Raw genomic sequence first — 60,948 nt, 5'->3', positions numbered from 1 at the left:
TTTTGTATTGGATTTTCTTCATTGCTTCCATGAAAACTCAGTCAAAAAATAAGTAAGATAGAGCTAACCTATCCAGGTTCCATAATCCTTACAACTAAACTTTTATTCAATTTTGTAAAAGAGAAGATAAGGACACAGGCTACCTGACACAGAGCTGTTGCCCCAAAGGACCCTCCAGAAAGAAGAATGGAGATGCAACAAGAAATTTTTAATAGCACTGATGCATTCTTACTGAATGCAAACAGACTTCAGGCGTACTTGTTCTCAAAATGATAAAATTCCATGCTAAAAAATTATGTCAATAAAACATGAAAGAAGAAGAAGGAAAAAATAATAGAAATAAAAGATAAATATAGACTCAACTGCAAAAACTTATGGTGGCAAAATGGTAAGATTCTACTGAAGGTGGGCAACTTCAAGTTTGATATGTCATTACAATTCCCTGGTAATGTTACTGCTTTATAACCTCTTTTAACTGGACCATGTCAACATGGAGAAGTATTCACATGGAAATAATTATCAAGCAAATTAAAATATAAATAGTTTCAATTAATTGTGTGCTTCTGTTTTTCAGACTGTGCTTCAGAGCCCTGAGGGCTTGACTAAAGGAGAGGATGAGCTAACTTTTCTCTATTGGTCTTCCATTGACATCAGTAGAACTATTCAATTTACTGTCACATAGAATTTTGTCTAGTGAACATACAGAGATATACCAATTTACTCCAGCTGTTATCTGACCCATTATTTCAATGTCAATATACAACTGAATATTATAGGCATGTCTACAGAATAAGCAAACTCAATCAGCTGCTAGACTATATGTATGCTATATATACCTATAGATATATACACCTACCATCTAAAGGCTACCATCTAAAGAAATCATACACCCACAGCTAATGTAATTTATGTCAATCTTAAACTGTCACATTAAACATCTAGTTCTTGGTTCTGTTTACCAAAAACCTATAAGGAACAGATTCATTTCATGACACTAAAAATGCTGAAATATTGAGTTAATGATATGCATATAAAAAGAGGTTTGGAACCTTAACAACACTGATTAGTTTCTTTTTCAGAGTGAAGAAAAAAAAGTCAATGATATTGTTCTGGCTGGATCCTGAGTGTTACCAATTGTTTTCAATTCTCAACTAGATTAGGAAAAAATGGGAGTCTGCAGGTAACAGTCTACAAAATAAAGCCATCCCATTCACCTGAGAATAAAAGCTGCAGTTAAAGCAAAAATAGGAGGTTGTCACTCAGAGGAGCTATTCCTTAAGAAACCATCTCCCACTGCTGACAGTCACATCAGATAGCAACCCAGGCCTAACTTCTTTCTTAGAAGATCTAATAGGGTATCTCTGACCAATCCACTCTAGTGTCCTTTGGATCTGTGCATGCTGTCAAACATGCTTTACACCTAGGTACAGTGTGGAGGCTCCACTGATCTGTTGAACACAACTCCCCACAGTAACATGCTGTGCTCAGTTGTTCATATCAGACAGCAACCTTTGTCACTTTGAGACAAGAGTTGTTGAGCTCTGTTGGGAAGGTAGTAAGTCTTTCCAGGAAATTTTCACGGGGCAGTTTGGAGCAGTTGCTAAATTTCTCACTAAAATCATATTGAACAGTTTTCCGCCACCCAACTTGTTCTCTTGTCATAAAAGGCTCAGTCATACTATTTTATAGGCAAGCAAAATAGGGTATATTGTGCTACACTAATGTTTGTTTAATAGTAGGAGTCTTGTCTCTGCCATTCAGCCAAGATTGAGGGATTAGCTTTGGTTTACAATGCCTGTCTCAAAAATTCAGCACAGAAATAATGATGCAAGATGCAGCTACCATATTCTAGGTGAAATCTCAGATGTTCATTGATCGGGCAACAAGCCTTACACAGTTTGATCTATGAATACCTTAAGCATGGCTCTCTTCCTCCACAGTGAAGGAAATCAAGCGGAAGCTCTGAAGCATGTTATCATGTACACATGACTCTCTTTAGCCATTGCTCAAATAAAGCCTTTTTTTCAAAGTCACATAAAAATGTAGAAAAGCATCAGGAAAGCCATCTAAGAACAAAAGAATAAAAATATGAAAGATATTTGACAGCTTTGCAATATATGAAACATATACTTAGTGCATATTCTGCTAGATAAAGTAACACATTCTATAAATTATTAACACAGGGTAAATCAAGTCTAGAATTCAAAGAATAACAGAAATACACCCTTATGCAATTCACACACAGAATTAGCATACTCACTGCCAATGGAACTTTTTTTAAAAAACATCTATCTGGACCTTTAAGTGGAGGAAACATTTTTCTTTCCAACATTCGCCATTATTTAATGGCATAGAGCCAATAACCTGTAGCAAGAATGATCAAACTGGCATGAAGGCAGACTTAAAACACAGGGCCTCAAAAGGGGCATTTATATAAATTTAGCAGATGCCTCATCTCAGCTCCTGCCAAGTTCCAGCACGCGCAGAAACTCTGCCTCATGTACCAAAGTGTTCCTGAAGAGTTGCATCTTGTCTCATTCAGCATGAGCATTTCCGAGGTCACACTGTCTTTTTTTCTAGTGGAATATCTAACCTTTCACTTATCGATAGGTTCTTCTCTTGCTTCTGCTCAATCGTTTATAGTATTAGCAGACAATTCAATAAAACACTTGCACTCCGAGAGTGACTGCTGACATTTCCTCTCAGCTGTTAAACAGTTGACAGCTGAAACTTTGCCTAACTCAGTTGCTGCTCCAGCTGTCTGACTCCACAGTAACACTCACCAGCTGAAATATAATCTTAGCTCTGTCATAAGGCTTGCTATTTTTTGGAAAACTGATGAATCTGGAAAAGGCAGATCACACAACACATTTGAGTTTAGGACTGTAAAAAGAAGATAGCCATGCTGTTTCCTTAAATTTAAGCTGGGGATGCCATCTAGCGGATTTCTTGTGTAGCAGTGACGTGAACTGTCAGAAAATGAGGAAAAAAGTCCACTGAAGCAGGCATATGTTTCTAAGCAAATAGTGAAAAATAGCTCCACTTCATCTAAAAGTGACAGTTTTAGAGCATTTCTTCTCATGAAGACCATTAAGAATTATACATTTGATGAATATAAGATAAAAAAGGAGGTTGGAGTGAGAATGCTTCATCGTTGTCAACTTTTAAGTGACATTATCAAGCACAGAAGTAGAAGCTGAATGAGCAATTAGATACTATTGTGTGACTCAGTTATTATGAAAAATGAATTGATTCAAGTTTATTCTTGCAGTTATTTATAGACTGAGCTGATATTACAGATCCAACCATGAGAATTTCAGATTTATCAGTCTGAGACTCTTATATTGCCATGTTATTGAATAGCAATTCAACTTCAAAAGGTTCCAGAGAACCATGCTGTTTTGCTTATCAGAAATATGGGAAAAGCTGGAAGACAGGTGTCATGGATCAAAACTAAAGAGGAAAAGGAGGCAAGAGCATTACTGATGAAAGATGGAGTACATTTTTTAATGAAACCAACCTTCTATGAATTACTGAATAAATATTTTAAAGGCAAATCTGAGACATTGAACTACTCACTTTCTAGCAAAAAAGCACTGAGAAATACCACCAACAGCTTAATGTAGTCTTTAAATTCTTCAAGCTCTCTAGCTACTTGGGATATTAAATGGGATGTGCTCAGTGGCACATCACATCTGTTCTTCCACAGACTTCTCCTCTCCCCAGCATTTCTGTTTAAAACATGTTTATTGAAGTTCTTGGAAAAACTAAATAAGCACTCAAACTGCGTGGTTAATAAAAATTGTACAAAATTATGGTTTATTGAAAACTGAAAAAATGAAATAGGTGTTAACATATTACAATGTACTCATGAAGCAACAGGAGAAAAGAACCTTAAAATCACAAGTCCACAAAAGATTTTTTTTTATTAAAATAACACCAAATTTGAGAAACTGATGTAGTGCAATGGAATTTCAATTCATCATACCAAAAAAAAAAAAAATCATTTCCAAGACAATGTCAAAGTTAAAGACTGGCATGCTGGGCAAGGAAGGTTCTTATTCTTTGTAAGAGTTCTTTCTTCACACTGTCTGGTACCAAGGCTGAAACGAGTAAGAAAGTAAGTAAAAAACACAAAATTGAAAAGACTGTCAAAATCAATTTTTTGCAACAGCTACTTATATTCAAATTTGTTCTTGCATTCTGCTAATACCTAAGGTAACCAAAGCCACTTGATTTTTTAATATAATACATATCTCTCTCTTTCTTATTTCAAAGAAGCTACAGATGAAGTCCATTAGGTTCCATTGTTGTGAATAAAGGTAGGTTTTTACCTGGCCATAATCAAAAAATTTGAGCATTTAGGGGAAAGGCTTATTCAGCTGGAAACAAATCACAAGAAATAAATTTGTGAAGAAAGAGGTACCCAGAATAATCAAACTAAAAAGCAAAAACTTTGCTTACTCAGCCATGACTGCAGAATAAAAATCTTCAGCAAGTTATTTTGAAGGTCTTTTTTTATTTAAAAGTTAATAAAGATTCTCCCACTAAGAGCAAAGATTTTTAGAAACTAAGTAGAAATGTATATAAGAATTCCATGTGTGCGTGCATGTTCTGTCCTTTGCTTTTCCCCATTGCTCATTACGCTAGTACACAGGTTTTTGTCAAAGAAACAGCTGAAATTAAAAACAACTCTGCTATATACCTAAGGCAGTGACACTTCAGTGACAAATTTTCCTGGGACTATGAATTATAAATATGAAGATAGGCTCATATGACTACATAAAGTAATTTCTAAATGTATTTTATACACAAGGGTCAGTACAAGAAGAATGGCTATTACACAAAACAAACTCAAATATTTTGTTTCCAGTTAATATCAAGCTATTAACACTTCTCTCCTTCACATATATCACAGTGGTGCTTTGAAGCTAAACTTGAAATATAGGTGGGTATATTTGTTAATGCACGATTAGTTACTTTTCCATTTAATTTTCTTACCTCTGCCTTTGGGAGTGATTTCTGCCACCAAATCATCAACAGTAACATGCTCTAATCCTTTTTCTTTAATCACATCTAAAGAAGGCCAAGACAGACATTTAAAGACTTTCAGTCCATTCATTTTAAGACAAAATCTTTGTCATTGATTAAGATAGGAAGCCTGCACACATAAGTCAGAGAAGACCAGCATGCAATCTAAAATTACATTGTTAACTTGGTATCTACTTTATATTACAGTGAATTTATACTAATTTATACTATAGGCTTAAGAATGCGAATCTATCCCTACTGATGCATCTCAACCAGCTCATATTTTAGAAATTTAATGTTACAAAGTATAAGCTCATCTGAATATTACCAAACCTGTGTATTACTGAAGTGTTGTGGTAGTTTGCAAATTGGTCTACTCACATGTCCAACCAAATTGTTCCAATTGAATCTATCTTCCCCAACGTTGTGTATACATGACTTCAATTTAACATCCAACAAAGGACAGTACAAAAAAGTTGTAAATTGTAAATGTTATCTTCCCAGTTGATTTAAACATCTCTATCCATATTTCAGCAAAAAAAAAAAAAAAAAAAAAGAAAAAAGAAAAAAAAATCTGGGAAACATAAAAACCTATTGCAAAATATAAAAGCTATGATAAATACTGTGTGATTAATATATTCCAGTATTTGTTCAAAGAAATTCTCTTCTGAAAAAACTTGAAGACTACTGAAAATGCAGAAGTCAGTGCTGAAGAGTCTTGAATTCAGCAGCGTAGTTCTAGAACACGTTCTTTAAACGTGAATGTTAATAGGTAAAAGGTCTGAAGAATCTTAGCCCCTAAGAGCCCCTAGAGAGACCTGGACAGGCTGGAGAGTTGGGCAGAGAGGAACTTCCTGAGGTTCAACAAGGGCAAGTGCAGGGTCCTGCACCTAGGGAGAAATAACCCCAGGCACCAGTACAAGCTGGAGGCTGACCTTCTGGAGAGCAGCTCTGCAGAGAAGACCTGGAGGTGCTGGTGGGTGACAGACTGACCATGAGCCAGCAATGTGCCCTTGTGGCCAGGAAGGCCAATGGTATCCTGGGGTGCATTAGGAAGACTGCTGCCAGCAGGTCAAGGGAGGTGATCCTGCCCCTCTACTCAGCCCTGGGGAGGCCTCATCTTGAGTACTGTGTCCAGTTCTGGGCTCCCCACTACAAGAGAGACATGGAGCTACTGCAGAGAGTCCAGCGTGACTACAAGGATGATCAGAGGTCTGGAGCACCTGCCCTATGAGGAACGGCTGGAGAGCTGGGCCTGTTTAGCGTGTGGAAGAGAAGACTGAGGGGGGATCTTATCAGTGTGTACAAGTACTTGAAGGGAGGGTGTCAAGGGGACAGGGCTAAACTTTTTTCAGTAGTGCTATGTGACAGGACTAGAGGGAATGGGCAAAAACTGAACCACAGAAGTTCTGCCTGAACATGAGGGGGAATTCATTTCACTGTAGGAGTGACAGAGCACTGGACCAGGTTGTCCAGAGAGGTTGTGGAGTCTCCTTCTCTGGAGATCTTCAAGGCCCGCGTGGATGCAATCCTGTCTAACATGCTGGAGGTAACCCTGCTGAGCAGGGAGGTTGGACTAGATGATCTCCAGAGGTCCCTTTCAGTCTCACCCATTCTGTGATTCTAAGACACCAAAATTGGCTTTATCAACTGACATCACGTGTACTGTTTGAATACCGTTTTTTCCTGTTTTAACTTTCTGTAAAACTCATCATGTACTGCTTAATTATTGGCCCTAATCCACAAACGCAAGAAGATCTAGGTGGAAATACCAAAGAAAATAACAGTCTCTTCTATTGGAGGTTATCATGCCCTTAACAGGAACGATTAATCTGATACTAATGTTTTGAATTGCAACTGCTAAGAAAGTAAGTATAGAACTAGCAATTTCAAATAACTTCAGCATAACTGATTATGAACTGTAGTAATTAAGGCCAGATAAACATTTATTTCACTAGCCATACTATTATGATATATAATCCCTAGCAGGGGCATCAGCCAGACAACCGCAAAAATTAATTATTTTAGCCTTCTTTGCAAATCCACCTATGACAGTGACTTAACACTCTTAGGTCTACAAAATGAAAAATATACTAATTGAGTATTGAGTTATCAGGCACAAACAATCTAATCAGAATAAAAGAAAAAGCTCACAGGATTTTTGTCTGCTTTAAGGAACATGCTTTAAGGAATAATCATTTCATTTAATTTGCAGATCTGTCCATTGTAGTAATGATAAACAGTTAGTTCAACATGAAAGACTTCAAGCTGTTTTCTTTTATGTAGGTAGATTATCTTGTTTTCAAGAAATTTATTCAAAAGAAGGAATACAAAGGCACTTTTCATTCTCACTCCTATATGCAAAAAGACACAATTCTATGTTTGTGATTTGTTACCGCAGTCTGTTTTCTCTCAGCTTCCTTTTTCTTGTTTTTATTCTTCTCTGATTAGGAAATCCCCAAAACAAAAAGCTGTATCACTGTTAATAGCTAGGGAACCAATGCCAATACTTTTCTCAGAGGCCTAATGAGTTTCAGATCACAGAAGAAACTTTAAAATTTCAAGGCCAACAGAAGATAGCAAGATGCTTTCTTATGTCTTAGATCAGTATCTTAGATTGCCACAGACGCTTTCCTCTTGCCTAAGTCTTCTTAAGATTGACGGTTAGGCAACGAAGCTTTCATCTCAGATGTTTGGCTAGAACCTTAGTCGATTACAAAGCACATTAGTTAGTTGGCTATCATTACCTTTGCAATGTGCCTTCAACTGATCCTTCCAGCCACATTCAATTAACTTGGCTCTCAGCAACTCTTTAAGGCTGTTAAGACAAAAAGTTGAATTCCTGCTAGCAGAAGCAAACATTCCTAACTTAAATATGCATCAATAGGCAAATTAAGTCTACAATTACTGCTAACAGGTGACTGAGAAGTCAGCAGCAGAAATCGCTGAACAGCACCTGAATCCTATCCTGAATGGATCCTACCAGTTTCAGTTAATTTTATGATGTTGGACCATAAGGAGGTCTTGGCTCAGGAGCTGGCTCATAGTACTTCTTCAGGCAGCTTTGCTGCTACAGCCACAGAAAGAAAGGTAGAAATGTAATAGTTTCTCTTCATTTCAGCTCCCTGCTGCTAAACATGTACAGACTTTTAAAGTTATAATATACATTTGCAATCAGGCCTTCAAAATAAATAAAGCTCGCTTCACTAAAGAATAGTTCTGTACCACCTATGTCTTTAACTGTAGGTCTGTCTGCCCAGTTACACTTTATCTCATTGTGGATAAAGAACGGGAACGCATACTCTGGAGTAAAACTGTAAGAATAAGAAAAGTTGTAATGCATATAACACAATTTAGAGTTTAGAATTAAATAAGCATCTGGAGTTAAACGGAGTTAAGCTTCACTTCCAGACACCATTCACATTTGATAACATTTAAGGTGCCTCCCAGGGATATCGCAGGAAGTGTACTCACCGTTCCCGCTCTCCGGTTTCTATTAGCTTTTGGTTAATGGTTGCTCTCATCTGGGCATCTTTGTTCATTTTGCCAGTCTAGGTTTTCACGGAGCTGTACAAAGCAGGAGCAAGTTTCAACAGCATTAGCAAACCCCGGGCTGTACTCTCTGAAGCCAAGCGCGCCTCGGCCGAAGCGACAACCAGGGCCGCCGAAACCGCCCCTCCCCGCGGCGCCCCGCCGGCAGCGGCTCCGCCGGCACAGCAGCACCTGGCACAGCAGCACCCACCCCGCAGCGCCGCCGCCGCCGCCCCTGCACCGCCAGCGGAAGACGCCACCGCCCCCGCACGAACAACGCGGCCTTCCGCCTCCCCGGCGCGCCGGGAAATGGAGGCCGAGGACCGGCGCCGGCTCTGCAACTACAGCTCCCAGCATGCCGCGCGCCTGCGGCTGGGTGGGAACCGCTCTGAGCGCATGCCCCACTCCGCAGCGCTCGCCACGGAGGCTGGGCCTGAACTACAGCTCCCGGCATGCCCCGCGGCGCCCGCAGGCCGTCCTGTGTCCGGAACTACCCTCCCCATGGTGCCCCGCGGCCGCCCCTCGCGCTACGGCAGGGCGCGCGGCCGTGAGGGAGCCGCGAGCCGCCAGGTTCCCGCCGGGGATGGAGGCCGCCGCGCACTGCTCCCTGAAGGCGAAGCGCCTCCTCCTCGACCCCAAGTTCGAGGGCTACAAGCTGTCCCTGGAGCCGCTGGCCTGCTACCAGCTGGCGCTTGACGCGGGTGAGGGGCGGCGCGGGGAGGCGGAGGGGCCCCAGCCCGCTCCCCTCCGCGCCCTGGTGGGGCGGCGGCGCGGCCTGGCCCGACGTGGCGCGGCGGAAGGGGGCCCGCTCTGGGGGTGGGGGAAGCCCGGGCTTGGGGGGGGGGAGGGGGAGGGGGAGAGGGAGGCCCCGGCTGGGGGATCTGGGTGCTGGTGGGGAGGGGAGGCTGCGGCTGGGGGATTTGGGGGGGGAGGGGAGGCTGCGGCTGGGGGATTTGGGGGCTCGGGGGGAAGGGGAGGCCCCGGCGAGGGGGAGGCCTGCGCGGCTCACCTTGTCCACGGCTCGGGGATGCCTGTAGCGGTTGAGACGTGCAGCGTGACAGCTTGTTGGGGTGAGGCCTCGGTGTCACTCGTGGGCTCTCTGGTGGACCAAGGTCTCTGACGCTTATCAGATCACTGCCTTCCAATTTTCTGTCCTACTGAGTTTGGATTTAGTTCCTGAGTGGATTCAGGAAACCTGTGTGGTGGATCTGGTATTGGCTTGTGTGTGGGCAGTAAGGCCTGATGACTAGCTGAGCTCCTTTGAATAGATAGTCCTTGAAATAGTCTTGAAGTGAGTAGGTATGAGTTAGAGAAATACATATAAAACTAATCTTTCTTATCAACTTTAGTAGATTAGCCATTTTTCTTCTTTACTCTGCTCTTGGTTCAGAGGTGATGCTTCTGGATACTCACGCCATGCTCTGCTTTTCCTGCTGGCTGTTACCAGTGTGGCAGGTACTGGTGCCTTACTGGGCTAAGTCACTGGATTCTCAGTTCATTGAGAAGAACATTAACATGAGGTAGTGTTTGCAGCCTTAGTTGATCCCCCTGAAATCTCTCAGCATTCTAGCCCTGTTAACTTGTTGAATTTGGATGCATTGTAAGGTGGATAATTTTTTTCTTTATTTTTTAAAGCTGTAACTTTAATATGGCACAACTTCAGTAGAATGACCTTTGCCTGACCTATATATTTACAGAGTGATACTGAGTCTTTTGAATGATCTTTCAGGCATTTTTAATGTTAGTGTTGAGTACAATATGTTAATAGTGAGACAGAAAAATATGATTGCTATTGTGAACTATCGGCAATAAGATAAACTGGATGTGAACTGTGGATTGAATGAGGACTGAATGAGTATTTGTTAGGTGATATTGTATATATGCCAATCATAAGACTGCAACATTTAGCAAGAGTGACACTTTTTGGTTATGAAGTTTGGCATTTTTACTGTTAGACTGGTATAGACTCGCATATTTTGGTTTCATTCTAAAAGGCAACACAGTCCACGAGTCTATGTGTGTTAGAGGCGTACTACAGCTGTGGCAAGGATGGCAACAATTAGCATAGCATAGGCATAGTTTATTAGTTTTGAGACATGAGTTTTACTAAATTCATGTTTAAGATATTTTGGACTACTTTGCTAAAAATGTATGTGTGTTAAACAATTGAAATGTTTTCTGCAGGATTTAATTTCCCTCTTTAACCACCATGCAGTTTTGTCTATAATTCGATGTTCTGCCTATATGAAGGACAAGCAAGACTATGTAATTCTTGGATAGTATACTGCATAGATATTCTAACCAGATAAGAATAGCACATTTTAATTAAATTACTTGAATGAAGAAGTTGCTAATGGAGAGAGAGAGAGAGAGAGATCTAGACCGTTCTTGACAGGTATTTTATGTAATAGTTACAGTAACTTATGTGAGAGAAGATCAGTATGTTTACTTCTCTTACTTTCCTTTTCCACTCTGCAATATCCTGACTCATTTTCAGTCCAGCTTGTCCTACTGTATCATTAATATCAAATGGTTTAGTCTGCTCTGCATATGTGTGTATCTAGATATCAGTCCACTGGGTAGTCTAACTTCACTTCTTTTTTATTAGTAACCCAAACTATGAAGCAAACCTGTATCTAGTTCCTCTGAGTGTTCTGTCCATCCTTATTTCAACCTCTCCTTAGGCTCACTATCCCTGTTGGTTTTCTTCTGCTTACTTCCAGACAGTTTCCTTACAGTGCAAAGGTGACCTGTACCAGAACTTTGCATTTCCTGATCTCAGTGGTTTACATTTGAATTGGATTGAAGGCAGTCCTTCTATATCTTGGCTTATATTATGGTCAGAAATATGGATTGAACCATAGAGACTATGGCTTGTAGGCAATGGCTTTTTGAAATCATTACATAGCAGAGGAAATTAATACTATATGAGAAGGACAGGGATTTCTAGTTTCCAGCACATCTATGACCAGATTTAAAGCTTCAGAAATATGCTCAAGAATTTAGTAATTGGGGATTATTAAATTAGCATTTCTTTTTGAGCACAGAAATTGATTTTATTTCCTTGTAGTAGCAGTGGATAAAATGTAATAGCTGAAGAGAAAATCAAAGGATAAGGAACACTGACAGCACAACTAAATTATGATTTTATTCACACGTATACATAAAAATTTGATAGTAGAATCTGGATGATTTAATGTTAAACAGTTGTTTTTTTTTCTCCCTTCCCAGGAAACTGCTTTGGGAACATTTGTATCAAATGATCTGGGATTTGGAGTTCTGCCTGTATGGCATCCCAGATTTCAAGGCAGTAAGATGAACATGTAGTTTTTACAGCATTCAGAATACTTAACAATAAATGCAGAAGGGTACTTGCTCTTACCTGGAGTTAAGTTACTTCTACTATAGTACATACACAGTGTTGTTATGACCCTATGTCTTAAGCATTAGAATAAAGCATTAACCTTCTGGATGTCATTATTTTCATTTGTAAATACAGTGATTTAGAACCACAAAGTGCTTTTTATGTACTATTTTTAGCTATTTTGGGGTTTCACAGCTAGGTATAAAATCAAATGAGGAAAAATTTGATGGGGAATAGAAACTTCTACTTTGAGCAGATAAACAAATTTTTAATATTGTTTTTAATATTGTTTTTATTGTTTTTAATATTGTTGGACAACTTGTATTAATTGCCATATTCCTGTGGTCACAGTGACCTTAATTTCTTACCATCATATAAAACTTAGTATTTAGCTCTGCCTTTAACCATTTAAACTGTGACTACCAAAATTTGATGTGGTCAGAAGCAGAAAGAAACTGAAAACCTCTTTTTTTTTTTTTTTTTTTTGATCTGCAGTACAAGGGGGACATTTCTAATGGATTTTTTTAGATATGTGGCAATGACGAAGAAGAATGGTGAATCCTCGTATTAGATCTATTAGATCCCTTTTAGCTCCTCTTATTAGCCTATTCTTTAATTTCCTCCTTACTTTCTACTCATTCTGCCTAAACCATCTAAACTTTGTCTTGTCTTTTCTCATCTCTCATACTGTTTTTTTCTTTCTTTTTTCTTTCTTTCTTTTTTTTAAGTAGTAATGAGTCCACATGATTATGCCTTCAATTTTGAACTGTTCATCCTAGATTTTGTTCATTTCTCTCCTTATTCTTCTTAGCTTATTTCCCTAACTGTTATTCAAATGATTCTTTTGCATTTGAATTTTGAGGGGATTCCTTTCTCAAAGATCTCTGAACCTGTGGAGAGAGGAGAGGGAGCCTTACTTGCTGTCATCTCTTCTGCCCTGACTCAATCTCAGCACAGCCCAAAACTGCAATTTAAAGGCAGACCCTTGTTTCCAACAAGGAGCATGTTGAAGATGGATGATAATTTAAAAGGAATTTAGCATGAAAACTCTAATCTAAGCTTCCACTGATCAGATATAATCTGATTTCTTTTTTCTCCAGATGTTTTGAATTTATTCAAATGTGAGATTTCCACACCCCTTTCCTCTTCACTCTGTTTGGCAGAACTACTGTCTATATTCTGTAGTGCATGCTATAGCTTTTAGACCTTATAACATCTGAAAAATGTACCAGATGTTCACTCAAACGTGATTTGCAACAGGCATGCAAGGAATATGTTCCTTTGATTATATATGTTTATTTTTGTTTGGTTCTCTTGAAAAATTATGTTAATAAATGATAGCCATATTTTCCATCTGTTCTGATCAGGGCACAGGATGTTTTTAGTTCCTCAAGAAATTCAGTACTTCAGTGAAAAGTGGTGCCCATTAGCAATGCCAGTGGGGGGAAAAATAAGTGTTGTGTGGATCCAAAAACACTGATCTATTTCAAACTTATGTAAAAATTTCTCTTGCAGTAGCCTATAAAACTGAAGACTATATACAGAAAAACTTATTAAAATAGTGGTTGTGAAATGCTAGGCCAGGGTGAGCCATTACTTTTTCTTTACAGCCATAGGTGGCTAATAAATTTGGATTTATATCTCAGGCACGTGCGGATCTGTTCTTATGTTGTACTTTAATTTCTTGATAAATAAAAAAAAATGTAGAGGTGACTTTTGCCTTAGAGCTTTTTTCAACAAAAATAGTTCTTGCAGCTAGCACACGTTTGTAAATTAAGGTCTTACTGTTCTAATGACTTGCTAGTTTTTTGGATATTGCTTGCTTTGTGTTTAGTGATAGATTGTGCTTACGTTTCATATCTGTGCAGGTAATTTGATCCATCAAAAATACTTTATTCCATGGTATTTGCTAGCTGATGCCTGTTTTCAGTAAACTATGTATATATTAGACTAAAAACAAAAATAAACTTTATTAGCATCTTTACTGCAGTAGAATAAACAAGCCTCATGTTTTTACTCAACAGTAACAATAAGAAGTTGACACTATTAATATTAACAAATACGTTTTTATTGTTATAAAGAAAACAGCTTATGCCAGATCGAAAGAAACTCTGCATGTTAACCACTGACACTACAAAATAAATTAATGTAATCTCTTCTGGTAGTAGATAAGTGTGTATGTAATGTGCCCTTGTGGCCAAGAAAGCCAATGGTATCCTGGGGTGCATTGGGAAGTATGTTGCCAGCAGGTCAAGGGAGGTGATCTTGCCCCTCTACTCAACCCTGGTGAGGTCTCGTCTCGAGTACTGTGTCCAGTTCTGGGCTCCCCAGTCCAAGAGAGACATGGAGCTACTGCAGAGAGTCCAGCGCAGGGCTATGAAGATGATCAGAGGTCTGGAGCACCTGCCCTATGAGGAACGGCTGCGAGAGCTGGGCCTCTTCAGCCTGGGGAAGAGAAGACTGAGGGGGGATCTGATCAATGTGTACAAGTACCTGAAGGGAGGGTTTCAGGGGGAATGGGGACAAACTCTTTTCAGTTGTCCCATGTGACAGGACAAGAGGCAATGGGCAGAAATTGAAGCACAGGAAGTTCTGCCTGAGCATGAGGGGGAATTTCTTCCCTGTGAGAGTGACAGAGCACTGGAGCAGGTTGCCCAGAGAGGTTGTGGAGTCTCCTTCTCTGGAGATCTTCAAGGCCCGCGTGGATACGATCCTGTCTAACATGCTGTAGGTGACCCTGCTGAGCAGGGGGGTTGAACTAGATGATCTCCAGAGGTCCCTTCCAACCTTACTGTTTCTGTGATTCTGTGAAATCCTAAATCGCTTCCACTGGGTGGCACTGCAAGACAAAGTAGAACATACAGGCATATAATATTTGATGTCCCAAAATAAAATGTTGATATAATTATTTTACATATTTTATGGTGTTTTTAAGTCATTTTGCTGAATTTTGTGAAATACTTTAAAAAATTATGACTTCCACTACCCACACAAATCTTTTTTTTTTTTTTTTTTTTTTTTTTTTTTTTTTTTTCCTTTTTGCAATTCTGTTTTACAGTATTTGATGACAGATGAGACTGCAGTATTCATTTGTGGAATAAGTCCCTTGTTAGTGTGGTTTGTTCAGAGGAGATTTTTTTTTTCACTTCAGAATAATAAAAAAATATAAAAAAAATTTAGCTTAGGGATGTCTTACTGCTTCTGTTGATATCATGTATTTCTTCATATGTAATGGTCTTGGGATTAGGTCAAGTTTGAGTAGAAATTTTGGGTTCAGTGTCTTGAAAATACTTGAGTTAAGTTACTTTTTCACAGATACAGTTCTAGCAAAGTGGCGTATCTTCTTTTTGCTTGTCTAATGTATCACACCTTATTAGGGTTACTGGGAAATAACCTTTTAAGCTGAAAATTAAATTATGCGTTCTTGTATTTGTTGTCTTTCCTAGTATGACACAATATGAAACTGATGTTCTTTGGTTTGGATAATGCAGGTTTGTTTATCAGAAACTTGAAAGAGACAGCATATGATTCTTTTGAATAGTTGTTACAAATTGCTACTTGCTATTTGAACCCATGAATTGGAGATCCAGTCACTCTTTTTTCCTTTTTTTTTTTAAAAGTTAAGTGTGTGTGTGTGTACACACACACACATACACATATGACAAGATAAGGTGATGATCTGGTTTAAATATTTCTTTCCTTTTATATTAACCTGTGCTTTTCCAGATTTGCTTTTTTTAAATTCTTAGTTGATTATTTCTTCTTTTCCTTCCTTTTTCACTCGGCTCACTTGGTTTTCTCTTTACCTTTCTGAAGGCCGTCAAGAAAACTTCAACATTGCAAGCTGTAGAAAGAGAGATGAAATTACTCCTCGTGTAGAATCTCCTATAAGCTATCTGAGCACATCATATGTGATGGCAGGTGGCATTTGTGCACGGATTTCTCTTGATCATAGAATGAGTTTCAGTTAATCAGGGATGGAATAGTTTCTCCAACAATTTCTTCTTACCATAACCTACAGAATGCATTCTAATATAAGATGCCTGCAATCAGCTGATAACAATTTAAAACATTACATGAAAGTACAATATCCTTGGTTCCTGGTTAAAATCACTTACAAATTTTATTGTTTCTTGACTTTTACTTGTGAAGAACTGCATAAGGCATTTTCAGGGATTTGGATTTTCTGTGCCTGAATCTTTATTATTCAGGGCTTGTCAGGACTGCAAGCTGAAAAAGTCAAGACAAAATTTACTCATGTTCTTCCTACTTTTGTAAACTATCATCCTATAATCAGCTAATCAATAGCATATTGTTCCCAGTACGTTTTGGAAAAGTTAGACATTTTGCTTTAGGAAGCCTCTAGTTTCGTCTGATTTTGATATTCGTGTATATTTTAGTTAAACACTGCCAGCAGCAGCGTGGATAAGGCAATGGCAGAAAAAGCTATAAAATAAGACAGTTTGACCTTTTTGTGCTGAAAATGCTTTACCTGCTTCAGCATGTGAATTCTGATTCAGAAAGATCAGTTAATGTAGCTGTGCAGGAAACGGATGAAATGTGCTTGATTTCCCTTAAAAGCATTATCTTGGATTATATGTGTATTTTTTTTTCTTTAATTGTTTACAGTATATTCATATGGTCTCTGATCTTGGTATGTTGGGAAGAATATCTCTTTGATCTTCATATTCTCTTCATTGTCCAAAAAGCTTTAGAACACATCTAATTTCTTCTGCAGTGTAACTTACTGTGAAATATTCTAATTAAGTTAAAGTAAAAATTGGAGTGGGTAACATCTTTCCCATTATGATAGGTATATTTTATTCTTACATCTCCTTTTTTGATATTCTAACTTCTTTTTGAAGGGCTATGGCTTGGGGAACAGTAATTTATTAATTGCAGAGAAGCTGAAGTCTCTGTGATGAATATGAATAATGATTTGAGCTGAGTGGAATTAATACTGTTGGTTTGCAAATATCAACAGTGATTAGGAGGCTAATTGCTTCTACAAAACCTTTGTAAAACGACAGTATAATATGACTGGATTTTTTATTAACTAGGCAGTATTATCTTGCTTAGTTTCCTGTAGCCACTCTTATGTTAATAGCTAGCATCTCTAATAGGGTCAATTTTGAGCCAGCTGGTGATTATCTGATTGCTGGTATTGCGATAGCCATCCGGTGGCGCTGATTGAATTAGGAAAGGAATTATAGTTCGTAGTCATCAGTGTTCTACTGAGAGTAGAATAAACTACCATTTCTTAAGCAGGTTTTAAGAAGATTATGAGGAGGAATGCAAGAAATCTGAAATGAAGACTGCTGGATAAAGTTGTGAATGATTGCTATTACAGGAGTAGATGGAGCAGAGGAAAGTACTGGAAATAGCTTTGCTCTATTTCTGAGCAAAAAGAGAGTAGAAAGAAATTTGTTGAGATGCTGAGATTACAGCTGCCAGATCTCCATATAGCTGAAGCTCTTTCTTCCTCTTCCTCATCTAACATTTCCCTTCAGGGAAATTACCTTTCAAACCACCTTTTAAAGGAAAACATAGTTCTACAAAGATAATATTAGCTGTGATTACTGCCAACTGAAGAGAAGTTTTCTAGTTGGAAAAAGCTCAAGTGGATGATTTTAAATAGTATTCTTCCCTTACTGAAGAAGACACCATTATTAGTGAGCTGCCTTTCTGTACAGCCTCTTATAGTGTAAAAGTACAGGCCAAATTTTTGAGAGTATGTTGGATGTTTCTTGAGATTTCTCCAACCTCAGTGGGAGTGCTGGGAACATATTTCTTCAGTAATGGCTCTGTACTAGTTCTGCTTTGTATTGTTTTAATCCTTTGCCTTGCAAGTGCTGATTACTCGGTTCAGAATTGAGGACTGAAATCCATATAGTTAGAGGGGATATTTTTTTTAGGATGTGGTTTTTATACAAGTTATCATACAGCAGATTTTTTTTCCCCTTCCTGTAATACCATGTATCTTTGGGGAGTCTTTTGTTCTCTTCACAAGTAGATTTCAAAATGAATTTTGCATTATAGTTGCTTGTGTGTTTTTTGCCTTGTAAAGGTTATTAGCAAATTGGAGAAACCTCAATGCATGTTGGAAAGAGACAGTGTAAGTCATTATAAATGGTAATGGTTGTTACATGATCACACTGAGTGATTGCAGTGGCCTTGAATGTATGTGAACTGTTTTCCAAGTTTATAATGATATTTTAAACTGTTTGTATGTAGTGTACTTTTCTTCAAATAAATCGAATTTATAGGCTAAGCATGGAAGAATTACTTTTAAATATGTTTCCTAGCTGTTAAAATAGTCTCTCTCTCTCTTTTCCCCTCAGCTGTTGCAGAAGTCAAACTTCGTGATGATCAGTATACCCTCGACCACATGCGTGCTTTTGGCATGTATAATTATCTTCACCTAGATTCCTGGTACCAGGATAATGTCTACTATATTGACCAGTTTGGAAGAGTTATGAATGTGTCAGTAACTCTGGTAAGAACAGTCATCTTTTTTTTTTTTTTTAAAAAAAAAAAAAGGGAGAGTAGGGATATATAAAGTAGAAAAAATGACAGAGAGGATCCACATGCAGAAACTGAGGAAGCTATTGCCTGAAAGATAGGGAACCAACAAAAACACAGTTCATCAGGAAGGATGAAGAGATTTTAAGTGAGGCTTTCTGACTTTTTTTTCCATTAATAATACTGCATCAAATCTTACTCCAGTCTGTGGATGATGGGCATATGGTGACAAGCTGAAGAAAATAATAGACACTTCCATTTGCCAGGTGTTTCTCCGCTGTGTTATTTGATGTGTGTCTGTGTACTAATTTGAAAATATAGTCACTGTAGATATAAAGAGAGAAAGAAGCTGCAGGCATTAGAATTATTGATGAATACACATATAGACTACTGGCTGAGTTCGGGCATCACTCAATGCAGCCAAAAAGATGCTACTGGCCCTGGACCACCTTGAAATAGAGTATAAGTAGACTAGACCAAATACAAAGACATGACATTTCTCTGGTTTTATTCTGATGTTTTTAAGTAATCACATTTACCATTTCCTCTGAGGTGTTTTCATGCATGGATGCACTACTTTCTACTACAAACCTGTTCTGTATCCTGTAAAGAAAAGGATATAGCTGCCTGGACACCATACTTTTGATGCATCCAGTTGTGAGGCTTGGTCATTAAAGAGTAATAGGCTGTGTGGTGGTTTTGGTGGTTTTGCGGCTGTCATAATGTCTTTGTAGCATTGAATGTACAATTTGGAGTGAGATTATGTCTCTGACGATTACAGCTTGTGTTCTGTTAAATATTAAACGTATGCTTACACTTTCTCACCAAAAGCTAGGATTTCTTTATTTTCATGGTGATGACTTTGATTGACTCAATCCTTCTGACTCATCAAGTATAACTTTCTAAATGTTCATCTTTCCAGAAGGGAAAACAATTGCCTATAATTGTATCCAGTTGTTAGTTAATCTAAATAGTGATTCTTCATTCATAACCAGTTATTTGATTAACATTTTATGGTGATAAAAGTAATAAAATATAGATACTCCATTCGCATAATAAGATTTTCTCTGTAAGTAAATGATTCAGAGCTGCTGTTTGGTTTTACATAAAAAAAAATTCATAGTTCATAAGTCAGTTGAATTCTGCTATGGAATTAATCTACAAAGTACAACATCACTATTATTTTCTTCTTGCACTCAGCTGTTTCTGTGTAGCAGCCTCTTCCGGCTACTACAGTCTGACTTTTGGAATCATGTTGGTTGTCTGAGAGAGTTAAGTAGTTAAATGAGTTGGGAGGAGGAGACAGTCCCTTTTTGTTTTCAAATGGTGAGAGTGGTTGTATATCTCCCTGCTTATGGTCTCTTCATGCTTTTCTTTCCAGACTCTACAGAACACTTTGTTTCACTGCAGCCCATATAGTACTTGCCTAAAATTATTTTGTTGTTTTAAATGACTACATGATTTTCAGGACTAGAAAGAAAAGTATATATTGTCATACCACCAAGAAATTTGACTGTAATCCTATGAAACAAATGAAAACACAGGGAAATGCATGATTTCTGAGAGTGTGTGGCTTCCTCCTGGGCAAGATTCTAGACAAAACATGAATAGGTCAGGACTAAGCTGGGAGAAATCCTGAAATGGTACTTCTAGTACATCTGGGAATCAGGTTTCCAGTGTATAGTAAGCTAAGAACTGGAGACGTGGAACAGTTTCTTTATTTTTCATAAAATGTACAGGCAGTTGAGGCCACTCGCAATCTCTTGCTGAGCTAGAAAAATCTCCTGGAACTTCATACCGTATCTCCAGCAATCCTCTGAATTCCTAGCAGGAACATGTGAAAGGAAGAAACTTGTCAGGAAAAACCTTTTGTGATCAGTAACTTGCCATGGTTACGTTATCCCAGAGGGATCCATCCCAACAAGCAGGAAATAAGCAAAGGCATCAGGAGGCCTGCATGGATGAGCAAGGAGCTCCTGACTCAACTCATACGGAAAAAGAAAGTGTACAAGAGGTAGAAGCAGGGGCATGTAACCTGGGAAGAATATAGATACACTGATAGAGCATGTAGGAATGGGATTAGGGGAGCTAAAGTCCACCTGGGACTGAAAGTGACAGGAGATATGAAAGGCAATAAGAAAAGCTTCTACAAGTACATAAGCAGCATAAGCAAATAGACAAAACATGAGCCAGCTGCTAAATGGGACAGGGACCCTGGTGACAGAGGACGCAGAAAGGGCAGAGGTCCTGAATGCCTTCTTCACTTGAGTCTTCATTGAGAAGACTGGCCTCCTGGAATCACAGACTCCTGAGACCAGAGGGGAAGTCTGGAGCAGTGAAGACTTGCCCTGGGTGGAGGAGGCTCAGGTTAGGGAGCGCTTCAGCACGTTGGATATATGCAAGTCCCTGTGCCCAGATAAGGGCTGGTCAGCCTCAGCTCGATCCCTGGGAAGGTGATGGAGCAACTGATGGTGGGAGACACTTCCAAATGTATGAAGGACAAGAAGGTGATTGGGAGTAATCATCATAGATTTCTAAAGGGGAAATTGTGCTTAAGCAGTCTGTTAGCCTTCTCTGACGAGATGACTGGTTCGGGGGGTAAGAGGAGAGGAGTGGATGTTGTTCACCTTGACTTTTGTAAGGCTTTTGACCCTGTCTCCCGTAGCATGCTCATAGACAAGCTGATAAAGTAAGTGATAACGGGCTGAACTGCTGGGCTGAGGGGGCTGTGAGCAGCATCACAAAGTCCAGGTGGAGGCCAGTCACTAGTGGTGTCCCTTAGGGGTTGGTATTGGGACCAGTACTGTGTAACCTCTTTGTTAATGATCTGGATGATGGGACTGAATGGACCTTTGAGAAATTTGGGGATGACCATAAACTGGGAGAAGTGGCTGAGACACGAGGTGGTTGCGCTGCTATTGGGAGGGACTTTGACAGACTGGAGAAATGGGCAGAGAAGAATGTCGTGATGTTCAACAAAGGGAATTGCAAAGTCCTGTGCCTGGAGAGGAATTACCTCTCGCACCAGTACACGCAGCAGGCCAACAGGCTGGAGAGCGTCTTTGCAGAGGAAGAGGTGGAATCCTAGTGGACAGGAAGCCCAACATAAGCCCAGAGTGTGCCCTTGTGGCAAAGGTGGCCAAGGGTATTTTGGGCTGCATTAGGTAGGGCATTACCAGCGGGTCAAAAGTGGTGATCCTTCTCCTCTACTTGGCACTGATAAGGCGACACCTGACATGTTGTGTCCAGTGGTGGACTCCCCAGTACAAGCAAGACATGGACATACTGGAGAGAGTTTGGCAAAGGAATGTGAGTAAGATTAAGGTGCTGGAGCATCTCTCATACAAGCATAGGCTGAGAGATGGGGACTGTCGATCCTGGAGAAGAGAAGTCTCAGAAGGGCATCTTATCAATGTGTATAAGCACCTAATGGGAGATTGTCAAGAGAAGAGAGCCAAACTCTTCTCAGTGGTGCCCAGTGAGCAAGAGAGGCAGTGGGCACAAACTAAAACACAAGAAATTCCATCTGAACACAGGATGGACACTTCCTTCTTTTGCAGGTGAGTGAGGACTTTGATCAGGTTGCTCAGAGAGACTGTGGAGTCTTCATGTGTTTCTGTCATTAGAGCTGCTCAAAACTCAAAACCAGTTGGTCCTGAGCAACCTGCTGTAGGTGCCCCTACTTGAGCAGAGAGATTGGACTAGATGATCTCCAGAGGTGCCTTCCAACCCCAGCTGTTCTGTGATCTTGTGATTTTCTTTTATTAGGAAGAACTAAAGTCTGTACTGAAGTATGAAAATTTTATTCTTAAATGATAAAATAGGAAGGCTTTTACGAAAAGCAGAAGTTTGCATGTTCATGTGTAGTACATTGAAATAATAATCTTGCACGTAACAGTTACATATTACAGTTGGTCCCGTGTAAATTTTGAAGAAAATGACACTTTGTTAATATCCCATCACAGGTTTTTATTCTGCCAGACAAATAAATTGTTACTAGCTTCTATCCTGATATTCAATTCGGTGCTATTTGGCAAAGGGAACGTTTGCATATGTGTAAGAAAGAATGTGTATTCAGAAACATCAACAAGATCTCTCATTACAAATGTGCCTGGCTGTATATTAGTCAAATACATATTTTAAAATTTGTTTCCAGTTAAATGTAGCTTTTAAGTTAGCAGCTGCCACCATTAAAATGAATGTTAGTATTCTCTCAAAAAGAAAATGAAACTGGTCAGCATGTTTATGTCTTATATCAAAATAAAAATATAGATTTTTTTAAAAAAAGCATATAATTATTTCAAGTACTAATTTATATTCCTGTTACGACTTTGATTTTTGTTGAGAGGTGTGTTATGGCTACCTGTAAATGTCAAATTTCTACTGTGACCTAGGTGTTTAAAAAGATATGATCTACAAATGAAAAGATTATAGATAAGACCTTTCCACTTGCTCAAAATCAAACACAAAGAAAGACGAGAAGTGATTATCATGAGCAGTTTTTCTAAGTTGATGGATTCAGATGGTATTCATTCCACGTTGGCAAAATTCTTATCCTAATTCGGCTGAAAATACCATATGAAAAATTTAACATTCTACTACAGCTATCAGATTTCTTTCATTCTGTAAGCTAGCATTGATACTTTGTTTTAAACATCTGAAAACTGGTGTAGTGATAGTATTATTGTGTTTGTTATTTACTTGCATCTGACTCATGACTTTAACTGAAAATTATGGAAATGGAGCTCCACAGCAGATTCTTACTTAAACAATGAAAACACAGATACAATTCATTTTAATCAAGTGTGAGGAGAGTTAGAGTTGCCACAATTTCCTAATTCTGTTATTTGAATGTAAAAAGACACGCTATTCTTTGCAAAGAAGTTAGCAGTCCACAAATCAACTCCAAATATAACTGCTGGAGGAGAAAACTTTGAATTTTTTTCCAGCTATGTTGCAGTATTACAAACATCAAGTAATTTTATTTCAGAACAAGTGTTAGTTTTGACTACCACAAAGTGGGAGTTCTGTTCAAAACAAGTCAGTATAAGGGAGCAGTTAAAGTGAAAAATAGTAACTTTAAGACTTTTATTTCAGACAGGGTTTCAAATACTTTGCTCTTCATTATTCAGAATGTTAAGTCTGGATTTTTTTGTTCAGTTAGGTATGTCCAATGTCTAGATACTTTGCTTTTTAAAAGAAAATAGTTTTTTTTATTTGTTATGGTTATTTTGTGGAAATAGTTGCAGTCATACTATAACTCATGGCTCTTACTCTTTCCTTTCCCCTTTGTTACGTTATCTCTTTTCTCATTCTTTGTCCCCCTCCCTGGAAAATTCATTCTTATTTAAAGTCTGTTATTAAATATTACTCATTTGTACAGTATGGCAAACTGTGACTGTGGAACAATATAATTTCTTAATGAAATTTAAAGAATTTTAAATCTTACAGACATGCCAAAGAAGCTAAGCGAAATTTTAACTGTTTAACTATCTAAGCTAGGACAGGCTTAATTAGATGGGACTGGAGAGGATTGACGGGAAGAGCAGGGGAAAATTTTATGTTTGTATTCTGCATTTCACCTCTTGTTCCTGCACGTTTGCTCTCTATCCCAAGGAATCCTGGATTGGTCCGTCTGAATTTGCATTTGCAAGAGCTATTTTGTCCAGAATTTCTAGACAGATTTTGAATGTAAACTGCTAACAGGCTAGAAGTAAGGGTTAGTGTCATAAGCAAGTAAGGCAAATCACTGCTGAAAGGACGGTTGTTGTAATAGTGAAGGCACACGGATTAAGTCCAGAAGGCACAAACACGGAGCAACAGAGGCCAGGAGGGAGCAAATAAATTTTCAAGGAATACAGAGGTGGGGCAGAGCTAGGATTAAAGGCCGGTGAAGGAAGGTAACAGAGAGACTGTGGATGAAAAGGAGTTGAGCAGATGAAAAATCTTGGTAGTGAAGGGAGTTGAAGAATTGGATCTTATGAGGAGCAGTTTATAATTTTTATTTTTTTTGAACAGTTTATTTTGCTATCATTTAAATCTAATTTCAGTAAACAAATCTGATTTCTGTTAAAATACTTTATTATAGCTGGTTTAGCCTTTTCTTGCTAGTACAATACATCAGAAGACTGAGAGGATACTGAGATACTGGAATGAAGCAGGGAATTACTGTTGTCCCCTGTTACTCGCACGATAAATAAAGAAACAGTAATTTCAAATGATTAAGTAAAAAATCAAATCTGACATAGCAAGGTTTTGAAGAAAAGTTATGTTCTAACTTCAGGTCAATCTGTCCATTCTGTTGTTGGATTTAGAGTAAAAAAACTATTCTAATATACTGCAAATCAAATCAACAGTAAAGATTTGTGAATCTCCTTTCTTGCCTTTAACAGGGAGGCTTTCTGTTGTGAAGATTATTTTTCATTTTTTTCCAGAGATGTGTTGAGTCCTGTCATTTCTGTTCAGTGTTGATGAATCTGATGTGGGTTTTGGAAGATTAAATGGTCAATAGTTTTAAATTAAAACCTGCATCCAAGGCTACTTGAAGCTTACCATTAGGATTCGCTTGGCCACAGTTCTGTCAGCTTTCTTCTGTAACGTTACATAGCATAACCCTGTAAATTGCTGTTGCATGGCTGGTATTTCTTCTTTCCGTGTTAGGATGCATGCGATTGAAAACAGACTTCTTTCCTAGGCAAATGAGTTGTGCAGCCTACTAGTTAAAACAGAATATTTTTATTTTAGTGGCTGCATTTCAGTGTAACCTTAAAAATCAAGTGAAAGATGAGGAAGCCAAAATACTTTGTATCTAGATGTGGTGTGTTTGTTTTTGTTTTAATTTTTCCATTCTTCCCTTCCGAAAGTGTTGCATTAGTGGACTAGTTCAAGGGATATAATGATGTAACTGAATGTACAGAGTAGCCTGAATGCTTCTGAAAATTAAAAGTCTAATTTGCATCTCTTCCATTGCAGGTTTCATAATTGCCCTCATACCTCTTCATAGTAGATGGTCATCTCTAATACAAATTCAAGTAGACCCAAAAGGCAAACAGACTGTCTGTCATCTGGTCTTTTTTGCTGTTGCTTATTAAAATGGTACTTACCCAAATGCAATTTATCTTGCTTACATTTGAACATGTTCTAAATTCATATCTGATTTTAGTAACATCTGGAAAATACGAAGAGTGTGAAATCCCCTCAGATAGTATTCTCAGCAAATGCTTGCAAGTGCATATGCGTTCTTTCCCTATTGCATACACACACTGCACTCATGCAACAAACTACTTTAAGGTAGTGTCTTTTTGTAAATCAAAATGAGTATGTTTCTACTCTGACTAGAAGTAGAAATGTATATACATTTTTTTGTTGTTGTTGTTATGTGATATTCTAATGCTTGAGTGAAGATAAAGGGACATCCAGTGTTTTGAACATACTGTAACAGTTTGAAGCTGAATTTCAGGGCCTGTGATGAGACACTGTTTTCATCTGATGCTTTTTGCACTGCTATGTGTTAGTCATCCTTGCTATAATAAAAGGGTGTATTTTGTATGGCATGTAGTAAATACTTGTTTTCCTTCCCAGCTTTTCAATACAAAATATGCTACTGTTTGTTACTTGTTTTTTACATAATTGTAAATGTCCTCAGATCTGTCCCTCTAATGTTTTACTTTCAAATTCTGTTTTTCCCATTTTTTAAGATTTATATCTATTTAAATATCTTTTTCATTTTTGGGTAAATTTTAATAATAAATGCAACTTTTTCTTGTTGTTAAGCAGAGTTTTCTGATTTGTGAAGATGCTAAGATAATTCTAGATCAACTGCCTGGAAATGAGCCTAGAAAACTAAAACTGAAATGTAATTGACTGTATAATCATCAATTATATGTTGAAGAAATTTGCTATACTAGTATCTTCCTATCTGAAGTTTCCTTGTGGTTTTAGTGTATATATGCTATTATTGATTTCTGTTTAAAAGTTTTCTGAGAACAATGATATGATCAAAGAGACCAGGAAAAAAATGTTTTGAGGGATACAGAGTTTACCAGCATTTCATACATGATTTAGTATTCTGTGGCAAAAATGTTGGAACTATTTTTACCTTTCAGATGCAGAAATGACTGAAACTTAGTACTAATAAAGGATTCCTGTGTTGTTGTTATACTTGTTTCTGTTTGGAATTACTTGAAATTGAAAGGTGATCTTTCAGTGAAATCTGGCAATTTGGAAAAGATAATTGCCATAATAGACTGTGCATACAGTACAGTTATATTGTACAAATACATTCAGCTGGCCAAAGAAACTGGTGAATTGCTATTAAGATCTGTTGCTCTTAATTTGTTGGTAATACTTACTGTCATTGATAATAATATTTAATAAGGCTTAATATGTGATTCCTTGTTTATAGGATACTGCTCTACAAAAACCAAGAGAAGTTTTCAGGCTACCTACAGACTTGACAGCTTATGATAATCGTCTTTGTGCTTCAATATATTTCTCATCTTCCACTTGGGTGACCCTTTCTGATGGAACAGGGCGACTGTATTTAATTAAATCAGGCAAGCGTGGAAACACTGCATCTGAAAAGTGGGAGGTAAATCTTGCAATAATGTTTTTAAGAACTGTACATCTCAGTTTTTACTCTTGCATTTTTTGAAAGTTGCAGCTATGTAATGCTATGAAAAATTAAACTTTAAATCTTAATTCTGTGCCACTGATAGGAGATTGTGTCCAAACACAAATCGTCCAGTGGATTAATAATTTCTTTATGTGCAAAGTATCTGTAAAATTCAAGTGGTGGAAAGGGAACAGCCTTCTGACTGAGGAGTAATCCGTCTTAATAAAAGAGAGCCTGTAGGCCAAGTGTTCTCCAGCAGAACCCTTTTGAAAACCATTTCCATTTACCCTCTTCTTATGAGTCTGTCTAGGGTTTTCTCTTCACCACCAGTTACTGTTCATTGGTTCAACTCTCAAGTAAAACTAAAAAAATTTGCTTGACACTACCTTTGGTTTAGCTCAGTTGGTAGAGTGTGGTGCTACCAATGCCAAGGTTGTGGGTTCAATCCCCGTATGGGCTATGCTGTGGATTGGACTAGATGATCTCCAGAGGTCCCTTCCAGCCTTACCATTCCATGATTCTATGATCAGGAATAAGAAAAGGTGACTGACTTATGTTGATACACTTGCTCCTCTGCACATGCTCTTGCTCTGTATCTCCTGTTAAGTAAGTGAAGGATGCTATTTGTGAAATATTTGAAAATTCTAAAAACCTTACATATGTGTGGTAAACAGTTATGAGTTACACCTTAAAAATAAAGTGTTTAAGTGTAAGTTTTCACCATAATTTAGGGGGCAGGTTTAGCTCAGTTAGTTAGAGCATGGTGCTGCTAATACCAAGGTTGTGGGTTCAATCCCCGTATGGGCTGTGCTGAGGGTTGGACTAGATGATCTCCAGAGGTCCCTTCCAACCTTACGATTCTATGGTACCTGTCACACCTTCAACCAAACTAAAAGCTGCTTTTGGTCTCAAGTTAGGTGATTTCTAGATTGCATAGTGTTTGTCTGTGCTGTAATAGTGCTTGAAATATTCAGCATTTAATTTACTCCATTTTAAAATGCATACAAAGGAGCTAGAATAAATCATAAGCAAAATCGTTGATTAGAAAGCTTTGATAAGTAGCCCTAGGGGTTACCTAGGCCTATACTAAGCCAGTATAATGTAAGCAACAGTATTTCTAGGACTTATCTCTGATTAAAAGTGTTCATACTATGGACTTAGCTTTGGAAAATTACTGATGCTTAATATCTGCACTTAAAACTATTGATTATAAATAAAGTGAGTGTGTTAATGACTCTCATGATGAAATAATTTTTGTAATTCCTATAGAGAGTGTGTATAAGGAGCAATTTTTGTCCTTTCTGTGTCCGTACCAAAGTAATCTTACTAATACTGATAATGGTATTGGTTATCCTGCTTGGACACAATAAATCTAATTAAGTTATGGCCATTTCTACCTAAGCAATCGTGAATTTCTTGATCTGTTGTCAGTGCCTCTGTATTTGTGAAGGAGGAGTCTCATATAGGACTTTTGTATTTGGTATGCATTTTTTTTTCCTAAGTTGTAAAGGAGTTTTTCATATTTCAAGGAACTCAAATGTCTATCCTGATATAGAAGACTGGTGTGATGCAGTAGCTCTTCCCTTGCATCTTTTGAAAGTTCAGTTGTTAGGGAACTAGTCCTACTTTTTAGTTGGATTTGGTGCTTGGTAGTAAATACCAACTGGTTTTTTGTTCTATTCTGTGTGAGAATACTGATCCATAAGAGGTCAAATAAATTACATCAGAGTCGTCAGTATAACAGAAACATGAAATTTTTATATTGAAGGTCTGCCAGCACTCTAAATTTGACTTGATTATGCAGTCATTTATAGCAGTGTTAAGATTTTCACCCCACAAATTTCAGGTTTCAGTAGTACCAGCTAGGTTGAGCTTACATTCATTCGAGTGCTGCAGCTTGAATTCCTGTTCACTTATTCTTTGGTGTTCAAATATTAATGATCTAGCAAATGAAGAATGATTTTATTTCTTCTTATCTTCTAATGTTGGGATTTAATTTTTGGCATCTTGAGGTTTTTGTAGAATGAGCATTTTTAGAGAAAAGCCAAAATGGAGAGTTTCTAGAATTAAAACTTCCAGCTATAGATACTTAATGCTAAATATCTCAAGTTATAAGACTCACAGTCCTTCTGTGTGACATGATTCTATGTTTATGGTGGTACTTAGTAGCCTTTTAGTATAACAGTATTGTTTACCAAATCTGCATATCTGGTCCTATTCAAATTTCAATGGATTTTTCCAAATTCTATACATAAAATTCAAAACGTTCTAACCCTGGCAACTCCTAAACCTGAATATCATACTCTTTCATTTCATGTTTGTTATTCTCTTTCTTTTTCAGACTTTTTAGAAAAGAAAAGTTGAATCCCTTTTAAAGGTACTGGCCAAATCACAAAATGTGATTACTCGCCTTGTGTCAAGGTCTACAGAGACTCTTGGAATAGTGGAATGCCTAGGGAGGGCCTCTGTGCAACGCCTCCATTTTCATCTTGAGTGCAAAACTACTTTCCTCAGTTAATATGTTCTCTGTGCAGATCGCGATCTGTTTATCAGTTGTTGTACATCTACGTACTACAGTACTAAACAGTCATAATGCTTATAATTTTATGGTTTTTGCTATTTGTGTAATGGGCCATTTTAATGATTTTATAATACAAGAGTAATAAAAGCATTTCAGAACAGTATCTTGATAGCAAAGGAAGGAGGAACCAGAGATATGACACTCATTGATACGTACTGGCAGAGGGGTTTGTGGAAAGCAAACTCCCAGTGCTTTGACATTCAGTTAAGGCTTTCAGTGCTTTCTGAGGAATAGAAAATAGGGATACCTTCCCATTTGGACTGACTGACTTTTTACAACTTTCTGTCTTCTAGATTGTGTTTAATGAAGAACTAGGCAGTCCATTTACTATAGCACACAGTGTTTCATTTGTAAAATCTGATACACATTCAGTAGCTGTGCTGTTACTTAGAGTAGAAAAGGATGAATTGGACACAAAAGGAAGTGGATATCATATTTCCTTGGAATGGGTTACAATTGCAGAGATGAGTAAAGAGGGTAAGTATTTTACTGGTGGGTAATGTGAATAAACTCCTATCGTACTTTCATTCATAGTCTTAAGAGTTGTCCATTTCTCAGTTTCTATCCCCCAAAATCATAACTCATTTTTTTACATAGGTAACTTTTTCTTCTATTCTGAGATAAAGTTGTGAGTTGTAGATCTACATTATGACAAATATTTGGAAGTCAGGAAGAAGTAAATTTAGACATGTATGTAATTAGAAAGCAAAATATTACTAGTTATATCTTGTAAGAAAAATTAAATTGACAATACTGATAGTCTAGAATTTAAGACTAAAGCTTAGAGAGAGCACTGGCTCAAACTCAAATATTATGTTTTGCAAGTAGTATGATTTTTTTTCTGCCATCATAGTCTGATCTTGTCTAATGTCTCTGCTAATAAATTTCCATTTTTTTCCAAGTAATGTAATTACAAAGACAGTAATTTCCTTTAATGAAGAGATTAAACATATATTTGAAAGATGGTAAATAATTCCTAGAGTTAATTTATTTTATTATCTGTGAGAATTTTAAGAAATTTTTAGTTATTTGCTTAAAATTTGTTGTTTTGTGTAATCTATTCACAAGTTGATTGATTGCTGAGAACTTTGAGTACAGCTAGATTCTAATAAAAAAAGAAGAACTTGTCATCTTAGCTATGTTTTTAAGTCATTAATGCTTGTGTGTTTGGGAGCACAATGGGGAACAGCATGAACCTTGAGGCCAGTGGTTTACAACCAGGATCCCTCTTTTTAAGGCCACTATTTTACAAAAGCTGAAGAAGATAGGCTTTTTGCATTGTAGTTGCAACACAAGCCATTTCAATATTTCTCAAGTTTTTACTGCAGCTGAAAAAGTGTTTTGAAGACTTTTTTTTTTTTAGAGGGGCAGTAAATGATGCTAGGAATTGCTGGTCTAGCTCTGAGTGAAGAAGACATTGTAAGAAAAAAAAAAGATATGCTGCTTAGATTAATTTTTAGTCTTTTCTTTTTATAGGTGATCATAGATATGAGATCTTCAAAAGGAGAGTTTTGCAAGGAAAATCGGTCCCTCATTATGCAGCGATTGAACCAAATGGAGATGGTTTAATGATTCTCTCCTACAAACCATTCAAATTTATGCAAGATGAGGAAGACAAGTTAGAAGAAAATGATGATGAAAAAGTAACAAATAAAAAGAAAGGTAAAACTTAGCTGGTGGATTATGATAGACTACTCTCTACTACTCTCTGTTTTGACTAATAAATAGCTCATCTGTTTAGCCTCTGTTCAGAAACTTTAGCATGGAATGTTTTTCTTAACATCTGCTTTCCAGAAAAGATACAAAAAGATGGCAGGTTGAGGTCTTTAACATCTTTGTTGTGCATGTAGTTGAGTTATAATTGTATTAAGGATATCTGTGTTCATAAGTCTTGACAAAGCAAAGTAATTCTTTGGTGCAGTTAACACCGTGATGCAATGTCTATACCCAAATGACATTCAAGTGCAATGTCACTTGAATTAGCTAGTTTAAGATTTGAAGAATTTTAAGAGCTTCTTGACTTTTGTGCTAGATATGTGTAAGGAAGAAACTCGATAAAGAACATTATATGGCTCTTAACATAGTTCATTTTATGCATATGTGGAATTATGATGTTACCAAAGCCTAGAAAGACTGTCTCTAACTGTTTGTAGCAATACCTTTTCTGCTGTCACAAGATTCTAGTGACAGTGAAAGTACTGAAACTGGACCTCCTAGTTTAGAGGAGGACCTAATACTGGTAGAGAGAATTTGTCTTCTGAGAAGCCTAATTTGGGCTATGGTTTTAGTTGCATCTTTATGTAAAATTGCAGGTAAAATAAATAGTGAAACAAGACGTGCTGGCAATAGAACTCTAATTTGTTATAGGTTTTTGCAACAATGTATGAAGAAATATTATTTTGATTATGTTGCACACCAATATTTTGGCTTTTTCTTTGTTTTTTCATATACATGTGTTCCACGCATACTCGGTAACTTGTAAGAAGACCTAGATGACAGTTCAGAGAAAAAAAAATGTAAGATTTTTTTGATGTGGTCCTCTGTTCTTATAAACTAGGATTTTTTGATATCAAATACAGTCAGTGTCAGAGTTAGAACTTTGAAGGCTGTCACACCTCTTAAGTTAATAGTTTTTGGGGAAGTATATATGTAGCATTTGTGACTGATCTTATATAAAGAAGAAACTCATGGTAACTAGCAGCCTTGTAACAGTCCTTCCAGAGTCAAGACTCAAGCTTTCATCAACTAATTATCATATCGTATTTTGACAATTTGACAGTTTCCAAAGCATTTCAAAGAGATATTCCATCCATGGTGCTGTACTTCTCCTCTAAATAGGAAGTTAGGATGTAAAAGATTGCTCTTCAGAAAATGAATGCATCTGCAGTAATGTCTGGTTGAGTTCTGTTAAGTTCTTCAAGAACTTTTTTGTTTGAGAGAAAGACAATTTGATATTTCATCTACTTAAAACTTGAATTTGAAGTCATCTTACGACATTTGGCTCTCAAGATTTTTAGGTATCCTTTGTAAGTGAGATTAAATTTGTATATCAGTATCTTTTTTATGTGGTATTGCACAAGGAAAAGTTAATATTTAGAATCTTCATGGGAATCATAAACAGCGTGGTTTCCATCTTACTGCCAATTTTCTTTTTCTAGTTATGCTAAAATCAAGTTTAAACCAAACTATCATGCAAAAGCTTAATGTAGTGCTTTATACATCTGGTTATTCCTGTGTCTTTTTTTTTTCCTCTTTTTTTTTTTTTTTTTTTTTTGCCTTTTTCTCTGAATTATTTAAAAGTGCAATCATCCTCCTTTGAACAGTTAGTATAGAGATTAAAGTGCCGTTGCGGTCATTTTGTTCTTACTGGCCTCTTACGAGATATGAGAGGGTGAACAGGATGTAGCTATAATCCTAGCAGGAAAGACTGTACAGGAAGGTGTGGAGACCATCTGTGCCTATGGAATACTAGCATATGTCATAAACGACAAATATTGTAGATTAATTCCAAATTTTCGGAAAGGCAGTTTGGAGCATGTCAAACCTTTGTAATTCTTTAAGCACTCATAAAAATCATTAACACTTCAGTATATTTAATTATATTTTTGTTACCAGTTTCATAATATTACAACAGTTTTAGAAGGATATTTAAAGCATATTGTGTAATTCTAACTTCATATTTGAGTGTGGACGTTAATTAGTGTCCCTTGTGTAGGCAACAGTTAACTTGATTGTGAAAAAAAATATTTCATCATTATACAATCAGAGTAAGTTTTATGTAAATTGTTCAGAGTTAATTTCCATCCTTTGCCAGATTTCCCCATATCTCCCAGCACTGTGTGCTGTAGAATCCAGGATAATATTTGCAATCTACTTTGTGTTTTCCTGTATCTTTCCAATTGTAGACCCTCTCTATTACTGGCAGCAGACTGAAGATGACTTGACAGTAACAGTTCACATTTCTCAAGATACCATTAAGGATGACATAAAAGTACAGTTTTCCCCTGATAACATATGTGTTACACTGAAAGACCAGCCTCCTTTAATGGAAGGAAAACTCTACTCATCTGTGGACCATGAAAGCTGCACATGGATAATTAGAGAGAACAAAAGGTGTTGTATATGATTTTTACTTCTACTACTGACAGGAATTGATTTGAAAATTAAAAGATCACCATATCTGTTGACTTCTGGCCTCTCTGGGAATGGACTTCTTTAAGACTAGAGCCTACATGCCTCCTTCCAAGGATAAGAGGAACAGCAATCATGTTTTACAATGTTGTTTCTTTAGCTAATCATAAAAGTAATCCCCTTTTACAGTTACTTGCTTATGAGCTATGTGACCGGCTATTTTCTTCAACAGAGAACAGAGTTTTCAAAATACTAATTCTTTTAATTCATTTTAACTCCTCTTATTTAGAATGAAAAGGCATTGGATATACCTGTGTGTGTGCTGACAACTATGCCTGTATCTGACTAGCGAATGCAAGACTTTCTGTTGCTGAGCTCAGGAGTAAAATTCTTACCAATATATCCTAATATTGCAGTTTTTAATGTTAACCTTTCATACTGTTTTCATGTGTTTTACCTGCATTTACTGGCTGCCAGAGTTAATGTGGCCTGTTAAAGTTTTCCATTCCCTTTCTAAAATAATAATCAGTGTAATGAACTACTGGAGCTTAGTCTCCATGCATGCATATATTCTTTTTTTTTTCTTTCTCAGAAAGATCTTGTGCATTCTAAGTGGTCATGGTACAAAAGTGAATAGGTAAACTGCTAAGTGCCATTGATAAAGACAGTTTATGATGTAGTGATGTAACTTTGATGATAAATTCTGTATAGGTCATAAAAAAATAGCTATTTTGAAGCATTAAAGAAAAACTTTATTTTTTCCAAATACTCAGGAAAAAACAGTTATCAAAATATAAAAAAAGGCTTTATAAGCTAAGTAAGCTTAATCAAGTCAGTGTTTTTTCTTGTTTGTTTGTTTGTTTTTTTCTCTCTGAAATTTTAGGACTGATTAGCCTGATTTCTACCCTATTGTTTACATTAATCATTTCTCTTCTACGTCTGCTTTCCACAAACAGAAACTTTTGGTTTTCTACTAGTGTAACAAAGAAATTCTTCAGTCTAGTTTGATTTATAAATTTCTTATTACTTTTCTCATTCGTGTACGTAATGCAAAATAATTCTGTGTGAACTTAACATTCTTTAGATCTTGATAATGTTCAAAGTTTTAGTTAAGAAGTAAGCTTGAGTAGGTGTTTGCTGTTTTTATTCAAAAAATTGTTAATTCTATATTTTTAATTTTCTGGTAGAGTTTTACCAGTTAGTTCTAGATACCTTAATTTTACTATCTATTTAGATTCTTCATATTGTTGTTAGAGCATCTAGAGTTTTTCAGAGCACTAAACTGAACAATGTTTTCAGTGACACCTTAAGACAAGTTCAGTCATTGTTTTAGATTTTTAATGGGCAAATTGTCTATAAAATTTACACTTGCACCAGTAAAAATATTACATATCTGGAAGGTGACATAACTGTTCAGATTTATTTCCACATTTGTTTCTGCACATGTTAAAGGCAGTTTGAAAACCCTCTATATTTAGAAATGTATCCTTCAGTGTTTTCTGTTTGAGACATGAAGCTGAAAGCTCGTGTTGTAAGCCAATTTCTTTGCTGCAATTAGAAGGTTCAGTGATCACTTACTACACTGTTTAGTTCTATCTTGTAGGACTAAACTGAGAGAGTTGATTACTTATATGTAATGCTGCTAAACATACCGTTCTTGATCCTGCTACTTAAAAGACAGTTTGGAAGTTTTGCTCATTGTTTGCAGTGGCACTTCCCATTCTGCTACATGGTCAGAACTGAAGCACCATCTAAATGATTCAAAGGAAGACTTTAATTCTGAAGAATGAAGTGCCAAGTGCACATTATGAAGAACAAGTAGTTATTGCACACTAATCTTGTTCATCTTATTTATTTATTTATTTTTACTGTAAGCGTGTATTATTCTGTAAAAATATTTCAGAATTTTTGCAGACTTTTCTTGTCAATTATACTAGTGTTTTGATTTGATTTTGTTGAAGGGGCAGGAGTGGGTGTTGAAAGTCCAGACAATAGAAGCTAAATATTTTTTGCTTAGGGGCTTTGTGACCAGATCTTGAACTTTCCAAGTTCAGGAGGTAATCATATGTTTTAGACTCCGTAAGTTATTGTCTCGTTTATTTAACCTGGGAATATGCATCACTTATCTACAAGTCTCATGCAGAGCTCTTAGAATTTCATTTGGGATTTGTGCACAAGTCCACAGCTATCAAATATATATAGATACAGTCTTACTGCAAGATAGTCGTACAGAATCTTCAGGTTTTCTGTTTGTAATATGCCTGAATCTAGCCACACAAATGTTTGTTATTTACAAGTAATGTATTCTAACCAATTCTGGCTGTCCATAAAGTTGATATTTGTTGTAGCCTTAGATAATATCTCACCTGTTATAATTATTATGTAATCATAAGAGGACCTCAGGGTAGTAGGTAGGCCATAATGTTCATAGTTTAATAAGAATGAATTTAGTTGTTTTTCATTTTCATTTCATTTCACAGTATTAAATTTCTGTCTTTTATTTAATAGAGGCTACAGGTTGAAAAATTAACCTTTTTAATTGGCTGCCTTTAGCACTCTTTTTAAGGTATAGGAGATATTTTTGCTGATTCACTTGAGAAAGCAAACCTTGAAAAACTGTAGACTTTTTAAAAATACACAAAATCTGTGACTTTAGGAAGGGAAAAAAATGTTACTTATTTCTTAAATGAATCATAACAAAAAGCACTTAAGTTTTTTTAATACTATTTAACAATAACTCGTGAAGAAACCAAATGCTGCTGTAAGGCAAGTTCATGCAGTTTTCACTCACTGTTTATGAATCTTCATTTTTTGATGAAGCAGATACCTATACAGAAAAACATGACAGTACCATGCAATTAAATCTTGATTCCCCCCCTTATTTTCAGCCGAAATAAGACAATACCTGGAGTGATCTGCTGATCTGCTCCTGTTACGTGTAGTTCTATGAGCATAACCGTGGTTAGGGAGTGAAAGCACATGTTAATGTGCTTGAGTGTTCTGTTAATGCAGAACCATAAGTTGAGTCTTGAACCAAAGAAATTACTTAGACTTAACATAAGGGGAAAGGATACAAGCTGTTGGGGAAATGCAACTAAATGAGACAATATGTAAAACTGCTAAAAGTTTTATTGCTCAGATGTGGTTCATAATGGAATTTGTCTTAGGTCTTTTTTAAGTATAAGAAAAGCAATGAAGCATGCCAATATATCTTACGTATTTGGACATTTACTGCTTTTGCTCTCTCCTAGGGTAAAGTAATGAGCCACTATTTATTGAAACAAGCAGGTTTGGTTAAATGGTTGCTTAAAGATTAATTTCCGTGTATGGTATCATCATGTGAAACAATTAAGAAGAGAGGAGTTGTTTCTGTGGAATTAGAGGTATTTCCTTTCAATTAGATAAAATAAAGTTTACTCATTGGGAAAATTTTGCACTTACTCTGTGATAAAGAAGGGCACAAATGCAGCAAAACATAGATTTACCTACATCACTAAACATTTCTTCTATTGAGTGCAATAAACATGCTAGGTTTAAGGATTGAGATTGATTCCTTCTTTTAAGGAAGTTCCTAATTTATTGATGCAACAGTATACCTTCTGGACATGGGAAAAAAAGTTGCATTAGTTGTGTCAATTTCCAAGGCATTTGAAATGTCTTCTCTTGTTCATTACTTGGACTCTTTTTTTTTTAATATTTAAAATCTCATATGGTTTTACTTTTGCAGCACTGTAAATACTGAAAAATATAGAGATTAATGAAAATTATGGCTTGAGTACCGAATGCAGTATTTTTTTAAATTGCACTATAATCCCTTTTGCCTTTCAACAAATTAACTAAACTTGTCAGTGAAAGCCTTTGAATTCTTATTTATTGACTTTTTTTTTACTTTTTGAGCTTTCTTTGGTTAACAATCACCAGATATTTGCTCTGAATAAAAACATACGGGAATTGAAAGACATTCCAAATAATCTACTGCAAAACTGTCGTTCATGCTGTGCGGCTAGCACAAAATATGATTCTGTTATAGTCAGTGATTTCTTTTAAAGAGAAAGTATCACCTTGAACATGCATATTTCTTGGAAATCTTACTTTTTGATTCCAGTGATTTGAGACTGGAATTTCAGTAGCATAACTTTGCAAAAGAAACTGGAAAAGGTCTGTCATCTTAATTTTGTGTTGTAATCAGTGTTCTCCCTTATTTTTACCTTTTCCTGTAGATTTATTACTATTTTTAAAGTTTAGTTATTTTGAATACACTGTATTGTAATAAAGCTTATTGTACAAAGGTAAACTGTTTTTTACTGTTTACCAGATTGTGTCTTAGAGCGAAGCAAGTGGTTTCATTGATCTCCTTCCCTTTTTAGTACCGAATACCTGTTTTGTAAGAGTGTATGCACTTTAGTATTTTGTCTCAGAGTCCCAGTTCAGCAAGTTATTTCAGCATACACATCAGGATTTTTTTGTAGTTTAAAGTTGTTGCAAGCTCTCCAGTAGGCATGTCTGGCCCTCACCTGCAAAGCTTCCAGTTTAGTTTCCTCTGAAAGGTTTTGAGATTTACAAACTTTCATTCCATAAACCATAACCAGCATGCAGTAAGTAAGTAGCAGATGTGTATGTAGGCTGTTAACTGTAGCTTTCTGACACTATGGAGTCTTGAATATCAAATAACAAAAAGAAAAGAAATAACCCCTACATTTTCAAATCATGATTTTTAAGTACATGTATTTTTCTCCACCATTTCCCAGCTGTTGAAATTGGAGGGAAAGGAGTTTTACATCTGAGATATTGTGTATCCTTAAAGCTTTGCTTGTTGCTTTGTATGCAATACATATGACAGAAATTACCAGTTTAAAATACAAAAAATAAGAAGTTGTGATAGCCATAGCGCTGACTTTGGGCTACTTAAATAAGCTTGATGTCAATATTATGTTAATGCATTGTTTGTACTTCTGTGTAAAGTAAACAGGTGTATACTTTGTGAGCCTTGGAGACTTAAGTCAGACTGAAGTCTGATTAAATATTTTATTAGAAAAATAGCATGACATTTTCTGTAAGATGTGGAAATTCTGACATCAAATATATTGTATTTTTCCCAAAAGGTAACTACATAAAAGATAAAATAAAGCTTCTAGAAAATAATTATAAATGTAGATTAGACTAATATGTTAAAATACGACTTTTCATTTGTTGTATATTAGATATTCATGTAACAAATGACTGGATGGTTTTGAGCTAATTATCAAGTGGATAATATGACATGAATGTCAGGCTTCTATTTTAATGCAAAAGGTATGATCCCTAAATAATAGGTGCATTTAATTACACATGAAATTACACATTTAAATGTAATAGGTTGCACTTAGTACTGCAGTACCACTTAAAATCTGTTGAACAGAAATCTAAAACACATTACAAGTATCTTTTATAAAATTATGCTATTTCTAATGCCAATTAAAAAACTTCAGTTAATAAAAGAAACTGAATCAGAGTTCATCAAATAGTTATTGCTTTTATTCAGTAGTTAGTAACTTAGGTTTTCCTGCTGTATCAGCTAAAAAGATTGACACTATAGACCTTGCTAAAAGTGTGTTTAATGAACTTAACTCTCCCTACAGTGTTCCCCACATATGTAGGTCTAATGCAGTCATTACCAAGAATTTCTGTATTGGTGCATGAGAATTAAAAGAATTTGCTTTGGTTTGGTTTTGTTATATGCATTTTATTTAAATTCTCTTTTTCACAGGTTACAGAAATTAAACTTCTGCTGAAATATAACTTTAGGTGTACAGTATAGGTAACTAACTGTGTTGCAGTATTTTTGAGGTATATCAAACACAAATATTTGTGTCCTAAATGTTGTACAAAGTGTGCATTTACGTAGCCATATCATTAAATACTTATTAGATTTCAAATAAACCATTATAGTGAAACTGAGTGTGTCTTTGAATATTTTTTAGCAGGTGATCTTGTATAGTAATTAAAATATTTTAATAACTACTTCAGATGAAACCTCATTTAAATTGAAAATGTTGCGGGCTGTTGTATGAATACATTTTTGTTGTGCTAAGCTTTTAGAAATCACTTGTCCTTGATCTGGTTTTCTTCAGAATATTTTCCTTGACAACAGTTTATTTTGTAAATTAAATTCTGATAGTTGCTGTTATGTGGTTTTCGTTATTAATTCAGCTTGGAGAGAAGTGTTCAAATTTACCTTTAGAGCTTTAGACTGTCATCTTGAAAAAAAGATGCAAAATTTTCATTTCTCTTTCCATCTCCTGTTTGCATTTTAGTTTGGAAATTTCTCTAATTAAGAAAAATGAGGGACTCCAGTGGCCAGAACTAATAGTTGGTGACACAAGAGGGGAATTCATTATGGACCCTTCCCAACGATCTGCAATAGCTGAAAGCCTGATGCATCTTACCTCAGAAGTAATGGTAAGAAGTTGAAAGTAAAACATTCAAACTTAGTGCAGATTTGAGTGTTGTCTTTTCTTGATATTCTAACTCTCACTTCATTGACATGAGATAACTCTTCAGTGCTATTCAGAATACGAATGCTGCTTTCCTTTATAACTGAAATATTTGACAAACGGTAATAGCACTAGAGTTGTGAATAAACTTTGAACTGCAATAAAATCTTCGTGAACAATTGAATTTAGATAATAGTGTCTGTGCAACAAAAGTCTGATTAAATGTTGAAATAAATTTCATTTCCATCACTTAAGGTGTGGCAAATTTCAAACAGTTATTTAAATAATTTTGAAGGATATCTGGTTTTTGTGATACCTTTAAGTAAAGCAAAATTGTGCATCAGAAAGAATAAAGCAAACAAAAGAATTAACCATATCTCTTAAACCTAAATGCTTGATTGTCAAATTGCTAACCAAGAAACAAATTCGGTTCTGAAATTTGATTAATATCTTCTTTGATCAAAATAGGCTTCTGTGAAAATGTCATCTATTTAAAGTCTGTAAGTTCTAAGAATGTCAACCAGATCTTTCAGAACATCTTCTAATCTTGTTTTAAAAGAAAAAAAAATATATGTTACTGAGAGTGCTCCACAACCTTTGTTAGAAGTCTGCCATTGGCTGACATCATGAAGTGATTTATTTTGATTCTGATTTTTTTCCTCTTTTTTTTTTCCTCAAAGCAATAAATCTTTTTGTGTTTTTTTTTTCCTACAATGTTTATTTACATTGCTACTTTCCACTTAAAATACAGAAACAACCACTAGGATTCACCCTTTATCTTCTTTTTGTTGCAGTTCCTAGATTGAATGTAGTTAGAGCTATTTATACAGTGAATGAGTCCATTTTTTTCTAGCACTTCCAATGGCAATCTGTAAGAAACTTATTTAAATTTACTTGACCTGTGTAAATTTTGAGGATCATCTACTCTTTTTCTTCATAGAAGGAAGTCTTTTGTCTACCTTCTACTGGCTTATGTTCCTTAAACTGAAATGCACCATGCTGTCCTTCAAAAGAGAAATAGTTGTATTCGTTTAAGATAAGTACATAATAGTTTTGATCCTTGAGCATGAAAGGATATGCAGCTTATTACATTTTTGCTCTTACTGGTCTATTATCTCTTTTCATAACAAAAAAAGTATTGATTATATATTTTGAATAGTTGGGATTTTCAGTGTATTTCATTGTCTTTTTGTTTCAGAATCCGAACCCAGACAAGGAAAACCCACCTTGTAATGCACAAGAATTAGAGGAATGTGATGCTTTTCTTGAAGACGGTGCAAGTTTGTGCAGATTTGATGGTGATACCTTGAAAATTACTCATGTAGTAAGTGCTACAAAATATTACAAAAGCATTCTAAAATTTTTTTCAGATATGAAGGTGGAGTTATTTTATCAGAACAAAAATCTGTGCAAATTCTTGAAACCATGTAAATTTATTTTATAATGTAAAAATTGCAGTAACAGCATAAATTATCAGTCAATATATATATCCCTCATTATTGTTTTAATGTAAAATAAGACTTCTATCTTGATTAAAAAAAAAATCTAAAATAGTTTCACAAGTGAGCCATTTGGAAAAGCAAAGATATTTCAGCACAACTCCCAGATGCAGCCAGGAGACACAGCAGTTTGCACAGCAGTTTTCACGAAAGGGTTCAAAGAAGGGTTCGGTAACACCCCTCAAAACATTACACATGTCCTCAGCTATGGTGGTGTAACATACCACAGGCGTGGTACCCAGCAGCCATTGGATCAGCTGTCCCTGCACTTTCAGTGGCTTTGACAGAGATGGAGCTTTAGAAGAAAGATGCTGCTCTGCAAGTCTTGGGATGCAAGGAGTGCCTGGGAGTTCTCAGTGAGGCTGAGGTTGATGGTCTTTTTGCATGCAGGAGGTGCGCAGCACCAGAGAGGATGAGAAAGAGATGGACCAGATCTTCTCTGACACTCTGCAGCTTCAAGAGCCAGAACCTGCAGCAGTAGACACACAGAGTTGGTGCCTACTGGGTCAGAAAGTGGAAATTCCCTCAGTGGTGAAGGCTGGAAGCTGATGACATCTGGTCCCAGGAGCAGGGCTCCTGTTCCACTAGAAAACTTGCAGCTTTGGAAGAGGTTTACTCCCCTTGTAGATGATGAGGAGCTGGGAATACTCTCAAACACAGCATCTGTATCAGCTGAGCCTCCTCTATACAGGAACACAAGGAGGAAGCAGCAAGTGTTAGTATTGGGAGAATCCCTGCTGCAGGGGATGGAGGCCCCCATCTGCTAACCTGACCAGCCATTTAGGGAAGTTTGCTGCTTTCCAGAGCATTGAGGAGCTGCCAAGGCTTGTGCTGCCCTTGAATGATATATCGCCTACTGCTCTTCTATGTGGGCACCAATAGTACTGCTAGGGGAGACTTAGAGAGTATGAAATGTAACTGCTACTAATGGTGAAGGTCTTGGGGGGGTCCAGGTAATGTTCCCCATCCTGCCAGAGAGGGGGAAGGGCACAAGGAGGACTGAACAGATTCTGTGGGTCAACAATTGGTTGCAGAGCTGGTGTTGACAACAAGGTTTTGGTTTCTATGGCTGCGCAACCCTCTTCAAGGACCAACAACTGCCAGCAGACTGGCCAACCTGGCAAGGAGGGAATTAAACCAGGAATGACAGGGGAGGGGGAGAATGACCAGCGAGCAGGTAAGAAAGTGATGATGGGGTTACAACCAAAGGGTCTGGGGTGATGTAAACAGAATGCATGTCTCAAACAAATAGGTATAAAGTGAAATCACCCATATGTATGCATGTAAATAAGGAATTTGTTATGGGACCACATGGGGAAAGCTGCAATGCCCTTTCTAGGAGGTCATAACACAAATTGCCTCTCTGAAGTACCTGTACACTGATGCATGCAGCATGAGAAACAAACTGGAGGAACAAGAAGTCTATGCAGTTAAAGGACTATAATCTTACTAGATCATGGAAATGTGTTGGGATGGTTCACATGACTGGAGTTCTGTGCTGGGTGGATACAGGCTTTTTAGGAAGGACAGAATGGGAAGACGAGGAGCAGTTGCACTTGATGTGAAGGAGCAACAGGAATGCATGAAGCTTTGCCAGGAAACAGAGGAGTGACCTAAAGAGTGAGAGCTTATGTGTCATGATTAGCAGGCAAACAAGCATGGGTAACATAGCGGGTGTCTGTTATAGAAGCTTCATGTTTGCAGGCTGTGCTCCTAATGGGGGACTTCAGCCACCTTGATACATACTGAGGGACAACACAGCAGGGCACAAGAAGTCCAGGAGGTTTAAGGATTTCACTGATGACAACTTCCTAAAGCTGGTGATCGAGGAACTGACAAGGTGAGATGCTCTGCTGAACCTCATACTTGCAAACAAAGAAGGACTAGTTGGTGGTGTGAAAATCGAGAGCAGCCTTGGCTGAAAAGGCCTTGAGGTGGTGGAGCTCAGGCTCGTGCAAGGAGATGGTGGAGCAAAAAGCAAGATTACAACCCTGAACTTCAGAAGAGCAGACTTTGGCCTGTTGAGGGGTCTGCTTTGAAGAACTCTGTGGGGATAGGACCATGGAGGGAAGAGGAGTTCAAGATGGCTGGTTGATATTCAAGGATAACTTCCTCCAACCTCAAGAATGGTCCAATCCAACACGTAGGAAATCAAACAAAAGCAGAAGGAGCCTGCATGGATGAGCAAGGAGCTCCTGATTCAACTCGAACATAAAAAGAAAGCATACAAGAGATGGAAGTAGGGACATGTGACCCAGGGATAATATAGATGCACATGGAGAAATGAAGTTGGGAAAGCTAAAGTCCACTTGGAGTTGAGATTGGAAAGGAACATGAAAGGCAGCAAGGAAGGCGTAAGCAGCAAAAGGGCAGCGTAAGCAAATAGACAAAATATGAGCCAGCTGCTAAATGGGGCAGGGACCCTGGTGACAGAGGACACAGAAAGGGCAGAGGTCCTGAATGCCTTCTTCACTTGAGTCTTCATTGAGAAGACTGGCCTCCTGGAATCACAGGCTCCTGAGACCAGAGGGGAAGTCTGGAGCAGTGAAGACTTGCCCTGGGTGGAGGAGGCTCAGGTTAGGGAGCGCTTCAGCACGCTGGATGTATGCAAGTCCCTGTGCCCAGATAAGGGCTGGTCAGCCTCAGCTCGATCCCTGGGAAGGTGATGGAGCAACTGATGGTGGAAGACACTTCCAAATGTATGAAGGACAAGAAGGTGATTGGGAGTAGTCATCATAGATTTCTAAAGGGGAAATTGTGCTTAAGCAGTCTGTTAGCCTTCTCTGACGAGATGACTGGTTCGGGGGGTAAGAGGAGAGGAGTGGATGTTGTTCACCTTGACTTTTGTAAGGCTTTTGACCCTGTCTCCCGTAGCATGCTCATAGACAAGCTGATAAAGTAAGTGATAACGGGCTGAACTGCTGGGCTGAGGGGGCTGTGAGCAGCATCACAAAGTCCAGGTGGAGGCCAGTCACTAGTGGTGTCCCTTAGGGGTTGGTATTGGGACCAGTACTGTGTAACCTCTTTGTTAATGATCTGGATGATGGGACTGAATGGACCTTTGAGAAATTTGGGGATGACCGTAAACTGGGAGAAGTGGCTGAGACACGAGGTGGTTGCGCTGCTATTGGGAGGGACTTTGACAGACTGGAGAAATGGGCAGAGAAGAATGTCGTGATGTTCAACAAAGGGAATTGCAAAGTCCTGTGCCTGGAGAGGAATTACCTCTCACACCAGTACACGCAGTGGGCCAACAGGCTGGAGAGCGTCTTTGCAGAGGAAGAGGTGGAATCCTAGTGGACAGGAAGCCCAATGTGGCAAAGGTGGCCAAGGGTATTTTGGGCTGCATTAGGTAGAGCACTACCAGGGGGTCAAAGGACCATGAGTAAAAATAAGATGCTGGAGCATCTCTCATATGAGGAGAGGCTGAGAGTTACTTTGAATGCAAATATTCTATTATGTGAACAAAAATGTTTTATGTAAAAAAGAATTTGAAGTGAACTTGAACTGATGTTGAAATACAGAGTGAGAAAGGATGCAATAAATTTTCTAAAAGTGCTAAACTAAGATGAAGTGAAATCTCAAACTTTTTCATTTATTAAACTGAAGAAATTTAGTTGATCCTTTTAAACTTACTTTTTAAAGTGGGAAAAGCTCTCATCTCAAATTGTTTTGACAATTTTAGAACCATAGTCTTAACTTAGATGGATTCAAAGGTTTATTTAGTTGGAATGAAAGAATTTGTAGTGTCATCTTCATCGCATTTTTTCCCCACTGAGTGAATTTCTTTCTTGAGTTCATTTTTGTCTGTTATAAAAGTAATCTTTTTTCTTCATATCTTTGAGTTGCTGGGCTTGCCTTTTAAGTGTAAAAAGACAAAATATAAACTAGAAGGAAAAATATCTGCTATAATTTTCAATTTAGTTCAGAAATGGATATTTTTCATTTTTCCATGGACTTAAGAATATTGGGGTCATTCATTCCTAATCCTTTGTCATCCCAAAATGGTTATTTACCATCAAGTCTGAGCTCAAGCAAGATCAAAATGAGCTAGGTACATATTTACCATAGCGGTGTTCGTACCTGCTATATTTATCAATGTTCAAACGAGTACAGAATGCAAGTTTCAGAAGTAGACATTTTGTATTGCTTCAATGAAGTGTCTCACAGGAGAGTGTTTACCATTAGTGGGACAAGGTCTTTTGTTACTAGTTAACGTAGGAGATTCTGTATTCCTCATCAAGGAAGTAAAACGGTTCTCATTTTAATTACAACAAAGAGCCATCTCTAACTTCTGGGAAGAAAGGAAAAAAATGACTTTGGTGAAAAAGATAAGAATATGTATGTCCTGGCAAAGAAAAGAGACTAATTTTAAAGGCTCGCATGCTTAATCAAGAAAATGTTCTATCTTAAGGATACAGCATGATAGATTAGATTTATCAAAAGATAAAATCTATGATGGGAAGAAGAGCATTTTACAGCAACTCAGTTCAATAAATTACTGATCATTTTGATGTTTGGAGTCTCATATCATAAATTACTGAGTTCTTCTAGATGAAATTTTGTGGGAGGCAAAATTTTCTAGATGATAGGTGGATTGTGTAAACACAGCAAAAGAGCTTCACATCGTTTTCTCCCAGCTAGCGTGTAACACTACTCTTTCCTTTATATATATGCACAATAGAGAAGCCTGAGGCGATCTTCTCAGTAGGTGCCAGAATGAGCTCTGTTAACTAAACCTGCATGCCATTCTGTGAACCATATCATGCTTATGTCTGAGCTATAGGAATGTGGAAGGCATGTCACACGTTTCTGTGTGTCCATTAGAGTGGAGTTGCTCAATCTAGTGGTCTAGAGAAGAGGCAAAGTCTTCCTTAGGCTTATGTTACTGCTTCAGATTCGAATGGTTCTTTATTCCAGTTGAGTTTCTCATGTTTGGACAAGCACATGGAAAAAAAAAAAAAAAAAAAAAAAAAATAAAAAAAAAAAAAACAAACATTTCCTGTTTGGAGTATCTGTCTATATGTCTGTTGCTTGTGAAATCAATAATTACTCAGTCTCACGTCATTTTCAAAGCTAAAATAGGAGATATCTAACCCAATTTAAATAATTTGTTGGATTTTTCAAGATAGTACCAATTACATCTGGCAGTAAAAAAGTAATCAAAGTTCTGAAACACTTTACTGGAATTCTGTACACTTAAAATAATTCTCTACATATTTCACAAGCTTATTGAAACCTAGGGGAAAAAAAAACTTACTTTCTTTATGTTTAAAAGTTTGTGATGCAGAGATTAAAAACGAACAGCTGAGTAAAATAACATTCATAATTATCATATGTATAATAGTGTGTCACTGTTTTGGACAAATGTAGATTTAAACTGAATATGTTATTTTTACTTAATTACGTGTTCTTTTTCACTAAAACCAAAACCTATAAGTTTTTAAAAAGTATTATTTTTCTGACATGTATCTCAGAGAAAATAATTTATTTTGAATTTTAATGTATCTGGTACTAGATAAAGGATTTTAAAAAAAATAGTAACTAGGTGCTTGACTCCTAAATGCTGTTTAGCTGCTTTGAAATAGCTACAAATGACTCAATGCTCTGTGCTATAAGACTAACTACTTATTATATGTAAATTAATTAACATAATACTACGCCTCTGGCTGAAAATGATATTTGCTGGTATGATTTTGTTGGGATTTTATTGAGATATCATAAATACTTGTGCAGTTTCTCGTTCTCCAACTCTGAAACTACTTCCCCAGTTCAAAGAAGATTCATAAGAGTTGATTCCTCAGGGTTCAACCCCCTTAAAGGTTGATGCCTAATAAAGTGAGATGTAAATAAGGAAAGAGTGCTGTACATTATTGGTCTCAAAGATACTTCATATCTGTTAGTCATGTGAATAAGGACAATAAGAAAGAGGGCAGACCTGTACTAGTGCCTCTATTTGTAGCTCCACACACAGCAGCTATTTGGCCTGTAAGCACAGACGAAGCTCAGAAGTAATCATAGACTGTGCAATGACATACTCAGCAAAGCAGGTAGGGATTATAGGAGAGAGCTTAAAAATGAAAGGAAAAGAGGTGAAGTCTGCAAGGAGTTTTGGGGAGGAAAAAATTAGGGAAATATATTTCCAGTCTGTAAGAATCCAAGCTGCTCCAGGAACAACTTGTGTTTGTTACCTATGCGTTGAAAGAATGAGTGGCAGACTGAAGTGAATAGCTTGTCATAAAAAATGTAATGAATTCCTACAAAGTAGAAACACATGAAGAATCACTGTGAACGTTTAATCCAATTACAGAATGATGTTCTTCCATACTGTTCTGAATATTTGTACATAAATAGCAGCTAGAGCAAATTATTTGTAAAATATTGAAAAAACAAATGTTAATTTTTTTAACACTTTTTTTAGTGCTGATCAATAAAAGTTATCCTGTGAAGACTTTCACATTTTCTTTCTTGCTGTCTCTGGGCTCAGAAGGTCAGTCTGACTACTTTAATTCTTTTCTTAGGAATCATTTCTAACATCTAGTCCTATATTGTAAAAATCACAATAAGGAAGATATCATGCATGAGAAGTACAAACTCATTTCTATTCTCAAGTTGTTTCCCCCTTATTCTGCCAATTTATGTGCTCCTCAGAGATGTCTGCTCCACTTGCCTCTGTCAGTGCCATCTTTCTCACTAATTTTCTGCCTTTGGCAAATGTAGCAGAGTTCTGCATTTTGTCCAGAACCCTGTAACAATACAGTAGCTTCCTCTTGCCTCCTGCCTTAGTTTTCATAAGGCACCTTATTCATGGAGCTCTTGACATCATCTTTGCTAGGGTTTCTTTAGTTCTTATTTGCTTGAAAATTAGTAATGCTTATTTCTTGATTGCAGCTGGCCCTAGTGGGAGGATTGTCACTTCTTTCATTTGTAGCCATTACTACAAGGGAAGAGATTGTCTACCTCTTGAACAGCAGCACAGGAAATACTAGTAATAAGGCTGTTTTGGAGTTGAGGCATTAGACTGAATCATCTGAAATAATTTTCTTCCTTCTGCCACCGACTGCATAACTTTGAATAAATATTGAAGAGATAACAAGCTCAAAAGATATGCTCTGTGTCTCAATAGTTGTTAATTTTGTCCACTGGACCTCATGTTGAGATTAAATTAAGGTCTTCAAGACAGATCCCATCCTTTTACATTTGTACAGTCATAGAGTGTAAAAAGAGTGCTTTGACAATTGTTTGAGACTTACTAGTCTATACATGTCAATGTCCGAAACCCACGTAGAGAAGTTGTACTTTGTACATTGTACTATGTATATTAGGGCATAGTATCAGAAGTTTCTGTTGTATCTATAGCTTGTGAATATAAAAAATAATGCAAATGTAGTTGTTCATCTGGTAAATTTAGATCTGATCTGAGTACAAAGGGAATTCCTGAACATTCTTTCCTGAGGGACCTTGAAGGAACAGGTTACTGTTTCCTCTTTGAGTATTTACTGGTTATACTGCTACATAAGAGCATTGCTTTAAGTTCCGGTAGAAGAACTTCAATAACAACCTCAAAAGATACGTTGTTTTATTGTTTATTCTTTCACTACAGGGTAGCAGGATAACTCTGTCTTGCCATTCTCATGTGATTAAATTATTCTGTTGAATACAGGTGGCTGTTGAATGTTTTTAGTCATCTAGATATGTCTAATAAAATAGAGTTTTGATCTGAAATTCAGTGTAATTAGACTGTGAGTAAATAAAAAATAATGAAATTTCATAATTTAAGTATTTTAACTGAACTGTGTCCTTGTGTTTCTCAACTTTTTCTGTACAGGGACAGTATTTCCTTCCCTGTTAGCACTACAGTAAAAGAAAAACAGTCATGATTATTTAAACTGAGAGAATCTTTTCCTAACATTGCAACTTGAAGGTTAGGATCCTCGATCTTAGACAACCATTTGTATGCAAACTCCATATCCCCTTTTGTTTGTGTAATGGGCATAATGTTTCCCTAAATGTTACACCAAAAACCTAAATTGCATGTTTGGGATGTGTTAGCTACCTACTGAGCTGCTGATCAATGTGATAAAGCGTAATGCATTCTAATATTTTATCAAGTAAAAAACATTAAGCAGTTGAAAAAGAAGATCCAGTTTTGACCTTGTCTGACACAGTCTGCTATGTATGCTTTGAATCAGTATTTTCTATTTCTTTTTTTATTTTCAGATTAATCTTGGAAGCAACCAGTATCTTTTCTCAGTTGTTGTGGATCCCAAAGAAATGCCTTGCTTCTGTCTGAGGCATGATGTTGATGCTCTTCTCTGGCAGCCCCACTCTGACCAACCAGAGAACATGTGGGAACACATTGCAACTTTTAATGCTTTAGGTATGAAATTAACTTCTGTGTCACACTTCTCTGTCTGAGACTTTTCTGCTTGATTGCTCTTAGTTTGGCTTCTGTTGATATTCGCTTAAATTTGAACTGAAAGATATTATTCTGTTGATAACAGAATGCTAGCTTAATTTTTAGAAATACTAGAACATGAGAGATAAAGGATGTTTATGCCTGGAGAGGAAAATAAGCCTTTTCAGACTATCTACAGGGTGCAAGCACAGTCCTGCACAGTAAAAAAGGAGAGTTCATTAGATAAATAAGCTGTTTGAAGATTTTTAAGAGCACAGTTAGCACCTAAGCACTTGCATGGAAATCATCAGGAAAAGAGTTACAGTTACTGATGATAGGTCTAGGTGTTTAAAGGTTTATGATAAGATATTTTAATAAGTGACTTGCAGAATTTTCCTACCTTATTTACCCAGGTGGCAAGCCTGAAGAATTGGAAATGATTGTTCACTGGCTCTTCTGTTGTAAAAGCTATGAGTATGAAATGATCCTAGTACATAGTAGGTTAAAGAGAAACTAAAAGAAATACTTCATATATGTGTAGTTAAGTCCCTGTTCTGAAGTTAGACTGGCAGAAATGTAAAAAAGTATGATTGTGAAGAGCACCTAGTTATTTACCTATTCTTGCACTTGAGCCTGGGACTCTGTTTTTAGCCACTGTTAGTACCAGTATCCTGAGAATCCTCAGAAGCAGAAAAATTTGGAAAAACAATTTGGAAAAATAATTTTTTTGACCTTTTTGACTTTTTGATTTTTTACTTTGAAAAATATGGATAAAAGGATAAGAATGACCTATCAAATCAGGCAGAATGGTTCACATAGCCCAGTGTTGTATCAGTTAACTAAGAGACAGATAAATAAGTTTTCATGAAATTAATCAAGTGCAGAATATATTTCTGCTGTGACAATTACAGTCTTCCTGTTCTCTAGATGCTCTTTGGACTGATCTTTAATAATTTCATGGGAGTGACAATTTATTGCTTCCCTTCTCCAAATAAAATTGTTTGACTGCACCAATATCAGTTAATCTGCATCCAAAATGAAAAGAAAATTACTAGCCGTTCTATAGAGCTTATGCAGGTTGCCATAACACTTAATTGGTTTTATTCTGTTTTTATTATTTATTCTGTTTTGTATGTGAGTTATCTTTTTACAGCCTGTTATGGTAACTTAAGGTCAAATTAAACTGGAAGTAGCTTAACAAGGATCTCTAATAGAGAGATGAATTCTATAATTTGCTCCACTTTTTTTTTTAACCTATTTCAAATTTAATAGTTTTGTGGAAAAAATGGGAGACAAGGACTAAGATGTCTTTTTTTAAAAATGTATTAGTTTCAAGTTTCTATACTAACTTTGTAGTATTGCTTTAAGAATATGTTTCTATTACTTTGAAAGGAAAGGAAGGAAATTGATATCTTTGAGCTTTTCATACCTCTGGTGATAAAACGAACACTGTTCTTTCACTTCTTTCCCCTAACTGTATTACCATTTTACAGTATTGCATTGAAATATACACTTCTGTACTAATCTAGTTCACCTTTCATTGCCAGAGGTGATGCCTGTCATTAGCTCGTTTATCTACAATGGAATTTAAAAATGCTTTTAGAGCTAGTAATGAAAATGAGTAATAAAAACATACTTTCTAAATTTAAAACCTAATTTTTCAAAACCTACAATGTTCATTATATTGACCAAAACAATACTAGTTAGCTCTATTTCCTTATTTTCCTGTTTATACTTTGGGGATTAGTTTTTGACAAGCAGTACAAAGATGACTGAAAAATTATTATTTGGGACCAAGATTTTTTGTTCCTTATATCTATCCTGACAGCTTACTGTTGAAAAAAGTGATTGGTTTTGGATGAATCTTTGGCTGCTTACAAATAGCTTATAATGATTTGCTGATATTTGAAGGAGCAATGCTTGTTCTTGTCGCTTCTTACCACAGCTTATCAAAGGAACATCTGTCTTTCATGACTACTCATCAGTCTGGGTATAGTCTGCTATAAGTTCCCTGCTGCTAACATAGACCCCAAAATTATGGTTTGTAGACCAGAAAAATAGAGGGATAGTGGTGTTTATTTTTAAAAAACACAAATCTAAAAATCTGTGATTTTCTTTAAGGGAAATCCTATTTAAATACAAGTCCTCTGTCTCAAACGCCCCTTCACCTGGAAGGCTATATTTAAATCCGGCTTTTCTTGTCTGTGCTAGAGTTTAGAAATATGAAATAAATTAATGAATTTGAACTTCAAAAATTTTCCTAGTTGGTCTGATGTTTCCTAGTAGAGCAATTCAGTCAATTGATTGTCTAGCTATATATTTACTAATTGTTTACCAATGAAAACTATCAAGGGGTGTTAAATTTGAACAGAAATCCTATGTTGGGGACAGTAACGTGCATTTGAAAATTTAGGGAAATCAGGATTATTATTGAAACAAGCTCATTTTAGGCATGAAAATCTTTAGCTGAGGTATGAAGGTATTTTGACCATTACCCTATAGAGATACTGACAAAGAAGGATGGCTGAAAAAGGTGAACTCTAGCATACTTGCATCTTTCAATGATATCTATTGTCATGCATTGTTCAATGGCAATGGAGCTAACAGTATTTTGGAAAGATAGATCACTTTGCAAAGATTGTATCTCAAGTCTCATCACAAAAGTATGAGAGGATATCTGTTTGAAAGAAGTCTGTTTCTTAATTAAGTTCTGTAAAGAAAAAGAAAGTGATATTACAGCAAGTTGAAGAGTAGCTCATATTTTTTTGAGTCAGTTCTAAACAGAAGGCAAGTTTAAAATCAGGTAGACCGTAAATCTGAAAGTGTTAATTACAAACTAGGATGTGACAGGAGAAGAAAAGGGTTATTCTAGTTAATCTTCTAATATTAGGCCAGGATGCATCTCCATGTCTTATGATCCCCACCGTCCCTGGCTGTATATAGATAGAGATACCGTCCCTGGCTATATATACATGTGCTTTAAAAATACCAATTAGGAAGGTATACAGAAGAGTTTATATATTGGTATTCCACTGGTTAAAGCATATCTCCGAAACTATTGCCTTATTTGAATGACAATATACATTTCTTTCTTTCTGCTTTTAACTACTTGCTTATTATTTTTGAAGCTAAGCTTGATTTTGAAATAGTGATTGGAATTGGTATTGAAACCATTATATTGCTTCTCTCTGTTTCTTTATATCTTCTTGGGCTATGCAGGTTATGTCCAAGCATCAAAGCAAGACAAGAAGTTCATGGCTTGTGCCCCAAATTATTCCTATGCAGCACTTTGTGAATGTTTGCGACGAGTTTTCATCTATCGCCAACCAACTCCTCTCTCCACAGTCCTCTACAACAGGAAGGAGGGAAGACAAGTGGGACAGGTTGCCAAGCAGCTAGTAGCGACCCTGGAAGCTAATGATCCTATCTTAGGCTTTCAGGCTACAAATGAGAGGTTATTTGTTCTCACAACGAAAACCTTGTTTTTAATAAAGGTAAACACTGGAAATTAATTCAGTATATCCTGTTGTTTGTGTTCACAATTGGTAGAAAAAGTAACTAGGTAAAAACTGAGAAGTTCATGCTGAAGTTTAAAAGAAAATGTAACATTTTATAGAGAAATCAAAATTTTTAATTAGAAAGCTTTTCATCTTTGCTATCACTGAAGTAAGCTTTTGGAGTTTTTCAGAGACAAAGTCTCTGTGCTATCAGTTTTCTTAAAGCTATTGTCAGAGACTGATACTGCATAGGCAAATAGATTAATTTGTTGTTCTTTTCTATATGATTGTATTTGCCACACTTCTGAAGCTTGAGAATTCATTTCTGTTTCTAATTGCCACTTTTTACCTCTGAAGGAAATAAATAAGGAAATAAAGTGCTGAATTACAAGCAAAACAAAGAACAGTGTATCATAAAGAAAAATTTCCAAATTCAAATTCAATTGGTCAAAAATGATTGAATATTTCAATATTCAAGGTTATTGAATGGAATATGAATGGAATATTACATTTCTTATGCAGGTATTGGATTCAAGTGGAAGAATTACATTGTATGTGCAGATTTTTCATTATTGATCTGTGACTTACTCATGCTTGCGGTGAAATCTGATTGTATTTTAAGAGACACTGTAGTAGCTTTTCATAAGTATTCCTTATAGCAAAAATAAGTGTGAATGTATATCTAGTCATTATATATTGAGCAGTACAGGTCAAGGTCTAGTTATAATCTCAGTTGTCATTTTCATCTCAGGTTGTACTTAAGTGACTAATTTACAGCTAGGAAGTGGCTAATGGAAAATGCACCTATCTAAACCTGAGATGTGCAACTCATCAAGTGCTGCTTCTGCCTTTAGATATCACCATAAATGTGTTACTTCTTAGCCATTCTGCCTCTGATGCACAAACCAAATGTGGTGTGTTTGCCCAGTAAGAATGCACTGACCATGAGGATGCTCTAAAGTTTCCGTTTAACAAACGGACATTGTTAATCTGTTGAAAAGTTGTATCTGGAGATTGTTTCCTATTTTGAAACAACAACATCAATACAGTTAAACAACAAAAGGTCAGTTGTGACAGTTGCACTGTATTTTATAATTTTTGTTTGCAACTCCACAGCAAAGAATCTCTAATCGATATGTTGCATGCTATGATTAGTGGTACCAAAGTACTGAAACGAACACAAATGCAATGAGTGGCTTAACAGTTCGCATCTTTTTTCAATATTTCAGACCTCAGTGAAAATCTATGAAGAGGAAAAGATATATTCCTTTTTGCGGACTATTAGGTTTTTAGTTTTGACTACTTTGACTCTCCTTAAGGTTTTCCAAACCTACTCAGTGTAGTGATTGAACAAGATACTGAGAATTTAGAGGGAGACAGCTTGCCAACAATATTAAAAAAAAAAAAAAAAAAAAGCTCTTCAAGTCTTCAAGGAGCCTAACTTTCTTCTTCCTGACATCAGTATTATATTTTATATCCATTATAAGATTTTCCTTATTCTTACCTATGTAAATTAAACCAGACTTGAGCCCTAAATCTTCCTCCTCATTCTGTTTTTTAAAAATTGTCTTGAAGATGCTTTTTAAAAAAGACTTAATGAAAGTGTTAGTGTTTCATAAATGTTTTGCTTCTAAATTTTCATTATTGAAAAAATAATGTTGAACAAGGTGGTAGAATTCATGCAGCAATTCTTTAGAAAAAGATTTTATACAGTTAATTACTTTGCAACATAAAATGTATTGAGTTTTATACGAATATTACTTAGTTACCTGAAATTCCTCAATTGCAGAGTAAAGAACAGGTAATGGATTTGGGGGGAATGGAGGAGGGAAGAGAGAATGAGATTCATAGGCAATATGCTTTTGTCACCTTACACTATTACAGGAAGCTTCAGGACAGATGAGAATTTCAGCTGTTTGTCAAATCCTACTGACTGTGGAATAGATATCTAGAAACAGACTTTGGTAATCTTCTGGAACAGATTAAACAAAGTCAAATAAAATGATCAGCTCTTCAGAGGCTGTGTTACAATACACAGTGAGGAAAAAGGTCCTGCCTACATGTGTGTGATTCAAAGGAGTACAGGTTTGCTCCTAGGTACAACTGAACATGGTGAAAAGGTTTATGCCTTGGTCTGTGTTGCTCATTCGTTAGCAATGGTGCTGTATCCACAAAGGATGTCAGACCACTCATACAGAAAAAAAAATAAAATGGATTAAGAACATTGTATTTAAGACTTGTTGCCTTGAGGAACTGTGCATACCATTGTGCAGCAAGATACTATAATGAACTGGCTGCAAGCCACCGGGAGACATTTACTAACATCAGTATTTCCATTTCTATGTTCACTTACTTTTAAGGCTTATTTGCTTAGCATTTTAATGCAGGCTCATACAAAGAATATGCAATATTATGTGGATATTTAAAAGGGGTGGTTTTTTGAAAAGCATAGCCTGATTTTTCTGGGATTCTACCTCTTGAAATCTTAGATTTTAAGACACAGTACTTCCTGAGAGGTGCCAATCAACTGAGATCCATTCACAGAATTTCTAAGAAACTATTTCAATAGTACACATTTACATTATTTATTTCAAAAATTGTTTTCCCTGGCTGATTATCTATTTGGAATGTATCATGTATTCTTCTACAAGTTCAAAAAGAATGTTAAATTTTATTAATAAAATTTTTTGTAATTATTTAAAAGGATCTTTGTTCATTTCAAGCATGCATCTTTTACATGCTACTGAAACAAAACGGAAAAATAGAAACAGGAAATTCCTGAAAATAGGACTTGATATGTTAAGGAATGTTTTGTGTTCGGACAAAGTTCTCGTGGGTGCCTGCACTGCAATGTGATGTTTGTTACCAAGACTTGTGCTATTGTATTCCTTGTTCACGTCTCTCAAAACCCTTATACTGTCTTCTTTTTCTCTCATGTCCCGTATCTGCCAACATACCAATTTAATTTAAAATGTAATTACTGAAGGAGATTGATATGTAGTCAGGTGTATTCTTGTGTACACATTAGTGCACATTCCATTCTTTAATCCTGTGCTTGTTGCATGTAATACTCAACTGATCTTTACAGACACTTTTTGATGAAGAAGCAGAGGGATCTATGCTTCCTTCTGCTCCCTTTTCCTCAACCTCTGAAGGTATTTTTTGTGGGAGTGCGTAGAGGAGAAAGGGAAGGGGTTGGTCTGTATTATGTCCTGTGTCAAAAAGTGGGTCTGCATTAATGAAACAGCAGACACTGTGAAAGTGCTAGTTAAGGTTTATTTTACTGAACGTGAGGGGGGATTTCTTCACTGTGAGAGTGACAGAGTACTGGAGCAGGTTGCCCAGAGAGGTTGTGGAGTCTCCTTCTCTGGAGATACTCAAGGCCCGCCTGGATGCAACCCTGTCTACCATGCTCTAGGTGACTGTGCTGAGCAGCGGGGTTGGACTAGATGATCTCCAGAGGTCCCTTCCAACCTTAATGATTCTATGATTCTATGATTCTATTTCTATTTGCTGTACTTTGTTTTAATAATGGACATTGTTGCTGCTCTAACTCTAGAATTTCCTTGCCCTCTGTCAATTTATATTTTACATTCTCATTATGCAAACTCAATATTAAGCAGACTTGAAGTCCAGAGTCAATCATGCATTAGTATATAATAACTATCTTTTACTTGAATTATTTTTGATTACTGTCCCAAACCTGCATACCACAACTTGCTTATGAATCAATTTACTGTAATCACAGTGACAGTAATCTTAAATTCTGATTGTTAATTCAAGATTCTTCTCATTCTATGAGAGAATAAAATGTACATGATCACTTTTCTGATAACTGAATCAGTGGCCCTGGATTTTCAACTGCTTTTCTGTCCACACCTTCCCCTTGTCCCCATTTTTGTTATGGTAGTGGTACTGGTCTTACTAGGCAGGGTAGATATACATCACTAAATTGAAATAAGAGTGATTTATAACTTGATTCCCTTCCTACCAAAAGAAGCATGGTCTTATACTGGGAGTCCATGAAATGTTAAATACTAGTTCCAAACTATGAGCTTCTTCAAATAATATCTGCACTTTGACTAGTACGATAGGTTCAAAACCTGATTCTGTAGCTTGGTTTAGGAGTATGTGTCATACATGCCATTTGTAACTGCTTTCTGGAAATCTGAGGAGATTTGGGGATTTATTTCGCCTCCATGTGATGTATCTGCATATATGCTATGGATAAAGAAGAGCAAGGTCAAGAGATGGTTTATATAGCTGCAGTCATTGAGGTAAAAGAACCAAATATTAACCAAGTCTTTGTTAAGACTATTGATTATTGCAGTAATTTTATATGTAAGGTTTAATGCTATTTTGCTTTGAGAAGAATCTGCTGAAGTTTATTACTGATAACAAAGCAGAGAATCTTCATCATCTTAAAGTTTTTTTCCAAAAAATATATGGGCTGTTTATGAATCTGTATATTTATTGTGGAGCCAGCAATCTGACCTAAAGTAGAAATACTTTGCTGTATGCTAAAATGTGGAGTTGGGCTTGGAAATAAGTTATTTAATATAAAGAGATCCTGAATATTAGTTAAAAGGCTACTTGGAATGTGTATTAGTTGTTTTGTTTTATCCTTTTTCCTAATTTTCTATCAAATTTTCCTATTGTCAGGTGTTTTTCTCTCGTTTTTATTGTTGTCCTACCTCAAAATGTAAACATTTGCAAGTCAGATGTAAATGCATTGCAGTGTCAATCATGATAACTGCCATATCTGAAAACATGAAGCCTATGTGAAGCCTATGGAGTTTTTGTTCTGCTGAGCATTAAATATATGGTATCTTATTATTTCACCAAAAACTTAAACAGCTCAAAGGCCAAGTATCGCACGGGTGCCTTCAGTTCAAAGAGATGATGCAAGAGTAATAGCATTTATTTTTATCAAAACAAGTGGTTTTGAGTGCGAAAAACAAAAGAATCATTGAATTACAAATATAGTCACTTTGTCACTGAAATTGCTGCCAATTAGCCTTTAATGATATTTCTTTTTGAAGCTGTTCAGTCTCTTTTCCTGCGTTCTGTACGTCCTCTCTAATAAATATAGAGTACCTAAGGGTAGTTTGAGGTTGAGCTGTTTATTGGAATTTTCTGAATAACTGAATTAAACTTGCATATAGTCTATCTGTAATATGGGCAGGAGGTACAAGATGGATACATCTAGTCATAAAGAGACCAGGAACACCGGCTCCTGATTTGATCAAGAGTTGAGAACCTTCTAAACAGAAATAAAAGCTGATGGTATGAAGACATTCTCTTGCAATCTTGCAATATCCAATTCTAACAAGAAAAAACTTGGGAACCTGTGCAGGAGATTAAGCTTCCCTAGATAAGATAAAGTATACATAGGCTTCCTTTTAAAATCCCTTAGAAGGATATAAAAATAAAGCAAAATCCATTTACCTGTAAAAGTTATCATTGGCTATGGACTCCCAATGAGAGAAGTGTGAAAGGTGGCTGAACTCTGTGGGGTCTGCACAAAACTTAGCAGCTAACACATAATCAGTGATATATTCAAGTCCAGGAGAAGGGAGCAAAACTTAGGAAATTCTACATGAATAAATTGAACAACCAAAGAGGGAAGAATGAGATGTTGGAAAGGAGGAGGACATGCCTACGTATGATTAAGACTTCCTCTGTTCCTGTTTTCTACACATCCCTTGTTTTCCTATGAAAGTAAAAAGAAATAAAGTTTATTTGATTTGGGTTAGAAAAGTAGAATGAAATATGAATTTGAGACCCATTCTTACTGCTATTTAGGGAATAGACATGTTGGTTTTAGTACTGTTTCCAGAGCTGAAGTGCTGTAGACATAAGACGTGTTTAAATTGCAGAGCAGACCTGCCTTTGGGTTTGTGTTTGATGATTGCAAACCTGCCTGAAAGCATGAAGGCACCAACACAAGCAGTGTCGTTGCTGGCCTAACATTTCTGTGGTTTGGAGTTGGTGTGGCTAAGGGAGATGCCCTTGGATTTCTGCTGCCTCACTCACCAGAATGCTTCCTGTAAATAATTCACAACATTGTAGAAACATTAATGTCCTATTTGAGCTCCTGTTATGCTCAGAATCTTGTTTATGGGCAAAGAGGAAGCACATCTTACAAAGTAAAACCAAGAACTTAGTATAACTGATTCTTGAATTAAACTGTCAAGATCTCATAAATAGTTTAAATCTGTTACTGAAAAGGAAAGAGTAATAATGCAGCTAAAATTGTTACACATAAGCTTAGTTTGTAGCCCTTTTCCTGGTGTTTGTCTCACCCTTCCCCTGCTTCCCTGGATCTTAAGGTTGGTGGTTTCATCTTGAAGTTGGTGGTGAGCAGTGTTACAGCAAGTTGTCGGCATCCAAGTCCTTTGCTGTGAGGATTATGATGGTCATGTTGATGATTTCTTCCTCCCTTAAGATCCATTTGAGTCATTTTTATATTTTTGCTGACACAAAAATATATGTGTGACTTACACATCTATCTTTCTTCATTGGTCCACAACTCCACGTTACATCCAAGTTTACTCTATGTGTGCCTTTTATATAAGTTAGATACTATTTCTCTGTTTTCTTTGTTACCCCCAAAACTCTGTCCGGCTCCATGTCTGCATTTCTTTAATAGATCAGGGGTGAGTTGTTTATAGCCATGCAGTATCCAGTACTGAGCCTGTGCCCCATCTCTTACCGTCCCATACTCCCCCCCCAACACTGCACCCTGTGTCTCCACTTCTCAAGGCCTCTGCTATCACAGCAGACCTTGATGTGTCTATGCCTCATTATGATCATAGAATCATAGAATGGTAAAAGGTTGGAAGGGACCTCTGGAGATCTAGTCCAACCTTCAGCATAGCCCATACGGGGATTGACATTAGCAGCACCACGCTCTAACTAACTGAGCTAAACCTATGTTAGTAGTGTCTAATTCTACATAATATAACTGCCTGATACTGCAGTCTATATAAACTACAGCTGTGCTACACAATAAACAAAAGTCAAATAAATTAGCCATAGGCAACTCTTCAGTCAGAGAAACTACTGTCACGGCTAAACCAAGTAGAACAAAGCTGCAGGCAAGTCAAGAGATGTTCAGACAGAGGAAGCCAGACAAGCCTCAGTCCTGAGGTCTTGCATGCTCAGTGCAAAGCCTGTTAACCGCAATGACAGTGCTGCATGAAAGGCTAAAACAGTTACAGTCCTTCTTAAGAGATATTCTTCACTACAAACTCATTTAATGAAACACTCCATACCTTTTCTGTTGCTTGGTTTTACTCATTTGG

The 60,948-nt window shown here is 36.6% G+C and overlaps 2 protein-coding genes across 4 annotated transcripts; one reads left to right on the top strand and one right to left on the bottom strand.

The window, feature by feature from the left end:
- Positions 1-3,907: 3,907 nt before the first annotated feature.
- ENY2 (ENY2 transcription and export complex 2 subunit) lies at positions 3,908-8,875 on the bottom strand. Of its 2 annotated transcripts, none has more exons than XM_062568382.1 (5): positions 8,774-8,875; positions 8,506-8,598; positions 7,779-7,849; positions 5,002-5,076; positions 3,908-4,103 (listed from the first exon to the last, which is right to left on the bottom strand). In XM_062568382.1, the coding sequence occupies exons 2-5, from the start codon at positions 8,571-8,573 to the stop codon at positions 4,027-4,029; spliced, it is 291 nt and encodes a 96-aa protein (XP_062424366.1). In that variant the 5' UTR covers positions 8,574-8,598; positions 8,774-8,875; the 3' UTR covers positions 3,908-4,026. The 2 variants fall into 2 exon arrangements, with proteins under 2 accessions (XP_062424366.1, XP_062424367.1); XM_062568383.1 differs by having other exon boundaries at positions 8,755-8,838.
- Positions 8,876-9,087: 212 nt separating this feature from the next.
- On the top strand, positions 9,088-56,284 carry NUDCD1 (NudC domain containing 1). Of its 2 annotated transcripts, XM_062570553.1 has the most exons (11): positions 9,088-9,263; positions 18,268-18,422; positions 26,853-27,038; positions 29,937-30,120; positions 31,120-31,305; positions 33,549-33,756; positions 40,068-40,212; positions 41,446-41,571; positions 49,967-50,126; positions 53,364-53,638; positions 54,871-56,284. In XM_062570553.1, the coding sequence occupies exons 1-11, from the start codon at positions 9,146-9,148 to the stop codon at positions 54,982-54,984; spliced, it is 1,857 nt and encodes a 618-aa protein (XP_062426537.1). In that variant the 5' UTR covers positions 9,088-9,145; the 3' UTR covers positions 54,985-56,284. The 2 variants fall into 2 exon arrangements, with proteins under 2 accessions (XP_062426537.1, XP_062426538.1); XM_062570554.1 differs by having other exon boundaries at positions 53,364-54,962.
- Positions 56,285-60,948: the final 4,664 nt, after the last annotated feature.

The sequence above is a fragment of the Rhea pennata genome, chromosome 2, assembly GCF_028389875.1.
Source record: "Rhea pennata isolate bPtePen1 chromosome 2, bPtePen1.pri, whole genome shotgun sequence".
NCBI classification, from domain to species: Eukaryota; Metazoa; Chordata; class Aves; order Rheiformes; family Rheidae; genus Rhea; species Rhea pennata.
This window is presented reverse-complemented; position numbering and strand designations above follow the sequence as displayed.

Bases quoted from the DNA above. Each gene is read 5' to 3' on its own strand.
- ENY2 (XM_062568382.1), bottom strand. From the start codon at position 8,573: ATGAACAAAGATGCCCAGATGAGAGCAACCATTAACCAAAAGCTAATA. The intron at 5,077-7,778 runs GTAATGATAGCC...GGCCTTCTTTAG, and splicing joins GTTGAAGGCACATTGCAAAG to ATGTGATTAAAGAAAAAGGA. The intron at 4,104-5,001 runs GTAAGAAAATTA...TACTCGTTTCAG, and splicing joins AATCACTCCCAAAGGCAGAG to CCTTGGTACCAGACAGTGTG.
- NUDCD1 (XM_062570553.1), top strand. From the start codon at position 9,146: ATGGAGGCCGCCGCGCACTGCTCCCTGAAGGCGAAGCGCCTCCTCCTC. The intron at 31,306-33,548 runs GTAAAACTTAGC...TTCCAATTGTAG, and splicing joins AGTAACAAATAAAAAGAAAG to ACCCTCTCTATTACTGGCAG. The intron at 40,213-41,445 runs GTAAGAAGTTGA...TTTTTGTTTCAG, and splicing joins ATCTTACCTCAGAAGTAATG to AATCCGAACCCAGACAAGGA.